Raw genomic sequence first — 59,545 nt, 5'->3', positions numbered from 1 at the left:
TATTTGGTTATAAATATACACTTATTCACAATGCCATGAAATGATTATGATAATACAGATGTGCAATTCACTGGTGAAAAGTGAAATACAGTATATAATGGTTTTCATTTTACATGTGCAATATCAAAATTTGATTATATTAAAGACCATTCAGTGGAGGGTAGTGTTTGTCAACAAGTAAAACGAAACAACAGGTAAACCAAATGTCATAAAATGCAAATGGAAGCACTTCTCTTTGGCCAGTGTGATACAAAACTTTTGAATATCATCTTTGTTAGGTCAACATCAGAGACTCAGTTCCTTTTTTCACCTCTCCGCCTGGCTGATATATTTTCTGATAAGTGTGATGTTGTGAAATACTACTGTTCATGCCACTTATCTCTCTCTTAGGCAAGTTGTATTTCAGCAATAAAGAGAAATTCAAAATGTTTATACTTATTTTCATTTCCAGCTTTCATTTTTTGATTAACATATGTACATAAGAGAAGAATGTTTACATAAGAGTAGGTTCTTTGGCCTACTTGTTCCAGACTCTTTGTGTAAGAAATACCTCTTTAAATGCACTTCCCTGTAGTTTCTGCTTGTGTTCACTGGTTGGTGTTTCCTTCTAGATTGTGCAAATAATTCCAAGGGGTTGACTTTGTAATGCCCTTTCTGAATTTTGAATGGTTAACTCTGTATTTGCATAGTCATTTCTGTTCATGACTGAGGTGATTTAAATAATTAAATCAATTTAAACCCAGGAAGATATCTTCTCTGGACTTGATTGTACCATAATAATAAAATGACCATCTTATAGTACAAACATCCTTTTTGGAACTGAAACATGAGGTTAACATTAAAAAAATCAAAATTGACATTGTTGCATGCTTATGTACCTTATATATGTAATATGACTATTGCAGATAAAAAAATATTTTCTTGTAAAACTTGTAAAACCTGTAGACCTTCCAAAACTGCTTATTCTATTACCTTTTTTTTTAGAAAATCAAGGCTTATAAGGAAAGATGTGGATATTTACAGTGTTTTTCAAAAAAGACTGGAATAATAAGACTGTATAAAACACTGGATTTATCATTAAGTAAGGAAATAACATGTAAAGGTTTTTTAAGAGACAGGTACAAAAAGCAGTAACTTGTAGCAGTACCCACACAGTGGGTGGTTTCTTTTTGTTTTGGTTATTGAAAAGACATGCCTGGAGATTAATCCATAATATAAAATAATAACAATTGGCCTACACAAAAACTGTCAAAATCCTTTTGTTTTAGGAATTTTGATGGAAATAGCCATTGAAAACGTTTCACTGACAACTTCATACATTTACACCAGAGGGCAGTGCAAGCTAGGCAAACAAGATGTCTGCACTGAGTCCCAGCTCCTGAATTCACTGTTTTTTCAATAAACATTTTAATTGTGTATATATAAATGAAAGATTATTACGAACAAGAAATAAATATACTGTAGATGTCCTTCAACATATGAGAAGAATTGAATATGAATAAGGTGATGTTTATATCTTTCCCCCAAAATTTTTTTCTTACCTTCTGGAATGTTCATATTGTTAAATACACTTGATATGTAATCCTTCCAGTTTTCTAATGATATAAAACATTATACTGTATTTTCAGACAATACAGATAGACGGATGAAGAATGGAAAGCATGTTGGCTGAATATGCAAACTAAACTTCATTTCAAAGTTCCCATTTTACTGTATCTGTACAACGTTACACCTTACCATTTAAGTCTGTCATTTTTAAACTCATTTCATTTTGTGAAGAAATAATAGAATTATCTTTCTAGTAGGCAGGCTGGTAATGTTGCTGTGTTAATATATTCATGTGTTTATTTAATATCTTGAGCTTTTTATTTCTCTCTGTTGATGTTACTGTTGAGACTGGAAACTATTAGGCCTGAAAATTTCTGATTAGAAAAACTAAAACAAAATTATATTGAATGCATGTAAGGCCTGTTACCTGCTGCATTCATTATAGTACAAGAAAGAGGACAAAAGATTGAGTGACAACTTAATCTATGATTAACTTATCATCACATTACTTTTAATAACAGATTATCCAACTCAGGGTCATGGTCTATCCTGGAAAGCACTGGGCAGGATACACCACGTACAGGATGCCAGTCCATTGCAGGACATACACATAAACATGCACACACTCACACCAGCATCGATTTTACAGAAGTCAATTCATCTACCAGTATGTCTTTGAACTGTGGGAGGACATCCATGCAAGCATGGAGAGAAAATACAAACTCCCAAGAACTGAACCTAGGGGCCCCAGTTCTGTAATGCTAACCTTTATGCCACTGCACCACCCACCATTAACTTATATTAATATTAATAAAAAATAATGAGTCAGTGCACTTTTTTAATTTAGTTATGTTTGATGTTCTGTTTTGTTAATATGATGTAGTCCTACCATTTTTATTTAGTTACAGTATGTATGAAGAACTAATGAACAACAGCTGAGTCATTCGACATTAACACTATTGAAAGCAGATGAAATATTTAATCTCAGCAAGGCATATAAGTCCCAGCTTTTGTGATGTGGAGTCCAAACATGAAATGTATCTTGGTGTATGAATAGTTGCTGTGCTGTGAATAGTTAGTTTCAGAGACTCAAAATGAAAGCCAGTTATTATACAAAAACGTAAGCAATTGAAAAGAGAAATCAATTCTGCTTTAGAAGACAGAGGAAACTTCTTTTCCATCTGGAAATTTAACAGCTAAATATTTTTTAAATTTTGAATCCTTAAGCAACAGAGTACTAACAAATTCTACATCTAACACAGATCTAACCTCAATTTATAAGATTATTTACATTGGAAATATCATTTGATGCCCTACAAAGTTCTCCAGAAAGAGATGTACTGTAAATTTTCATTGCTCCTCTTCCTGGGGTGCGGTCTTTTAGTACATACTTATCAGCGACCTTCAATATTTGACCCGATTGTACTTGATTATTTGCTAACTGCACTACTCACTATATAAGAAGAATCAGACCTTTGAGATGGTAATGTCTGGTTGAGTTTACATGGAATGACCCCACTGCTTTTAGCAGTTCACCAAAAAGTGGTCAGCAGTCTCCCAGTATTAGGCCCTGCTCCTGAGCTCACTTCTCAGTTTAAAGTGTCTTATTACTTGATCCATTTCTCAGTGCGATTATTGCACTTTAACATAGTGAATTATCTTACCTTAGAGTGAATTTGGAGCTACCGAATTTTCTCCTATACTGCATTGTAGGACAAATGCTGCAAGACATAAAGTTAAAAAGAGACTAAATTCAGATTTCAGGGATAATGCCAGATATTACTGACAGAACACCATTTTATTCAATGTTGAATTCATTTGCTGTGCAGTTAGTACTTTCTTCCTACAAGGGTTCCAAAAGTGTTTCATTTCTTGTTGCTGGTAGCAGTAGCTTGGTAGACTGTCTAGGTTTTCACATCAAAGAAAACACAATATGGAAATTGTAAGAACAAAGCTAAACAAAAGCCTCAAAGATATTAGGTCTCTTTATTGCTTGTGTATTTGGTGACCACGTCTCATTAAAATGATTTTATATATACTCTAAATTTATATAGTTTCATAAAATGTTTCTCACACAACACCACCCCAGAGTTCCGTTGTGAGTGTGGTTTAAGAGAGAAACTTAAGTGGCCTGTTGCTGTTAGCAGGCAGTTTGTGGATTTTGATGGGGGCGGCAGTCTAAGTCCTGCCTGGCTGCTGTCAGTTGAGTTTGACTCTATTACTTAACTCAATCAGCACAGAGCACCGCAGAATGACTAAATGACTAAAGCTCTATAAAACTGTACCCTACCCAGAAAGTTTTAATCATTTTTTAAAGAGATGGAAGGGCAGGATGTGAATGCTGTCATTGATGATTCATGATCCAAATTAATCTTGTCTGTGGGACTAGAGCTGCAATTCAGTTTCTCACATATAAATACAGCATGTCATAGCTATGCAGACAAATGGCAAGCCAGCCCTTTCTGTCTGTACTCTGTATTATTTGATTAGAAAATTGAAGAATACAGATAAGATAAGGTTTTCTCTAAATATCTCTCACTACCATTTCTATTTCAAAATATTGTTACTTTAAAAATGATGATTTTCTTTGCTGATGCCAACTACTGCCCAATGGCAAGGCTTCCAACTGGAGGGTCATGGGTTCAGATCCCAGCTGGGAAGCTGCTTTTATAGGGTCCTCACTTAAGCAAGTTCCTATTGTATGAATGAGTACTCCCCATGGTTGTCATTTGAAAATACCTCAATTGACTTATCCAATTAAATAAGAGATTGAAAACCTGTCACTGGTGTTTGTGTTCAATTCTGTGGCACCAAAGATCATCATCTGATCTGAAGCCAATGGTATCAGCAACAGATGTTGAAAAGACTATTTAATATTGCAGGGATGCAGTAGGTGTGTACATGTACATTATTCAGACTAAGGGGTTCAGGACAATGTGGAATAATTAAATAATTAACCTCAAGTCACTTGACCTTAGAGTGGGGGTCAGTGTCGTGAGTGGACATGTCTACCCAACATCCTTGAACAGTATGTATTGTTTTTTCTTGAGATGGGGTAGTGAGAGGTAAATGTATCATCCCTGAATTAAAATCTACAATTTTAACTACTGTATTTATCCAAACATTGTTTTTTAGCTATTTTTAGCTATTACTTATCCATAGTCTAGAAGATGAAATGTTTGTATAATTTATGTTGTATTGGTATACATCAGGACATACCATTTACAATATGAAATAAATAAATATGAAAACACACCAAGAAAGAAAGGACAAGCTGCCACATAGAAACATATATATGCTTCTGTTTATAATTTAAAATGTGTTTTAATTTTGAGGTGAAACTGAACAATGATTGATATAAAATGTTAAAAATGGGGAGAGTTCTGGACATACTGCATTTCCCAACAGCTGGAAAAACAGCTGTTAATAATTTCGAACAGGAAGAGAAGTCAAACCTTCTGAGATAGGTCTACCATACTTAGATGGTGTACCCCACATGGAAGAAACTGTTAATCCACTGGAAGAAGAAAAAAGAAAAAGTAACATTTGCTGTTTTCTATCACAGTGGTTAGTTTTTTTTTCAGTTACCTTAAGGGTCTTGTTCATCAAAACACAAGAGGAAAGTTAGAGGAAGTGTTTGTAAGAACAAGAACAGGGGACATTTCCTTAAACAAAGAGTTATGGGACAACTACCAAGACATGTTTTTTAAGCAGGTTCCTTAGAACCTTCAAGAAATTGCAGGCTGAAATCCTCAGATTAATTAAGCATCCAAATCAACCTGACTCACCGATTGGCTTCCTCTAATTTGTTACTTTTGATCTTCTATTCTTTAGAAATAATCTTTGTCGGCATCAGGAAAGGCACAAGCATCATTTCATTCATGCGACACGTGCAGGTCTCTCTGCCCCTGGCAGGTTTTGATCCCAGTTGCTATATTACTATTGAATTAATTGATGTAGAATGACTGGACTAAACTCATGCAAACTTGGTTTAGACATAATGGATTCATCCTGAAGTGGGGTAGCTGTGATGTGTATGGAGCAAGCCTCTATTTTTTCCTCAGGTCCCTACATGTTCACATTAGCTCTCTCCTAAGTATGACCAAAGGATCTGTTAAGTATAACCACAGACCACAGATTTAAGGATTTAGACATCCCCTTCCCACTTCCATGTCTCATTCCTACCTCAAGTTAAATTCTGTGTCAGCCAGGCAAGCCACTGACCACTGTGCAACTTCTAACAAACTGCCTTCCAGGCAGGAAACTAGAAATAAGCTTGAATTGCCTGCTTTGGTTTCATGGTCTATGGCTGTGTTCCTAAAACAGTTTCTTTGAATACAGGTTTGGCTGATAGAAAAGAATGTTAGTTGGGAGATCAAAGCGTGACATCATAGAAAAGTTTTAGTTCCAGCTAAAGTCAGACACTACAGAGGCACATGTGCAGACTAGGCAGAACAATCCTCCCTAGACCTTCTGTCTCAGTCTGTCCTTCCAACCACTTAATCACAGTTGGTCCCACTTTCAATTGGTTAGAAACATAGATGGAGATGGTCCATTGTGCACAACATAATGATTCAATGATGTTTGATTCTGTGAGAAAATACAGTTTCTCTATTAAGTTTGGTTAATTTGCATTGTTTCTGTCATCAAATTCTACTAAAAATCATTAAGATTGCATAATTTGTCTTTTACCTTATGCTGTATGAGTACTGTCATCAAATTCTACTAAAAATCATTAAGATTGCATTAATCTTCTTTTACCTTATGAGTATGAGTACTACAAAAGCCACAGTTCAAAAAGGTTTTCTTTAAAACATACAATGAACAATCCTAATTATTTAAACAATGAGTAATAAATATATTTTGTACTTTCTTGTTATTAATTTATTGCAACTCCTTTTGCTGCATTGATCTACTGCAGGGCTCTATAAATTGTGTAATACTTATGAATTGTTTGTGTAAAAAAAGTGTCTTCTCAGGAGCCATATTTGTGGAAAATATTATTTAATATGGGAAATCTCTATCATGGGACTCCAACACCAATATGTGTGTGTATGTGTTTTACTTTATCCACCATAACACATAGTCTTCTGATTACAATTAATTTTCTTTGACTTCATATGTTGAGTTGAAATGTAAAAGTATGGTCCATCAGATTCATTAGTCACTGTTAGTAACTAGATTAAGATTGTACACCAACCCCACCAAGAACATGAAACAAGTAGGCCTAGGTGGTAGTTATGATTTACAGTAGAAGTGCTAAACACCACCCCACAGGCTGCTGAGCTAGTTCTTACTATGACAACTTTTTTATTGCTTTTTTTTGCAGCTTTTGAATGCTGGATATGAATATGTGCTGGAAGGATCCGTTTGTTTTCCGGCTGTATTAATACAGAAGAATATACTTTTTTACTGAAAATGGTGTATGTACAAAATTCAAAAATATTCTGCATTGTTTTTTTATGGAATTAGTTAATGAAAATAGTTTTTTTTTTTTTTTTACTTTTTGTAACTTCTGGTGTGCCTGGTTGCCTACCTGATTAACAATTAAATTATTAAAATATTTTTGCTGGAGTGCAGGATTGTTCCTTTAAAACATTTTATTTATTTTAGGGTGTATTAATAGAATAGAAATAAAATTGAAAATTTCACAGCTCACCAAAACAAATAACAGATCCATACAATCCCAGATTACAATTACTTGATCATAATACTACAAATAATAATAACTGCATTTAAATAGCATTTCCATCCCAAACACACCATGCAAAGTCTGATTTTTATGCACTTAAATGCTCACAAACACAGCAGATCAGGTAGAGAAGTCAGAAATTTACTTCATCGGTTGAAGAAAAGGGGAACTTCAGGTAAACAAAGCTGTTCAAGCCCAACCTGGGATTTATCCAAGTGGTTAGGACTTTAGATTAAAGTTTAATCTGAAGGACAGAACCTCCCGCACCCTGTTCACTATAATGAGGGTATTGACTTGGAGAGTGATCCACTAACATGGCTTCCCTGAGATTTGACAATGTCACATGACAAGATCAGGCTATATGACGATAATGATGCTGTTAAAAGTTTCTTTGTGCTTTTTTATATTACGAAGATCATAAATAAAAACTAGGTCAAGAATTGCTGATCAGCAATTAGTTACAATTAATAATAGGTTTAATGACATGGGAAGTTTGTGAAAAAGTGTCTTTTGAGCACGTGTGGCGCCATGGTTAGCATTGTTGACTCACAGTGCTGGGGCCCTGGATTCACATCCTGTGGTGCTATCTGTGTGGAATTTATATGGGTTTCCTCCAGCTGTTTAGTTCACAGATATACTGGTAGGTTATTTGACTTCTGGGAAAATTGGCCCTGGTGCGAATGTTTGGGTTTGTGTCTTTGTGTACTCTGCAAAAGACTGGCGTTCCATCCAGGCTATAGCCTGCCTTGTGCCTGTTGCTTGCCAGGAGAGGTTCAGACTCCCCAGAGACCCTGTATCGGATAAAGCAGTTATAAAATGGATGGATAGACTTCTAAGGTTTCTGTCAAAACAACCTCTTTCCACCAGATGGCAATATTATCACATATTAATGTCCATGAAACAATACAGCCAATACAGAGCTTGTGCCCTCTATCCGTAGTCTCAAATTGGAGTTTGCTTCTGCTTCATCCACTAATAAACCACATTTAAATTCACATTACATTTAAAAATAATATTTAAGCAAATAAATTGTCATAATTTCTTGCAATAATATAGCATGTTTCATCCCAAAGAATCTTTAAAACTTTGCGCATTGATTGGGATTCACTTTATGGTCCTCTGATTTGCAGAACCATGCTGGGGAGTCATTATGCATCTACAGCATCAATATTGTAGTGCTCTTGGGTTCACGTGGGTATGTGTCCTCACTGCTGCCACCTCAGATCAGCCCCCCCACCTCTGGGGACTCGAGAGTTACTCAACAGGGACCCAGCCAGTTGAGTTAAAGGGAAATCTCCCACCAGCCCAACAGCTGCGGTCCCTGCTATTCAGAGGGAAGGGCAGTGACGTCACCGCGCTGGTAAGCCGGCTCGCACAACCTGCAATGTTGGCCGTATCCGTTACACTCTCCCCTGCTTAATTCACTGTCCTCGGTGAAGGGCTATCCCATCCCACTTCTGACACCAATGTAATAGTTTTGGGTTCGCCGAGGATGGACTCAGTGACTCAGACACTTGTGGAATAAAGAAAACAGCACTTTCATTGAACTTCAGTACAGCAAGCACAGCACTCCTGCACCCATGCGACAGCAGAGAAAAATACAGACTGAAAATGAGAGAGAACGAGCAAGTGCCAGAGAGAGACAAGAAAGAGAGAGCATCACACTGGGGTCTACTTGGGTAGCTACACAGGGATAGGGTATCAATTGGATACAAGTATAACAGGGCTGCGAAACTAGGGAACTATTTACAAGAATGCGGGCGATCTCATCACACTGTACGCCCATTTCGCAGTGGGTCAGCTGCACTGGTCAGCGGCTTTCCTCATCCCCGCCCTGACCACTACTACTCCTGTCCTGCCCCTCGCCGCGTACCCCAGCCAGGCGCTCGTGACTATACAAGGCCAGGGGGGAATTTAGCGTGGACACCAAGGTGAATGGCCCTATATTCTTTTGTTGCTACAGCCGTGGGATGTGCCATGATGCCATAGACAAGATATCGGTTTTAATACCATATGAACAGCACCTACATATACAACAGCATGGAAGTCTATGTAAACCACAGAAGGCTATTGGTTTGGAAATTCTGGCCCAGAGGGTAGAGAGTCACCTATACTGACCAGTGTTTGTCTCCCCACACTACTTGCAGCAACAAACGTTCCTTTGAGGCTTCTCATCCCTACTGGCCAGCCCCAGCATAACTTAATATCTCAGATCAGGCTGCTAGATTATATCGCTGCTGCTAATGGATCTCATATAGGAAAAAATCAAATCAATATTTACCTTCGGGCACCATAGTGGCGAAGTGGTTAGAAATGATGCCACACAGCACTGGGACTCTGAGTTCATTTCCTGGGGCTCAATCTGCATGGAGTTTGTATGTTATTCTCGTGTTTTTGTGGGTTTCTTCTGGATGTTCTGATTTCCTCCCACAGTGTTTCCTCCCTCCCATTGTAAAACACTGGTAGGTTAATAAGCTTCTAGAAAATTTGGCTCTGGTGTGAGTGTATTTGTATCTGTGTATACCCTGCCCAGCAATGGACTGGTGTCCCATCACTGGGATACTGGTATATCCTGACTTGTACCCGTTTGCTTGCTGGAATAGGCTCTGGCTCCTCCATGAGCCCTCTATTCAATGAAGTGGTTAGAATATGATTGGACGGAATGCTTACTTTCAAGCTTACCATTAAAGTGGGTGTTTTTGCAACAGGGACGCAGAAGCAATTTAGGACCCTGGACAATCTTGGAGACTGTCCAGGTGGACTCCATATGGAAAGGGAAACCTTCATCATCTCCTGTAAAGTGCATACAATGAACACTTGCAGAGTGGATCTGCTCTGACCTTATTTCAGCAGTGGATCTCATGACCTGCAGCTGTGCTTTGGAATATTTTGTGATTAATGGGAAGAATTGTTTATAATGGTTCTACAGTATAACTTGATTGTATATTTCATTTGTGGCTCCTCTCTTGGATATGGATTTCTTGGAGAGGTCAAAAACCACACTACATAATCCAGTGCCTGAATACAGGGGCACACAATACTAGCTACATCTGAAATAAAAGTATGACACCACAACGTAGGCACTCACCGAGTCCTGCATTGGACATCACGTGTCTCTTGTTTAGAAATTTAGCAAGTATATATTTTAGCAAGCAAATGCAGACATTTCACCATGTATCAAAAGGTGTTATCGTGATGAAGCTGGAGAGAAAGGATTTATTTCCACATTACGGGAAATTTACCATGAAAAGAAAGAATAGGTGGATGACTTGAAAATAGAGTGATACAGAATGTATTGTTACCAAATTCATCTGGACAACAGACAGGAAGACGTTTCAGGACCTATAACAGGTAAACCCAAAATGTTTTCTTTTTCATGCCAAACGAAGATCAGATTTTTTTAATTAAAAAAAAAATACTTCTATAATGAACCAATCAGATCCCAGACCCAAGTCAAAATATCTTCAAAGCAAAACGAGCAAATGGGCTCTCGTTATATATATCGTTAATGGTTTCGCCTATGTTCTGTTTCCGTGTAAGAAAGAAGGTTACAGAAAGCCGCAGTTAATTAAATGTCTTTAAAATCACATGCAGTTTAAAATCAGGTGTGGTAACAGTATTTACCCAGGGGAGAGGTCAAGTGTTATACGATAAAGATAACGAGAAAACCGAACACAAATGCCGCTTGAGGAGTTCCACTTTCTAGCAGTAAACTAATATTGATTTCTGGTTCAAGTAACTGATGAAAAAAAAACATTCTAAGGATACTTGTGAATTGGGTTGTTTAAGCATAATCGACGTCCCATTGAAAAACCACTTTTTCCACTTTTTTGTTGTTAAACATGCTTGTGAATTATTGTTGAGGTTTCCTTTATTTCTTTGTACTAGTATCTGCACTGAAATACCCTTTTATGCGCAAGGCTTATTACAGATTTATTTTAACGTATAATAATCGTTTTTAGGTTTTGTCTCTAGGCTTGTCCGAGTCTAGAGGGTTAAAATGTACTCTAGTTAAAAAAGGCACATCTATATTTTGCTTTAGGCTGAACGCTGTTTGGGTTATTGTATCATTTAAAGAGCTTAACAGCCTAATATACTGTATAAGAAGCTAAAATACATTAAAACAGACCATCTTACCCCGTTTTTTACATTAACAAGAAATTTGTAAGACGTTGTAAATTATTGTACAAATACCTTTAATAAAAATACTTTTTTTATCTCATTATCAGAAGAGAATCAGATAAAAGCCTAAACATACAGTACGGTGTCTGCACTTAACAACAAGAGCCGCGCATATACATGTTTGCGTCTGACCAACGTGATGCATCAAGGAGTAAATATCGAAATAACGCTGTTAATTTTCCTCCCCCTCTTCAATTTGCCTGCATTTCTCCCACCCTCTTATCCTGGGTAATGGTTCTCCCCCTGTCTGGCTGCCTGTTACTTTGCATCCCCCCTCCTCCTTTCCCCAGACAATGTCCCTCCCTCACAACAGTTCAAATACACTGCCGTCGATTTCAAGCGCACAGAGTTACACATGGTGCTCTGAGATCGTTGATGCAGCCTTCAATGTGAAGTGGTTAATAGCGGCTGGACCTAAGCTACTGTACCCAGAGCTTTCCTTAAGGCAAAGGACTTCGGTATCGACTTCGCCGATTTTGGTCAATTCGATGGTCTACGAAGAGAGCTCAACACTCAACATAAGAAGCGAAAGGGATAGAGAAGATCCCAGCTTCCCGGCAGACTTTCCTGATTGCAAAGGGAGGCTGGACTAGTACGGAGACTACACCAGACCCGGATCTTTTTTCTGAAGTGGCATGGTTGAGAAATAAAAAAAGCAATTTCCCCTGCTGTTATCCATACAGGTAAGATTTAAAAATGTCGACTAGCTTTTTAATTGAATGCGTATAATGACTGAAAGCTTGGAAGTTTGCTTTCCGGTAGCAACACGTTTGGTAACTGAGCAATTGCAGAGCCGATTGAGTTTTCTTCTAAATTATAACAAAGTTGTGATAAAGCGCCACATCAAATATTTGTTTAAATTACACAATAATCAGTATGTTGTTCACAGTCCAATCTACATAGTTTGGAATGGTCTTTACATTTAGAGCTGTAAAATATGTTCGCGTAGTTACTTGAAACAACGTATTGGTTGTAGTGTCTGAAATTAATAAAAAAAGGACAGAATTAACATAAATCACTTGCAAATTTCCTACGGCACAATTTTGTGTTGATGTCAGCGTTACAAACCTTTCAATACAACACATTGTGTGACAAAACATGTTATGGCTCTGAATTTCTTTTCTCGCGTAATTGGCTTTCCTGTTTAACAGCAAATTAAAAGGCTAACACGTTTTTGAGCGTGCAGGAGTTAGAAATATATATATATATTTAATGCCAGTACAACATCTTTGGTGTGTGTTATTGTTCATTTGTAATAATGGTCTCTGGCGTTAAAAACGAAAACGCCACGTAAAGTAAAATTGTGGCAGAAACATTTCTGGTAGAATAGTATCTTACTTCCAGTGAATTAATATTATAGTACCCAAGTAAAAACAACAGAAACACATGGTAGGAAATAAATGAGTGTTGTTAACCACTTACCTAAAATTTTTTTGAATAACCTTTAGTTCTAGTTTGTTTGAAATTACCTTTAAAATTGTCAGTACTGAAACGGATTTGTTCGGTTTCAGGAGCACTCACTGAGGCCAGCTTTTCTAGAATCGAGCTATGTTGACAGCAAAACGGGCAACTAGTTGATAAAATTGTATAATGTAAATAGTAATATAAATAATTGCACAAGTGTATAACCAATTCGTTGCCGCATATTAAAACTCTTATTTGCTCTAGAGGATACATTTTCTTATAACCCCATCAATAAATTATCTGTGCTGCACCTGATACAACAGCGATATTATAAATTAATCGTACGTAATAGCCTATATATGAACAACAAGAACAGACGGGAAAATTTAAATTCACAGCAAGGGACAAAAGTCACAGCTGTGATGAGAATCTTAAACCAAAGAAAGTATCGATCACTTTCGCATTTATATATGCGACACTGCTAACCAAAAAGCAATATTATAATTTTACGCAAATTATGACGTACGTAACTTGCTTCACTTGCAGATTACTTTGAAAAAACATGTATATTGTTAATTATCCCAAAGGATGGCCCTGGAATTATTACTAGAATAAAAGTGTACTATTGTCTTGTAAATGATGAGGTCTGTCCTCCGCCGCTATGGAGCTTAAAATTCTCAGAGCAACTTCCTTGAACCTGTCAGACAAAGCTGACAGCGAGCTGGAAATAGGTGACGTTAGAAAGAATAGTATGAATAAGGAAACACACAATTATCCTAAATTCAAATGTTGGCTTCTTGTGAAAAGTCTTTTGGATCGGCGTCGGCTTTTGAGCACCTGGTAATGATTACAATGTGGCGCATGCACTTGAAAAGATCAGAGCTGGTTACTGGTGGTTGTTCAGGATTACATCATACAGAGAGATACTTTTGACAGATTTTTTTTCTTGCTGTAATCACCCCTTTTGCTGCAGTCTCTGCTTAAAGATATTTCACGTCTGCCTTTCCAATTTTTTTACAAAGTGTCCAGCGTCTATTTGGAGGAAATTTCCTGAAAATGCTGTGAAAGTATGAGAATTGTATTTAAATTGTTGTGGGTCTAATTTCATTTCTGTCTTTTGGTTACCTTTTAGGATTCAATGAAAATGTCAGTTTATGTCCATGAGAATCGCAAGTCCCGAGCCAGCACAGGCTCCATGAATATCTACCTGTTCCACAAGTCCTCTTATGCTGATAGCGTCCTCATGCACCTGAATGCTCTCCGGCAGCAGAGGCTCTTCACTGATGTCCTTCTCCATGCTGGCAGCCGCTCTTTCCCTTGTCACCGTGCTGTCCTGGCTGCCTGCAGCCGCTACTTCGAGGCTATGTTCAGTGGGGGGCTGAGGGAGAGCCAGGCCAGTGAAGTTAACTTCCATGACTCCATCCACCCCGAGGTGCTGGAGCTGCTGCTCGACTATGCCTACTCCTCGAGGGTCATCATCAACGAGGAGAACGCAGAGTCGCTGCTGGAGGCTGGAGACATGCTGGAGTTCCAGGACATCCGTGATGCGTGTGCCGAGTTCCTGGAGAAGAACCTGCACCCTACGAACTGCCTGGGAATGCTGCTGCTGTCAGACGCCCACCAGTGCACCAAGCTGTTTGAGCTCTCTTGGGGAATGTGTCTTAGCAACTTCCCCACCATCTGCAAGACGGAGGATTTTCTGCAGCTGCCAAAAGACATGCTGGTCAAGCTTCTCTCCCACGAGGAGCTGGAGACGGAGGATGAAAGACTGGTTTATGAGTCTGCCCTAAACTGGGTGAACTACGACCTGGAGAAGAGGCACTACTTTCTCCCAGAGCTGTTGCGCACAGTCCGTCTTGCCCTTCTGCCTGCTATCTTTCTGATGGAGAATGTCTCCACAGAAGAGCTTATTAACAAGCAGCCTAAAAGCAAAGAACTGGTGGACGAGGCTATTCGCTGTAAGCTAAGGATCTTGCAGAATGATGGTGTGGTCACAAGTCTTTGTGCTCGGCCACGGAAGACTGGTCATGCCCTCTTTCTGTTAGGAGGCCAGACCTTCATGTGTGATAAGCTCTACCTGGTGGATCAGAAAGCCAAAGAAATAATTCCGAAGGCTGACATCCCCAGCCCTCGTAAGGAATTCAGTGCCTGTGCCATTGGCTGCAAGGTTTATGTCACAGGAGGCCGTGGATCAGAAAATGGGGTATCCAAAGACGTCTGGGTCTATGACACCTTGCATGAAGAGTGGTCCAAGGCTGCCCCCATGCTTATTGCCAGGTTTGGCCATGGCTCTGCTGAGCTTAAACACTGTCTGTATGTGGTAGGCGGACACACAGCTGCCACAGGGTGCCTCCCAGCATCCCCGTCTGTGTCGCTGAAGCAGGTTGAGCAGTATGACCCAGCGATCAACAAGTGGACGATGGTGGCGCCTCTTAGAGAAGGGGTGAGCAATGCGGCTGTAGTGAGCGTCAAGCTGAAGCTATTTGCCTTTGGGGGGACAAGTGTGAGCCATGACAAGCTACCCAAAGTGCAGTGCTATGACCCACTGGAGAACAGATGGACTGTACCAGCCACCTGCCCACAGCCCTGGCGCTATACAGCTGCAGCTGTGCTGGGCAACCAGATTTTTGTCATGGGAGGGGACACTGAATTCTCAGCATGCTCTGCGTACAAGTTCAACAGTGAGACCTACCAGTGGACTAAAGTAGGTGATGTGACTGCAAAACGCATGAGCTGTCAAGCTGTGGCTTCTGGTAATAAACTCTATGTTGTTGGTGGTTATTTTGGCACGCAGAGATGCAAAACTCTGGATTGTTATGACCCGACACTGGATACGTGGAACAGTATTACCACTGTGCCGTATTCACTCATTCCAACAGCTTTTGTGAGCACCTGGAAGCATCTTCCTGCTTAGATATGGCATGAAAGCTTAAAGGTAGGAAATGAAGATTATTTTGTATTAAAGGGTATTTTGGTCATCATAATATTATTACTACCTCTTGATAACAAGTTTTATATAAAAACATACATTTAGAACATTTATATCTGGTAACAGTGAGTCATACTCCCACCTTTACTGGCTTATTAAGAATTAGAAAAGAGCTGGTAGCAGTTTTTTTCTAAATGTAACATATTATCCTCTCTAATATAAGGTTTAGAATGAATTGCATTCTTTATTAAATTGCACTGAGACCGAATATTGAGATGAATGTGGATCACTGATAAGATAAAATGTTACAGCTCATTGTTTGCTCAATTTTTGAGGGGGACAGAAAAATACAAAGTATGTGGACAATATATGGTCAAATATGATCTTTAGCAATGCACATTTTAATTGGGGTCAGAAATTAATCTTACCTGTCTGATACCTGGATAATTTAAACCGTTCAGTCACGTTTAAAAAGAACTGCAGCATCTCACAAGATCTGTATTTCCTCAGTAGATTTTCTTTATCTTACCGTGGCCTCATAGAAAGCAGAAATACTTGTTTAAAAAGCTGCACATTTTATGAAATGTGTAGGGAATGTTAGAGTAGATTTTGATGTCCCCCTTTTGTTTCAGTTGAGGTTGATTCATTCAGCATAGCCTGCAGCACTCTTGACTGCATTCATTCATGGAAGATAAATTCTTCATGGCTTCGCTTTATGAGTCAGGTCATCACTGAAGAACAAAGCTTACTCCTACTGAAGGTACAAATTCACTATCAGTTTAGATTCCCTAGAGGCCTTGCCTGCAATTTGGTTTGTATTTATTGGAGGATTAAGAGTTCACTGAATTATGAGACAGAGGGGTTAGTCAGAGGTTAATCAAAATGCCAATTAGATATGCAATAAGTGAGCTATTTTTTGCCAGACGTAGCACCCTGGTAGATTAATACAATATCAGTCTCCTGCCTTTGATTTGTTTATGTCCTAAGCGTGGGTAGAAAGACCACTATTGACAAAATTTTAACGGTCCACCAACTGAGTGAAATTTTCTAATAGATTCATTTTGAAGTCAAATTAGCAGCCCTTTGTCCTTGAAGTGCAGGCTGGTGGTGGCGGCTGTGCTAGAGAAAAGGCTGGGGTAGGAGTTGATGTGGGGAAAAAGAGAGGATTTCTGAACAGTGACAGCTTTGGGCTGATAGAAAGCAGATCAGGTTGCCTGTTGTGCTGGCAATGGTGGTTTACTGGACAAGCAGCCCAAGCTACTTCCCAACTCAACCAGTCTTCACACTGCCCTGTTTCGCCCTGTTTGATCATAGTAAACCGACTGAATAGAAGCACATTTGGCAGCATTTTTAACGTCTGTTTCTGATTTGAAGAATCGCAGTGTCTATTGTGGAAGAGGAGAGGGATTGAGAATGCAGTCTAAACGGTTATTTTAAGACCGTTCGTCTGCAAAGTTTATCCACAGAGTCGTGTTTTTCTCTTCACACTCCTTTGAAGTGAAGCCAGTTGTGATAACATGTGAAATTGGGAATTGGGATTTAAAACACTAAAAGAATATTGGTGCTCTTTCTTCTTTTACTTCATAAAGGCACTTTTCTTTCCCAAAAAAATAATCATAATTCCAGACCCTTCTGTCCATGCTGCATTTTTTGCTTATATTTATGAGTATATAATGTTACTATATTATTACGTATACTACATTTATTAATTTAAGAATGGTTACCATCAAGAGGAGAACATTCTGACAATCTAGCCCATTTGATAGTAGATAATTGATACCAGGATCTCATCCAAACTTTTCTTGAGAGAAACCAGCTTCAACAACACAGCTTGTTCCAGTCTCCCACAACCCTTTGGGTAAAGAAGTGTCTCCTGCTCTTGTTTTTAAATGCACTTCCATGTAGTTTCTTTTTGCCCTCTGGATCATTTATATAGCTTGCCTTCTTTATAGTTTTATAGCTTTTATTTTTTAAACATCAGAATGTAACATCCTATGTTTTTTATAAAACACCTTGGCAAAGCACAACAAAGATAATTGCACAACTTACTGGTAAGCTAAAATACACTTGGATACGTGATCCATAGGTTGTATGTGCATGTGCACTCCTTTTTGAGGATGCCAAGGATGTGGGCTAGAATTCCACTGCTAGATTAGTTTGCATTTGGAATGTTGCCCACCTAGGTTGACAGTAAATTTAAAAACAGTGGTTCCTTTAGTGGGGGCTATTAATTCTCTTAAAACAGTGGCTAGAGGCCACAATGAGACCAAAGAACAATGTTGTTATCCTCTCCTCTGAAAGCTAGTTAATAGGGAAAGGAATGGGAAATAGCTCCTATTGACTTTCGGTTTTAATGCTGATTTTGGGGCATTTGCTCTTCTCTGTCTGAGAGAACAATTGCTTTGACCCACCCACCACCCCCCAGCACATTCCCTCATCAAAAAAAAGCTTTTTTTTTCTGGAGATGGCAGGCTTTCAAGGTTCTTGAACGTACCCCTGTATATTTACACTCATTGTTAGTAGGTAAGTAATGGCAGGTCATTTCTGTGGTACCTTTATTTACCTTTATTTGTGTAACAGAAGGGGTGTTTTTGTTCACTTTTGTTTTCCCCTAGGGAGGCTAGAAATGGAAATTGTTTGCTAATTGCTATTCCTGCTTTGCAACTTTGAGACAGATACTCAGTCTTTTGCCAAAGATAGCAAATCATTTTTATTACCCCAAATTACCAGTGCTTTAGAAAGCCAAGCGGGAGACACAAGGAGGAAGCATGCCCATTGTGTTCTTTGAGTAGCAGGCAAACAAATCTCTTTTTAAACCCAGACCACACGGGGAGGCTTAATACTATAAACAATATTACATTTTGACATGTGCATTATACAGTTCTTTTAGTGCTGGTGGGAGTATTGGATTTGCCAATATTTAGAAGAAAAAAAATGGTTTGAAATCATCTGCATTGAAGGTTGAATTCAAAGGGGTATGCCTGATGTCAGCATATGTGCACATGTCGAGAGCCAAAAGAATATAGCTGTGCATAGAACAGTCCTGTGCTCAGGTAATGTCTGAAATGTCAGTCCCCCCACCCCACCCCACCCTTTCGATTGTGTAACGGGTGCAAATGTGGAAAAAATGAACTATCAAAAAAGAGTGTACAGAGTGGGAAAGTCTGTGACACTTAAGATGTGCCTATGCAATTTATGGATAGTGGTTTGGAAAAAAGAATGGAATCCATTCCTTTTAGGAAATTTGAAAAGATTTGAAATCTATAACTGCTGCTATTAACATTAGGTGTTGAAAGGCAGAGGTGAAATGAGTTTCATTCCCTGTGAATGAGTGGTTTATTTCTTATTACAGCAGTACAGGGGATAATGTGTATACTCCATCAGTTTCTTCCTTTTATATTCTGCCTTCACTTTCTGTATTCACTTAATATTTTTGAGAAATCATTTTGTGCCACATGCTATACACATTGGACTTTATATAAACACATTGTTTTTCTGTATGCAGAATATGAGCTACATTGAGCTGAACGATTTTTGTTTTCTTTTGTCTCCTCAGATTTTTCTGTGTTTGCAACCCATCTGCTGGATTTCAACTGTGAAGAAGCGCACTTTTCCATTTGGCATGAAGGATGAACTAAGAAATTGAAGGCTGGGTGTGTGTGTGTGTGAGGGGAGGGAGGGGGTGGGGTTAATGAAGAGGATGTTTTCACTCGGAATGTCCGTGTCACAAACTGGACGTTTCTTACATGCTTTTAGGCATTTTAGAGGCATCAGCATTGTCTACGTGTGCGCAAACGAAAACAGTGTTTTTGCAAAAGCTGTTGTAATCAAAGATTAACGTCAACTGTAATCAGTCTCCACAAAGAAGAAAAAAAGGCGCAGAGGTTTTCAGTGCTGCAGACCAAGTTGCTTGCATTTTCCATTGACTTGACTTTTCCGCTTGTGCGTGAGATTTGAAATGGCTTTCACTTCGCATTGTGACAGTTTGAAGCACCGCCGTCAGCTGTGGGGAAGCAGAGGTCTGCCCGTCGCTGGAGTGTCAGTTTGAGTGAAGATACAGCTGAATCTTTGTTGCTTCCTAGCAGACAAGAATATTATCTCATTGTGGACGTTGTGAGACTGAGCTATATGGTTTGAAGGGACAAAGCCCAGCAAGTGTTTTTAAAACACCATGAAAGACAGAAAGGGGCCAATGTTCTAATCCATAGTAAAAAAAAGTATAAAGGTCATTTTTAAAGAGCATAATGCTTGTCTGAAAATACTGGCTTTAATGTGTGTTTTTATTTATATACAAGTTCTGTTTTTTTATTATAAGAATATATTTTTTCCTGTTCATTGTATTTATTGTTTTGCTGCTTGTGTTCACACACAACATCCAGAGGATTGTTTAGTACATTGCATGGCCACCTTTTTTTTTGTTTGGCTGGGCTCAATCATTTTGCACATTTTTGATGTCTTGGACGTTCAAACTGCAGTTTTGTAAGAAACGCTTATCTCTGTCCCCTTTGCCATAGGGCAAGGCCTCCACCCAGGAGAGGATGTGAGGTTGTTAGGGTGTCTCAGGAATCAAGCAGTCGGAAATGGAAGGATTACAAGGCCAGGAACTTCAGTGGCACCAGTCGGAAAAAGCCTGATTCTAATCGTCAAAAGTGGCTTTCCAAAGCCAGCAGGCAGCAGGGCTGTACAGCATGTCTGAGGATGAAACTAATGAGAAAGGTGCACTAACTCAGAAATGAGAAAAGGCCTAGACTAGAATTTCTAGGATTAGTGCTTGCTTCAATAAAGCTCAGTTCATTGATGGCATCTAACCTCCCCCTAACCATCTAACCTCTTGTGAACATGTGTACTCCACTTGTGAACTGAAAAGGAGGTGAAACCACTAATTGATATGACGATAACATAGAGTGTAATGACTGAGACCATAATATAGTCTAGAAAGGAGAAAAGGAAGCTTATTCATTGCCTGCAGTAGAAGATGAGGTCCAGTTTGGCAGGAATATTTAGGAGTGATGGGGAAGTAAAAAAGAAGTAGTCAGATGATTCCAGCAGGAGGAAATAAGATTGCAGTTTTTGACTGGCATTTGGTGGGAATGAGTTTGTGGCTCACTGCCAGTAGTGTACAGGACTGGAGGCTGGTACTCTCTGATAGAGTACATCATATGATGAGTGCCACAGAATGTTTTGTCTTGAGAAAACCACATTCTTTTGGCGTCGCAGCAGTGTTGGTTTATTCCTTGATGTTGACTGCACCTATACCAAAAAGAAAAAAAAAGGCTAACCTACAATGCATATCATGTCTAAACGGGAATCAAGCATCAAGCTGAGTAAAAGCTCTATTGTAGGAAAAGAAACGTAATCAGAATATAACGAAAACTTTTTCCGTATTTTATAAACACATCTGGCTCTTTTTGCCTTGATGTCACTATGATTTATATTGAGACTTCCAGTTTGTTTCATTAAAGTATTCAGGCCTATATGCTACACGCATAGCTATGCATTCTGCTCTAGTTTATTACTCGGGGTGAACGTGAATAATAGTCGGGGAGTATTTTTTGTTGTAAGATGTTTTGTAGAAGAATAAGTGAAGAAAGTATGGAAAACAACAGAGAAGTCTGACATAAATTTTACTAATGTAAATGGCAGTGAAGTGTGAATATTTTCCAAGGCACTTAAACATTTAAACACAGACATCATTAAACTCTTATGAGTGCAGAGAAAAAAATAAACTGAAGTAATAAGATAAACTAAGATGAGGATTTGGGACTTGTTTGGTACCAAGAGGTTCATGAACATCTCTGTGATGTTAAAACCCAAAGTTGGCTCTCTAAACGATTAAGTGGAAATTTTTTCAGAAACAATTGGATGATGGGTTTTTTTGTGTAGCTGGGTAAATGTTTCATCATCTGTCTTCCTTCAAACTCTTGCATTGCAGATTTTCGCTGTTCAATCCATTTTCTTTAGCATAAATAACATTGTTTTTAACATAGTAGAACAAAAATGCCAAAACATCTAAACAGGATGTTGAACCTAATTGGAACGTGATGACACTTCGTCTTGCGGTGTGTGGGCTGGCTATATCAGCTCCCAACAGGTGGATGCACATGAGGACCCCTGTTTTATGGACGTGATGTGGGAATTCTGGCATGCTGTTCAGCCACTCCAAATTTGCAACACCCCTTGTTTGAAACCAGAAGCAATTCACAGCACACTGCACTTCAAAACCATGACATCAGATAAGGGGGTTCTTCCTATTTTGTCCATGAGTTGCCTTAGAAACACTTAACAAAGGACAGCCTTCCATTTCCAGTGTAATTGTGAGTGTTTTTTTTTTCACAAGGCCTGACACCTGTCCGAGTAAGACCGATTAGAGATGAATAATGTCTTTGCCCTGACTGAGTTAGATGAGTTTCAAAAATATGTTGGTGCACGAACTGACAATGTATTGGTGTTTTTATTTTTCTTCTGTTTGTGGACTACTGCTGTTTAATATTATTTTGTAAAAGTGGAGTTTTTTTTCACAATGTGAAATTCATGGCTAATAAACTTTGAGAGTTTTTCTCTTTACTATAAATAGTCTTGTTTTCTTTTTCATTTACAGTCTTGGTTTTTACTGGCCATGCAATATTTACCATGCTGAAATCTTGCCTTATGTACCCCCCTTAAAGTGATAAAAGGAAGAGGAACCGTTTCCCTTTTCAATAATTTATTTTTAAAATTCTAAATAAATCATATTCATATATCTTATTACATATTTTTTTATTTCTTCCATTCATTGTAAGGTTATTTTAGTATAAAAAGCACTGCTTTGCTGAACTTAAATTCTCAAGTTCTTAAATTCTTAAGAAGTTAAATTGTTTTTTCTAATAAAAAATGCGGGGCCATTTCCACTTAATACAATAACTATTGCACAGCTACACTGCACAATAATGTAATTTTTCAGAAAGAATGTATATGGTAACAAATATGTTGGCATTAGCCTAACAGTTTTAAGGAATAATGAAAAAGAACAGTGCCATAACATATGCAATACTATTTTAAATACAAACCTTATTAGAGTATGCATTTCTATGCAGTTTTATGGACTTATTTGTTTTCTCTCACTTATTGCATGCTGTAAATTATTGTCTTTTTGTTCTATAATTGGGTAACTGAAATAATCTTATCTACGCCCAGCTTTAGTGAAGCATAGCTCTTTAGAACTTGGCAAGCCAAGCCAAACAGTTGCCTTTTTTATTGAGTCGCCTTGGCAACCATAACCTTTATCTGTTAACTGTGGGGGATGAATGAGAACATGAAATTTCATAAAGCCCCTTCTTCAATTTTCAGCTCTAAGTTCCATCAGCCAGCTGTGAAATGTCTCTTTTTGGAGGATTCCTGTTTCCAAAGTCAGGACATTTTTTTACTACATTAATTTTACAATTGTACACGCTGAACAAAGTTGCTTAAAGGATGGAGTCTTATTTTAAAGCAAGGAGAGCTTCCAGTTTCGCTAAACACTTTTTTAAGCTTTTAATAGTAAGCTATATTTTGAAAGGTATGATGATGAAAGTTTACTCATTATTATCTGCACTTTGTATAAAAAAATGGCCATGTAAGTGCTTAGCTCCTGAAATCAATTAATGATTTAGGAAAACCAGTTTTAATTATCCCTAAAAACTGTAATGCCTCTTGTTTTATCCTTTACTGTAGGTGAAGTCTTCGGCTCTCTTTGTTTCATATAGTCTTGAGAATGAATCAGGCTAAATGTTCTGTAACAGACTGGGGAGCAAAGTCTTTCAAGTATGACTCCTCCTTTTGTTGGAGTGGCATTTACCAATGAAATATGAATTTTATAAACATCTTTGCACCTTCAAATAAGGATTGCCTTCATTCTAGTGCTTCTATACCCGCTGCTGACCTGTTCAACTGAAATTTTTACATTTTACATGGAGTTTGTTTTGTAAAATAATAATCGAGCAGTAATTCTTCATTTAAACATACAGTAAAAGGCAGTTGCGTAAAGGAATGATTTCTCATTTACAACATCGATCGGTCCAGTAGCCTTAAACAAATGTTACACAGTAGCCAAAGCATTGTAAGATAGATCAGTAAAAAAAAAAAAATATATAACAGCACAGAAAATAGCGGGACAAGGTATTGTTAATAACTGCAAGTGTTAGACAAAAAAGGTTTAATCCATTATCTGGAACCACCCTAAGATATGAAAGGGATATTAGGAGCATAGGAATAAAGGTTTATGTCACAAAAACAAACTCCACCTAATTGGTATTAAAAGTTATTGATGCAAATATGGCTCACTGGGACTGAGCATCAACACTACTGTTCTGTTTCACGGTTTGAATTTTTGCGACTTATAGCTCAATTTCTGATACTAACATCGTAGCACAGTGAGAACTAATTTGTGTCTCTCCTGCACTGCATTCTTTCATTAACGTGAGGAGCCTACTACTGCAGAACATATACAACCCTCCTTAACATAGTTTTGTTTTCAAAATGTGTATCTGCCTAATGTTCTTTACAAAATAGCTCTGTAACATTATTTTCCCAGAAGTGTTGGCAATTATTTAAATAAGCTAGAATAAAATGAATGGGATGTTAAACCTATGAATTGACTCTATCCTTAGTACTCTGCCTGTTTTGTACATCCATATATAACACACCTACTTACCCACAGCTGCTATAAGCATAATTATTTTTTATTAATTTGTTTGGCAGTTGGTTTTATCCAAAGTGACTTATATTTGTACCCACTGATAGAGTTAAATATTTATTAGAGCAATCCGAGTGCACTGTCTTGCTCAAGGGTACAACAGCAGTGACTCACCTGGTATTTGAACTCACAGTTCCAGTTACAAGTCCAGAGCCAAAACTACCTTAGCACCTATGAAAACTACTTTTAGCATTTCCCTGTATTTGTTTTCACTAGGCTTATTACCCTCCAGCTAATAAATGCAATATACACAAACTACATTTTAGAGCTAACAGGGTCTATCAGTCATACTTCTGATTGAAGAACTCTGCCTTTAATATAACTACCAATGCTACATTGCTTTTATTCTTACTTACAATAGCTTTTTGTTAATGGTGTGATTAGTCTAAATATTTCTGCACATACTATGAACATGACTATTGGTTTCCTAGTGGTGGACAGTCCTCAGGAATTTGTATGCAATAGATCAGTTTCACAAAACAAATAAAAGCTATCTGTAGATACATAGGAAAGTTGACATAATAATGCAAATAAGGAAATTAGGAAGCGTAAATTAATTGCCAGTGTTTTAAGGGCGCTGGCTTGAGGTCTGGCTCAGTTGTTGCTTTTTTTCTGTGCAATTTTCCAGGCTCACTGAAATCAAAGAGAAAAAGTAAGAAGAATGTATCTTTTGAATTATTTTTTTTAAAAGCAGAATGGTGTCCCTTTGAGGAAGGTTTGCTGACACCAAGAAAATAATTATGGGTTTCTTAATAAATGTGATGGCGAACTTTGCAAACATATCCCTGACCGGACGGAACCTTGCACTTTATGCAATGAGTTGGAACCGTATCCCAATGATCCTAAGGGTATTTAAGAATATCAGGAACTGTTTAAAACAATCAGCTATGCAAAAAAATGACAATGTGTTAATACCAGACAACTAAATATCTGTGTACTAGTTATATCCATGTAAAAAACTCAGAAATGGCATATAATTGTGTACAGCTTTTGGGGTTGTACTGTGTATTTTCACAGGCTAAAAATACATCACTAGGTAAAATATGTATTTACTTTGCTTTAACTTGGTCCCATAGTAAAAAATCCTTTCAGCTGGCTCTACTTTTAGACATTTCTGAATTTAAAAACTACTTAACAGTATCAACAATTAATGTAGTTTAATATAGACTGTACAATCCATTTATATATAAAACCTGATTAAGTCAGTGTTGAAGCTTTAGAAAAGATGTGGTCAAACCACAATAAAACCTTGGAAAAAGAGTGTGAATATCCTGTGGTAAATTTACCATAGTAACTAAAGGGAATAATTTATTGTTGCTCAATGCAAACCTTAAAGGAACTTCTCAACAAGCTTCTAATTTAGATGCGGTTTCATAATTTCTTGTTCACTGCTTGCTAAGTTCAGACTTTGCCCTGCAAGCAAGCAGTGCTGTACAGTCCAAAAGTTTAACAAGCATTTTTTAAATTCCTTAAGATTTTGTGATTAAGTGCTTAAAAATCTCAATGACTACAAAAGGTCCTCTTGCCTATAAAAAGGACATTAAAAATACAGGTACTGTATGTGTACACCAAAGAGAGAGAATGCTCCCTCAGTCAGTTGTTTTAAACATACCTTGCTTAACTCTCATGTACACTGTTCATTAAGTATAAATTAGTTTAATAAGGAGGTGGATTTTCTTGCCTGCCTGGTTTGCTAACATTCCCTGAACAGGCCTTTTGTTACAGTGGCACAAGTTCTAACACTCTCAAACCTGTTATACAGAGTCTGTTTGAACCATACCAGCCACACCTCCTTCAGCAACAACTGGTGGTGAAGCATAACTCTTGTCTCAGATGAAAAACTCACACCTCACTAAGGTGCTCTTGGTGAGGAGAACTTTTATCCAAGGGGCAACTGAAATGAAAAACCTAATTGAACTCAAAGTCAAAAGACAGCAATATCTGATTCATCTGCAAAATGATGGGATGTTCTATAGAAACTGCAGAATGTTCGAATATGAACTTTAGATTTAGCTATTCATAGACTGAAATTATCATCCAAGCCCCTAAATTGCTCAGTGCTATCCTTCAACCAACCAATCTGCCAACCAGCAGTGGCTGCACACAATATGTTCTCATGTTTCCACTTCTCATTGTCTGTCTTCTCTTCTCTAGTAGGCATGCTGAGATGATTGCAGAGCGGCAGTCCACAAAACGATCATGTGCCCAGTGGTGTTTTCCTAAGGTTAAGCTGAATGGATGGTGTTTGTGGACCCAGTTATAACAACCAGAAATAGTAGATTGTATAATAATTCACAATCATTCACTTTTCTATTCAGTTATGCACTTAAGTCGTACGTATTACTTGATGTGGACTGAGTTAAGGCATAAAACCAGAAAAAGGCAAAAGTAGATCTATCTTGTAAAAGAGAAACAAATTCAGCAGGAACCGCATCAGTTTTAACCTAATCTCAGTGTAGTCACTTATCCTCGCTGCATTAAAGTGCATGGCTTGTTTAATGCTATTTTGTCTTAGAATTCAAAGATGGCAGATTTAATTACCACTTAACAGTCAATTAGGAGGAGATCATTATGTCCACCGTGAAGTGGTTCCTATTTACTGTTACACTGAACTATCTAAAAGACAAGACTGCAACATAAAACAAACAAAATATTTGGACTTTTGCTTTTTTTAGTGTTTCAGTAATTTTAAAGGTGGTTGGAATGGCCTCATTATAACACCAAAGCACTTGTTTTCTGAGACACTAACAAATATGAGGTTGATATATATATTTTTATCTCACCTTGCAGATCTTCCACCACTCCTGTCACCCAATCTTCACCCTTTCAGCAGCTCCCTGGCTCATTTCTTGTGAAAGTGAGGGGATGTTCCGTCAGTCTTATCCGTACGGCTAATCTGCTGTTCCCTCAGCTAGGCAAGTTATACCAAACAACCTATAAAACATTTTGTTTCTACATCACATTTATTATATCTGACCAAACTACTCAAATAATGTGTATCATCTGCAATTATGACTTTGAGATTTATGCTACTATGATAGTTATATTTTTTGAAAGGTGACATCTGCATCTAAGATTTTACAATTCAAATATTAAAATGCAGAAAAGCTGTACTGACATCAGAATTTGAATGTATTTCTTCAAAGAGAGTATCTTTTAAAAAAACAAAATTAAAAACAACAAAAATTATTTGATATTTTCAAGAAATACCATTTTGACTCTTTCACTGGAGATAACAAATCACGATGAAGTCTGAACAGTGCAGTAGTGGAACAAAGAGAGTTTTAACTTAGCCTATAACAGCTCCCAGGTTTTCCAGCTGCAGTCACTGAACCTTGTATGTGCTATTACACTCATAGTGTTGCATTTTGAGATTACTTTCTTCACTTCAATGGAAAATGCTATATCAATGCAATTAGCTTTGGCTAAAATTGGCCTTTAGGTGAGATATGATATTGATCTGAAAGTTTCACTCTCTATGTGGCCTTTATTCAATTTTTCCTACTTTTAAACTACTTCTTCTTCCAAATTGTGAGTTTTTCTGACTGTGTGGAATGCTGCAATACAAGTGGGTGGCTCTGGTAAGTGGATTGTGGTCACGGCCAGATGGTTTCACAGTCCTCGTGTGTGCTGTGCGGCGCGGTCACTCCACCCCCCCTTCTGCACCCCCTACCCCTTAAAATCCAGTATTTACCTGCTGGGAATTCATTTTCAATCTGTGTGTTCCTGGAGAAGTGAAAGAGCTTCCCAGGACCACCTGCTGAACTGCTGAAGATATCAGACAAAAAAAAAATGGAAATAAGAAAGCCAGGCGAACATTGGCTGACAGGGGAGAACGCTGTGCTGGAGACTTACAATCTTGCTTTAACAAGGCGCTCATTCAGGCTTCCAATCTGTAGACAAGGGAGTCCAGTTTCTCTAAAGCCTCTTTGCTGGAAACAAGGGTCTGTAGCTTTCAAAGAGGTCAAGATCTGATTAGAACCCAGGAGAATTTATAGGTGGCCCTGGTCCCTGACTCTAGACCTGTTTTCAAGATTAGATGACTACAAAAAAGACAAGCATGTGTGGCACTCCGGGCTCAAATGCATAGTATTCACATAGTACTCGCTGAAGCGGTCTGCTTCCTCTTTTCACAACTGCATAGCTGTTCTACAGACAGGATGAAGTGCTCCAAGACTGCTCCACCAAGTCAGAGTTTGTCAACTGTCATTCAAATGAGACAAGCTCACTACCAACTTTTATGCTACTGAAAGTTTAAATAATCATTGTTTTTCTTTCCCTAAAGATAACAGCAGGTTCTTATGCTTAAGTTATTTTGTGTTATGCTATAAATATGTAGAAATGTGGCACATTTCTTTTGCAAAGTTTTGTTGATCTTGTAATCCCTGTGGCGTTGTCAGATGTTTTTCTCCGGGATCAGCATACATTTACATGTATAAATTAAATTACATGCACTGAATCACAAATCTAAATACTCACAGGCTCCTTTAAAATGCTTTTTGTTCTCTCTGGGACATGTATGAGCAATGAAGGCATGGAAAATAACAAAGTGAAAACGCACAGAAACCCAGAACATAGATGGCAAAGGAGGAGCATGTATAATAAACACACTTTAAATAATTTCAGCCTTCTGTATAACTTTAGATATATACAGAAGGCAATACAATTTGAAATTTGGGAAGTCCGGACAATATCTCCTCTGTGAGGCTAGCTTCTGTTTAAGGATCCCATATTTGCCAAACTTATCTCAGAGATAAGAATCTGGCTTCTCTGTTTTTTTTCACAGTGTAGCATGTAGTGATCTCTGGCAGGGAATCCATTATCCTTTTCCCACTGGTCATGCTGGGCTGTGAAAGCCCCATGCAATCACAGTATGGGTGCTTTCCCGTTAGCTATTTGCAGAGCCAGAATTAAACCATTAAACTTTGGCTTCACAGCACATTTTAATCTGACTTAAAACTGAGGCAGTCTGTGGTCAGGGTTATTGATTTTCATGATTACCTGTGGGTTTTTCAACTAGACTTGAAACCCGTTTTGCCAAAGCAATAGTCAAATTGAGTAAACAGTTGGAAAATTAGATAATTAACATTTTCATAAGGGAAAGTATGTGTAATTTGTCTGTAGGCTGTAGACACAATCACATGGTGATAGTTATGTGTACAGTAGTTCCAATGAATTAAACCATATATAAGCAGTTATGTTCTCTCTTTAAATTTCACGAGTTGAAAATTGTGTATTTTCAATAGATAAATGTTCCAGAAGGGGGATGAGACTCAGGGACAGAGCACAGATCAATTATTTTTGTGGCAAAGCACATCTGGATGATGATTGGTTTATTTTCACATATAGAAAGATGACCTTGCCTTGTCATGAGGCAGTTAATAAAACTCCTTTCCTTGTCTTTGTTTGCTCCTAAGTGTCAAACTGCTTATAATTGAAAAAAGAAACATTAATCAGATTTCCCAATGAGTATGGGTTTTTATATACATGTTATATGATATTGATGCATGGTGCAATAAGTTTAAAAAGGTATCCATTTCATAAAAACTAAATGTGTTACCCTATTTTTAAGATGAGAATTCCATTTTCTAATTTCAAATATCAACATTTTTACTAGGAAGATACAAAGAACAAAGGAAATACTGTATGTCCTTGTACTGTAAATCTTAACATAATAAAATGAACTGTCAAAATATTTTACTGTGAATAATTAATCTGTAGATAGATTGGAAAGAAAAACTTGCGCCAAATGACACAATGGAAGCAAAATAGTCTGCTTTTTTAATTCTGTCTGAAAATTAATAATTTTCCTCTGTGACTGCAGAAGGAGCTCAGAAATGACAATTGAGTTCACTCCAAGGAGTGAAAAATTTGCTGATTATGAATGGTTTAAAATGTTATTTTTAAGACTGAATAAAAGTGAAATTTGGGAGATTTTATTGCCGCATTCAAACCTTTGAAAAGTGGCTGACAAAGTCAACAAAACCTCTGTTTCAGATTTAGCATAGACCAGGGACAGAGAATGCACATGGGAATTAAGTGGATGTTCTTTGAGTACTGAGAACTAAAGGCATTCCTACACAAAGAATAGAGGGAGGGCAGATGAAAGAAACTGCCCAGGCATATTATAGGTACTGATTAGAATTTTTCAGAAATGACATCACAGGGTTCGTGCATCAAGCTACTAAATCAGATAGAATGTGTAATGTTCCTATGTTTATTGTGATGATGATATGCTGGATAATCTATTTAAACAAGTAGGAAAAGCCATGAAAGAAAGATATTTATTCTTGGGAATTATCTGAAGGTCAAAAGCACAGTGACCTAACCATGCCCATAATGGAACAACTTTTAGCATATTTGGGATGGCTGTTTGGCTAGAAAATGGGGCTCAGAACCTTCTTTCCAGATTGTGAGCCCAGTTTGGTGCTTACTTGTGTCTTTACTAAAAGAGACCAACTTTCTCCAAAAATCCAGATTCCAAGAATACCAGACTCTGACAGCAACGGCACTTGCACCATTTAGTCTTTCTCTCCTTATATGTCTTTCTCAGAAACAGGCAAATACATATTTTGAGGCAGTGCTAAAAACTCTCCAGTGTTTGCTGGAATTCCTGCAATAGAAATTGCATATCACCACACAGGTATTCTCGAATATAATGTAGTACATAAATCATGTTGACTTCATAACTCCCTGTGTTTGATCAAGAAGAAGCATTTCAGTCATATTGCTCTGGTTCTCACCTTAATGAAATAATTTATAGCTAAATTCATTGCCTTAAATCTTTTACTGGATATTTTCATACTTAAAATCGCATTGCACAAGCCCTTAATGGCTCCAGGAGAAGCTCTGTTCACAACACGTGCTATTGTATTGTTCTGTTTTGATATGACACTTCCTTGTTGGAATTAAAAATACCTTAAGGACCTCACCTTATGCTTCACACAGGTAAAGTATATTTTCTTTGAAGTCTATTTATCTCATAACAGGGAAAGCAGAATATTTTAGTTCTAAATCAATACACTTACTGATCATACTCTGAATTCTGAAGACCTACAGCTACTTGGTTTAAATGCTGAAATAAACATTTGAATAAACATGTTTATAACTACATTATGTTTCTTGTACAAGACTGAATTTTATTGTTCAAAATATGTCAATTAACAACATGGATGAAAAATGACATGGTAGTTTAGTACTGTTCTTCACAGCTATTGAGTTTGATTGTATGAATTATATATTGCTATATTTGTAATGCATTTTGTGTCCACGAGGTAGAGGAAGGACCCTGTGCGTTGTTCTGAGAGTTTCAGGACATCGGGACAAAGGAAGAAAGGGAGAGGAGAACGATGGCTACTTATCCAAATCACTGGGCTGAAGTTGGAGTCGAGGGACGAAGGTAGAGTATTGAAGACCAGCATTTCAGTCAGAGGGGATGGAAGGCTAAATATCCAAGTCGCTGGGCTAAAGTCGGAGTCGAAGGACAAAGGAAGAATTTCCAAGACCAGAGTTTTAATCAGAAAGAGAATAACTCAATAGAAAATGGCGAGGTAGGAGCTCCAAGGGTAGATGTGAAGACCGAGCCTAGACCTGAGGGTAATGAGGGTTTAAATATCCCGGGTAAGTGGAGGGTGTGGTGTCGTGATTGGATAATTGATCAGTGCACTGGCGCTTGCTGGAATTACCCATAGCTGTGGTCTGTTTAGTGGGAGATCATTTACGGAATAGAATACGGTTGCAGGTGGACGTGACGATATTTCTGTGAACAAATTGAATTGTATGGAGTTGTATGCAACAAAAAATACATTTTACATTTCCATGGGCAGTGTAGCAATCAGTAACAGAGTATCTACTCTGGCTAGTTTATTGTATCAAGACATTCCCGTGAAAGTGATATGACCAGGATTTTCAGACAGTTTTACCATTTGCAGAAGCATAGTAAAGCACTTTGAGGTGGAACTTTCTGTTGAACTCTAATAGTTGTGCAAATAAAAAAACCTACTGATTTAACAAAAAAACATTTTAACAGGAACATCATTAGGATTAGTTCTAAAGATGTGTATACAGTGTAGATTTACATTTAATTAATATGTGATCAATAAAAGCTGCTGCCCTCACTGGGATCAAAAAATTGATGGAACATCCATTACCTTATCTTAAGTATCATCATCTTGTGTTTATTTAACCATTGTCCTTCGTTTTATCCTTGAGGGCTCATGTTAATTATTTAGAAAGTGACAGCATTGAGAAGGATGCAAAAATAATGCCTCTTCAGGCAATACAGGTTTTCTGGGGATCACCAACAGGAAGTGGTAAGAGTAGGAAGAAAAGGATCAATAATGTAGATCAAATCAGGATGTGTACGACAATTTAAGCCCAGTTTACAAAACAAGCACAGAAGCAGCTGAATCTTTTGTGGTGCCTTATACTCAAATCCTTGACAAGACCCTTCTGGATATGCAAGAAAGGTACATAGATGATTGGCTGTCCACAGACAGAACTAGCTCAAATTATATTTTGCCAATCCCAAGCAATTGCCTCTTAAGCAGAAGAAACAAACCTTTCACTAAGAAGACCTTTAAAGGCTATGGAATAAGCAAACAAGAGATCCATGTTTTAGCCATGGCTGGAAAAGTATTTAAATGAGGCTTTTCATTCCAGAGAAGATGTCATTGAGGCATGTGTTTATACACAATAACAAATCCACGATGAGGCTAGAGTTCAACAATGTTATCTCCTTGAGCACCTTGTAGCTTTAGGCTTAAAGGAAAAGTTTTGAAGAGTAAACAACTGATTTTTCCAGTGAATACTGATTAATTCAGAAAATTAAAGAGGCAGCCCAAAACCAGTGAATGAGAAACTCTATTCCAAATTTCAATAGAGGCTGATGGAGGGAGTTTGAAAGACGTGAGCTACAATGTTCTATTTAAAGTGTGCATTTAACACTGAGCTTCTCACTAAAGCCTTCACTGGAATGGGTTTAACACCTTGCTTCTCCCTAAGTACAGTGAAAAAATCGAATTGGTACGTGAGCTACACCAATAACAATGCAGTGTGGAGTCGGCTAAATCCTTTTGCCAAATAGGGAGAAGAAAAAAAACCTCATTTACATTGAGTGAACAAAGTTTGTTCTTGTTTGACACTTTAGCTTTAAAAGAGTTGTGTATTGTACAACATTTTCCATTCCAGTGTGACTTACCCAAAGCTCCCCCTTAATAAAAGTAACCTAATCTGGGCTGTTGGCGCATAATATTGGCCAAGTGTCACCTGTGTGGGAGCTCCATTTCTGTGGTAGATGAAGTAGATCACCTCCTATAAATAAAAATCTTTGATAGATAAATACTTTATCAATCCCATGAGGGAAATTGCAAACATTTGGGATGTCTTTGGAAAATGAATGACTGGATATTATTAATAATTGGGTAGCAATTGGGAAGCACAGTGCCACACAGCCTTGGGTTTGATTCTAGCCATTGTGGACTTGGACCTAAAGTCATATAGTTTCAAAATTGTCCTCTCTGTGTTCAAAAGCTAGATGACAAAATGGGGTTGCTCTTATGGCCATCACTCTGATGCAATGAGCTGGATTCAGTCACTTGTGAGCATTGTCTTGCTAATTCCTTTACACAAAGAGTTACAAAGTGAAATAGTACAAAGGCATATATCATCCCCTTTTCAAAAAGAAACAGTGGAAACTTGTAGTTCTTTGTGAACCCCAGCTCATTTTGTAGACCTGCAGTAATTAAAATAAACCTTGACCCAATTCTTTGGATAGGAGATGAAAGAAATCTATAAAGAAACTGTTAATTATTCTTAAAGCACAGCATACAATACGTGGAATATATATTTCAATATAACCAGTCCATTACTGATTGATGAATGCTGCTATTGAGTATTTATGCAAATAATATGTAATCAAATAAAAGAGACATCTAAGGTAGATTTATGTTCATAACTACAGTATTTCAGGCCTGATTTCACATACAATATAAGTAGGACAAAGATTTATACGATGCTTTGCCGCAGCCAACTAATGTTTATTTTCACTTTTGTGAAAATGTGATTATAAACTAGGTAAGTGTTTTTATGACTCTCACCAGCTTTAGGAATGTAGATGCATATCTGTCATACAAAACAAGGAGATAAAGCCTTGTCACTCTTTCAACAAGAAGGCTTAATTACTACTCTTGCCGGATGGTGACTCTAATCTGGGCCTCTCACAGAGGCTGAAACAGATCTGGCTGGTTGGTCTGACTGCATCTAAACTGTTGGTGGTGCTGTACTGAGATTCTCAGTATTACCTCCCTTGACATCACCCAGCTCGATATGATTTATATGGAACTTGTAGCTGCTAGGACCCATGGTGCAGGCATGGGGGATGATGGAGTCTTGGAGTGCTGCTGACCCTGTTGCCTGGGGGTTCCATTGCACTGTAGCTCTTTGTGTTTTAGGAGACCTTAGTTAGGTGCCTGAAAAGAAGGACCACTGAGAGGAATGGTGGATGGACGTGAGGCTTTTCTCTGGTGTTTCTGGAACCTTTTTACCTTTCTTATATTTTATTTTGGAGAGAAAAATAAACAATTTACTGGGAAAAAAAACATTGATATTTTTGCAGCTGTGCGCCTTTTTTTAGGCATAAATGTTGATTGAATTCAAAATCAGAACTGCTCCATCAGTTAGGTCTAGACAAAAAGTCAGAAAAGGGCTCAGTCCTTACTTATGCAGCTTTACAGTGCTGCAAACGGGTGCTTAATCAGCCGGTTTCTACTGTACTGTAAATGTATTTAGAATATAATGACAGGTTAAAGAATACCAAAATATTTGGTGAATAACTATCTGTGCAAAGATGGCTGTAGAAAATACAATGTGCAAGTTTTAAGCAATCAAAATGTCACCCTTTTTTAACTTTATACATTAAGAATGTTGTGAGGCATCATCTTGAAATGAACTGCAAATTTAATTAAAATGAATAAAACTTGTGAAGTGGGTCTCCATAGATCTTTGCCTCTGACAGGTCCAATGGAAGCTGACCTGTTCAATGCTTTGTGATCCTTGAAGAGTGAAAAGTAATTGTGTTGAGGAGCCCACAGTGCCCTATCAGCCCAGCACCACACCAGAGGTCAGTGACCTCTCCTTTTTAACCATTTAACTGATTCTAGTGGCCCATAAAAACCTTAGAAGCTTTGAGCTCAGATCCTGGGAAGCTGGCAGCCCCCTGAATCGGATTGTTTTGTAAAAAAAAAACTCTTTGCACGGCATGAGCCCTTAGGAAAATAAACCAACCCCACTGTGTTCCCAGCTTAAAGCAAAATGCATTCTATAAGTAAGGCAAGAAGCACCCAACACCCTGATTAAACCACTTCTATCAAAGTAGTGATCACAGAGTCTAGCAAGTGGAGATTACACATGGCAACAGCACAACTTCTGATGAGGTATATTGTCATCTTAATTTGCATGACCTTCATTATTATTAAACAAGAAGTAAAATGCTGTAAGAGACTGAGGCTAATTTTAAACCAATGTTTACCTTGCAGTGCAGAGCACAACATCATGTTTAGATCAGTTTGTGTGAGGCATCAGAGATTATATCCTGGTTTGTTGGAAGAATAAAGTATTAATGTCAAAGAAAAAGCCAAAATGACCTTACACATATACATATTTTCACTTATCAAGTTAATCCAGCCTGCTTACAGTATGTGTTGTGTACGTGATGTTTGTAGGATTGCCTCTGGATACTGATTGTATGAAATACCTATTATACACCCCTGCCACATGAAATTAAATTTGCCCTTCCCTAGAATAACACTTAAAAAAAATCAAAGCAAAGCATCGGGTTTTGGAAGTCAGGTACCTTTCTTTAGTTTTAGTCCAAAATAAAAACTCTTTGAGCCCAACAACGTGGTCACAGGTTTGCAGAGTACTTTCATCAATCAGTTATAATAGACACTAATTAAGTGTCCTACAAGACAGATGGAGGAGGGGAAACCCACTGGGTTTATAATTAGCAGATTTAAACAGGACACCCAACAGCTGTTTAGCATTTTAACTTTTTTTATCCTTTATGCCCCTATCTTGGTTGTTAATTGTGCATCTGAGAAGTACTAGAGAAACTAACAAGGAGTATCTTCTTAGCTTCTATAATTACAAAATGAGACAGCAGCATATTTCAATAATTAAATTAATTACAAGGATACTACAAACTAAAAAAAAATGCTGAAACAGCTTTGAAAGTTCTAACATTTAATTAAATAATATTGTGTTAATGTATCGTTAACCTAATATTTAACTCCTTAATTTACATTTTAAAAGTGTCTCTTCCAACCATATACTGTACACATGCACATATGTATTTTTCAATTCTCAATTCAAATTAGAGAAGAAAACATGATATTAAAAGATCAGTCTACCATTAACTAAACGATTAAATATATTCAACTATGTAACATCCATTATCTAATTGCTTTATCCAGGACAGGGTCACAGAGGGAGCTGGAGCCCATTCTGCCAAGCAACAGGAGAAAGTTAAGATTCAACCTGGATAGGATGCCAGTCCTTTACAGGATACACATGGACACAAACATACTCATTCACACCAGGGTCAATTTTGCCCAACATTAACATTGCCTAATAACAATAACATGTTTTTGGACTGTGGGAGGAAACTGGAGCACCCGGAAGAAACCCACGCAAACACAAGGAGAACATACAGACTCCACTCAGATCGTAGCCCAGGAATTGAACTCAGGGCCCCAGTGCAAACCACTGCATCACCATTCCAGCCCAGGTTTGAAACAATAATCCAAAATACTACAGATGTTGCAGGTTTAAGCTAGGGTCATTTACCATGCTTCGAGTCATAATCTTCTGAGTACCAGAGTAGTGGGACAGGCATTAGTTGACTAGATTCATCTACTCTTTTGTTAATAAACAGTTACTCTTCCAATTTGACGGGCTCTGTCAGGCGAGCAGTGATAGCAAGTTGAGAAATGAGCCACCGATTAGCACTGTGTGCAGCTTGCAGTGTGTCAAAAGAGGAATGTCTCTAACAGTGGAAATCATGTTCTCAGACTGTCTGGGTAGAATGGGGAAGCTTCCTGAAGCCATCTTACAATTGTTGGTTATTATAAACTAAAAAAACTGAAAGAACACCCAAACTAAGCAACATTGCATGTTGGTTAAGGGGCAAACCAAGTTTCTTGTGAAGGAAATACAGGGGGTGGGTGAAGAGAAGGAGTGCTAGAGAGAGGCTGGTGTAAACAAGGCTGGGCTGGGTGAATAGATAAGAGGCAAAGCAGGAGGTGGTGAAGTAAAGTGACTGAGGCACATGGAGAACAGAACCAGAGAATATAGAATTTTGAACAAAGAATTAGTAGGGGTTGTGAAGCAAACATGTAGGAAGGAAGTGTGGTTGCCACTGGATGTCTGCAGAACAGGAAGAGGTAGGAAGATAAGAAGAAAGAGCAAGGAGTTTTACTGTGGTGGGCAGTGTAGAATATGTGTCTGAGCATGTAAAGTGGACAAGAAAATAAAACATTTAGAAGATGAAAATGCAAAAACAGACACTCCACAAAGCAGGTAAAGGACTCCAGGTTGTTTAGAAAGGATGATAAAGACATAGCAAAAGTACATAGAGAGAAAGGTAAAGGAAAACTGAGTGAAAAGAGGGCTTGGTGGGCAGCTCTAACCAATAGGGTCTGACATCATCAGTGTAGGCTGAGGCAAAGCTGAGGTCATCATGGTTTTACCTTGGGAAGCAAGATAAAAAGAAACATTGGTTTTTGCAGCCTGTACAGCAGTCTGAACCTGTGATGCTGTCCAAACATTTTGCAAGTGAACAATGCTCCCGAGACTTGATTTTGAGAAGACATGATAGGCTGAATTGGCTGTAGAGTTGGGGATGAGACCTGGCAGAATTGCCATTTGAAGGGAAAGCTGGCTCCTGTGAGGACTGTAAGCAGATCAGACTGGTGGAGCTGACAGCGCAGCAGAGGAGAGTGAGAGAGTCAGTAAAGCTGGCCTGCTTGGATATCTACTGGGGGACTATGCATAGCTTAGGAAAAGCTATGCTAAAAACTGAGTATGATACTTGAAACATTGTCTACCATAAAATAGTCCTTGACTCCTCCTGTGATTGCTTTTCTGCACTCTACAGTATGTGTCCTGCTGCATGTGAAACACAGCCAGGAATCACAAAATCCCAGAAACATATTCCTTCTACATGCTTGACAAATGTATACCAGAAAATTAATTTCTGTGTCAACTAACTCCATTCTCAGGGTCAATATTGAACTGGCTTAAACCCCATTTTGATTTATGTTCACAAAGAAAAATCAGAGGGGGAAAACAAAACAAAAGATGCTTTTCCTCAGTAGTCACCATATTGGACCATATTTTAAGATCCATGAGCTTCCGGATCTTGGAGATGTAATGTACCACGTTATTTTTGTTAGAGGTTAAGTTTCCATGTTGAACCTATCACCTTTAGATCTGGAACCTTTTCCCATGTCATTGAAAGCATGAGATTTTCCCATGGCTTTTAAAAGGAAGTGTTGATCTTTCCCATAGAACAGAGGTTATCTGTGGCTACAAATATCCTAAATACTGGCATTGGGCTTTTTGTTCCTGGTGTGATGCATGCAACAATCCCAACCCACAAAAGATGCAATGACAGCCCAGTGTTTTGATAGTATTCTGTACAATATCTGCTACATACTGAATGAATTTACTAGTTATATTTGCCAGGAATGTCTGCACTTAGCAAAGCTGCTGCCCTGGTTTAAACTATTTTAATTTCAGATTGAAATCGGTGATCAAATCCAAGGATGTTAAGTGTATCTATCAAAGAATTAGATCCACTTGCACTCTGAGTTCAATATAAAGTGATGATTTAATAACTGTTGGTCATGCTGTCCTAACAAATGCCAATGAAACCTGCCATCTTTGCATCAGCATTATTTTCTCTAAATATTATTCTCCACAATAATTGCAGGGCTCCTGGGAAACAATCACTGATTGCCACAATATAGGATATTTCTGCTGTTGGGGGATAGAATTGCTGTGATGAATCAATTGATTTTATGTCGCTCATAACCCGCCTGGCTGCTATCTTTACTATTCCCACTTTCCCAATTTATTGCTCCTGATTCTTTGACATTGGCAGAAAGTCTGAAGAAGTAATGATGATGTGTTTTTTTAAGGTTACTGCTCTGGTTTTGCTATTGATTTCAATGAAAATGTGAAGGGAGCCAGAATGTTCCTGTAATTCCTTCTTCAAAAAAAATGTTATGCTGTAGGCATCTTGTCCACAGATTTATTTTGTTATCTCAACAAAGCCAGGCTGTTCAGTATCATTTACCGTTGTTCAAGGTAGCGAAGAACCTCAAGAAATGCAGTGTTTTGATAAATGATTTTAGACCTACCGTGGTTTTGTTTACTGAGCTTTTAATGTTTGTGACAGAAGAGTCAGCAGAATCTGCAGCACAGAACAGGAAATGGCATTGAAAGCATGTGGTTCCTATGCAAATTCAAACTTCCCTCATACAAGGCCAGTCACTATGTTCCAACAGATCAACTCTGTTCTGGCTCCTGTATTTATCCCTGAGTTTTTAGCAACTGGACAAGAAATTAGGACTGTTTTAAATTTTTTAAACTAACTGGCTTATTCCAAGAGTATAAAGACCAGGAATTATATTCTATTGTATCCAGCTTCTTCTTGTCACATTCAATTATATCTCAACAACAATAAATTATGCTCTTGACTTTCTAAGTGTCTGGAAGCAACGGAAACAGAGATGCTTTGTTAAAAGCTTACTCTTCTATCTTTACAATAGCTTTCTTTTGACAAATTACTCAGGAGTCCTACAGTATGAGTAAAACTATTATAATAAATTAAAAGAGGTAAACCCTTAAAATAATATCAGTATTTCAGTTAATCCTGTAATATAAATAACTAGAATTCTGCAAAGGAAGAAGTAAAGGTTAATTCCATGCTGAAAAGAGAAGAAAAGAAACACGTTTTGGTTGTGGAGTCTTCTTTGGGTGTCAAGCCTTCGCATGCTGACGCAGATACCTACTTGAACTAAATAGAATTCTGTTTCATAGTAGATAATATCTAAGACTAAATAGTTAACATAAACCTTTTAAAACTTACCTTTAACGATTAACCTTTTTGTAATTAAAGGTTACTGTTTATTGTTTGAAATAAATGCAGCAATAAAACTGTAAGGCTTCAGTCCCTCTGCATCTATACTATTATAAGGGTTATTTTTTTCATAACATCTATTTCATTCATTACTCCAGTGTTGCTATAATTATCACATCTAATAATATTGTACTGCATTGAATAATTATATCTTATTCATTCATTACAACAATGCAGTGACCTTGTGAAAAGAATAAAAATAATCTGAGTAAAAAAGTTATAACACGGAGCTTTCTAAACTGCAAATGCTGTTTGGGTTCACCTATCACAAATTTGCACCACTTATTGGATACAAACCTGGCATTTTCAAACTTCAATAACAAATGTCTTTTGAAGTTTTTTTCAACCATTTTGAAAATTATAACATCCTACATGATGTTTTTTTTTATCTCTATATCTATATAAAATGATAAAAAAGAATTTGGAGAGTTTGTCTGCAGTTTTGTGATCAAAGTGCTAAGCTACCTCCTCTTTTGTGATTCTGATATTGTTCTCTTACATATAAATTAGCTAATGTAGTTGGCTCCATCACTTGAATTTTTGTGGGTACAATTCTGAATATTATGAGGCCAATAGAACTGAACATGTTGCATGTTGTATAAGAAAGATGTCAAACTTTGGATATACTACCATTCTGATAAAGCACACTCAGACTAACTGTATATGAAGCTATTTGGTAAATCCTTTAAATCACCTATGATGACTCACAAGTGTGAAGAAGAAAAGGAACGTGGGACTGGAGTTTCCTATTTTGACTCCAGTGTCTCAGAGCTAATTAAAGCAAACAAGCCCACATCCAGCAGCTTGCATTCTGAGGTTGAGGGCCATGTTTTCTCCACATGTGAACAGGAAGTCACTTCCTTATCTCAGCCGGGGCTCCAGTAAATGAACTTGGGGCTCACCACAAAAAACAATTACACCCAGATGACAGCCTGCCGACATGATTGCAGCCCCACGCTTTAGCTGTCAGTTAGAAGTAATTGATCCTTTACTTGAGCAAAATTATCCCACAGGAAAGAGATTGTGCAGGTTTCAAAGGAACAGATTTTAAAGACTCTCTACTGGTAAGGTCTTGTAATCGGTGCCCTGTGCCTTGTTCTTGTAATAAAAACTGCACCTCACTTTAGTACTAACACAATGGAGTTAACATGGGACTCTCATAGACTTATTATGCATTTACTATTGTATTCTCTATAAAACCCCGAGAAGGTTCAATGATTTATGTGAACCCAACAAATTACGTTTCATACTCCATTCAATAGCAGTGAATTTGTAGGTATGAAAGTAAATCACCTTCAGATCACTTTCTAACTACACATCATTCACTCAGTATGCTAAAGGACATAATAGTAAGGATAAAATATGGCTTTCTTCTTTAAAACAGCCAAACGAGTTGTAAGGATTGATTCTCATGCCAGCTGTCTTTTACATTCATGCTTGTGTCCAAAGCCTGAATTTTTTGAAAACTTTAAAAAATCAGAATAAATTCCAACGTAGTTAGACAACAATTAAAAGAGAGTAGGCAATGGCTTTGAATGGAATCGAAACCTAAAATTATTTTGCTGAGATCGCTGCCAGATGTGCACACCGAAATTCCTATATAACATGTGGAGAGGATATGACCGCTTCAGTTATGACAGACAAATTATGAAAGAGCTTCCTCAGGGCAAAAGCAGCCATGGGGTTAATGCTCAAAGTTAACAGAAGCCTTTATTTATGAGAAGTCCACACATTAAGTTTGTCACCATTGTTAAGAACAGCCCTATACACAGTAGACACGCAGTGAATATTCACTTTTATGTACCACACACTTAATTGTAAATCTATCTTAATCTGAATCTGAATCTTAATCTAAAAAATTGTAGTTTGCAGGAAGACACAGATCTGAGGTAATTGTGAGTTTTTCTTCAAATTACAATGAATTAAGGTTTATGAAGTTCTAACTCAATTAACCATGATACATCTGTATTCTGTAGTACAAAATATATTCAATTAGCTTTATGGATGTTGTTACGACCCTAAGTGTCTAGGGGTAAAGGGGTGTAACATTTAGGATAATTATTTTGGAAGCAGGTGGGTTTTGGTGAGGGACTAGGAAGCGTGATAAGGGTAAAGAACTAGAGTGGTGCCAAAGAAAGGAAAATAACAAACAAAATGGAGCTGGCTAGGACAGTGAGGGAAAGCTAACCTAACTACAAAAGAAAACCCGAAACACACGGTCTTCAGCGTCTTCAATACCCTAGCTAACCTGCACTGACTACCCAAAACCATACAAGACAATTGGCACTCACCCATACTAAACTAGTGTACTAATACAAAATCAACTAAGTGTGTAAAGTATATCCAACAACCTAAACTATCTATATTTACAAAAGTTCACACAAAAACACAAGTGAACCAGGAATACAAATAAGGGAAAACAAGAGTAATCAACAGGAGCAGGGTACAAAAGAACACAAAAGTTTAACATGTAACACTGGGGCAAGGTAATGACAAAACAAGGATGAACACACAAACAAACGAAAGTACAAAGAAACTAACAAAAAACCAACAAACAAAGCCAAAGCAATAACCAGAAGCGATGCGATAACCAAAACCAAACAGGACCAAAGTCAAACAAAAGGCCTCTCCTTGCTGAAAACCTCCATGTTATATAGTGAACAAAATGTGTTCTGATTGGCTGAGAGCTAATTGATGATGACATCATACGGAAAGTGTGGTGTAATGGTGGGCCAATGGGGAAGGGAGAACAATCAAGGGTCAGCAGTGTGGACATAACAGAAAAAACACACACAGAACACATACTGGGACGTAACAGATGTGTAGAGGGGATCTAATTATGTTAATGATGAGGAACACCTGACAATGAGGCAATTAGATCTGATTGGTAAATGTGACAGGTCAGCTACTGCAACACTTCATTGTTTACCTTAAGATTGGTTTCATCTCTAAGAGATTTTGTTAGCCAAATACAATTTCTTGCATTAGGAATTTGTCTTTTTTCGCATACCCCAGCTTGCTCTCCACAAGACACACAGGCACACAGATAGGGAGAGAGAAGCTTGGGGTCAGAACGCAGGGTCAGCCATTTATATGGCGCCCCTGGAGCAGTTGGGATTAAGGGCCTTGCTCGGGGGCCCAAAGGAGTAGGATTCCTCTGCCGGCCACGGGATTCAAAACGGCAACCTTCTAGCCACAGGCACAGATCCTTAGCCTCGGAGCCATCTATTGCGAGCAAAGATCTTTTAATAACAGATAACAGATTAATCAATTTAAATGAACATTAGCGGACATATTGAGTATATTGTTGAAGCTCATTACATACAGTGTAACTCCTGTTCGTGTCAAATATGTATAAACACTTTTTACGCAGAAGTGTACATAATCCATTTTCAGCAACTTGTTTATTTACAGAAGGTTCCAGGGAGCTGAATGCTACCCTGGCAGAAACAGGGCACAGGGCAGGGCTACACCCTGGACAGGATGCCAGACTGCTGCCTGGCACATAAAGTACACACCTATACATTCATGCATGTTGAGGGGAGCAATTTAAAGCCATAAAGTTAACGAGGGCAGCATGTGACTGTAGGGGAGAAGCAACATGGGAGAGAACGCCAAAATTCACTCAGAAGGAATCTGCAGGCTGGAATCAAACCCGGGACCCAGGCATTGGTGCTGAGCGTTCAACCATTATGCCACCATCTTTACATGTACATTTTTTAACAAAAGTATCTTTCAACCACACTGTTCTTTAGTCCCCTCTCTTGAAACAGTTGTAGTGTGTAGCAATGTGTTATGCCCCCAAACTGTTCCCTTCTCGTTCAAAGCTTAGATTTGGGGAATTAAATAATTTTGTGTATCTTTCAAATGTTGAATTGGATGTCATAGTGAGATTTTATGGCAGCTTTACTTATAAAGAAAATCGTACCAGACAGCTTTCTCTCATTTGTTGCCATTTGTATGTTTGTGTTATTATTCCTAAATCAGTTTTCACAAGAAAGAGGTTTGGGCATTTATTCCTTTAGAAAACGTCAAGAGAAAGTGCTTTAATAATAAGCTATAAAAGACTTGCTGCAGAAAGCTAGCATTTGGAAAGAATCGGGATACAGTATGTTACTGTGTCACCTGGAGTGGTCCCACTTGAAATTCCGTACTCTCCAATATGAAGAAAATGTAGTTAAGTTTCTTCTGCATTTCCCATTTTATCCATAGTTTTAGAATAGGAGCTTTATTTAATTTTATTAGCTGAAAACTTTCACTGCAGTGATTAGATTGAACGGGTAAAAAAGATATTAGAAAGGCAAAGAGAAAGATAAACACATACTGCAATGAAGGCTAAAATAATTTATGCTTTCTTCAGTATTATGACTCACCAATGAGATAGCGATTCGATACTTCTGAGCATTTGCAACTACAACATCTCTAAATGTCCGTATGTTCTGAAGACATACACATGCTGCTCTGAATTATTCTCTTCCCATTCATCCAGCTGTAAATTCAGTGGTCCCCTTTGTTCATGTTCTATGAGATGATAGTTTAATTTTTTTTGTAATAAGGAAACAAACTGGCTATGGAGAGTAAATTTTGCTGTCTTAATCCCAGCTGCTTTAGTGTCAGCAAGTTCAAGACTCATCGTCTAATTTACATCCTGTTTAAGATAGAAGCAGCTGTTTAGTCTGTGTTTCTCTTCGCATATTTCAGGAATTACTGTTTTCTTCATTCCACATACAGTATATCATTAATTTCCCTTGAAAGGTTCTTGCAAATACTACTTCTATCTTTCGATAAAATTTGGCCTGTTGTTGCTCCTCATGAAATCAATGCAATATAAATCTGGCGATGCCTTTTTTATTCTACTGGTACAGAAATGCATGTAAACCACAAAGAAATTGCCATTTACCAAGATTCGTACAGTTTGTTTAGTAGAGTGTATAATGCATGCCTTACTTTTTAATGTTTTTTTTAAACTCATCTGTATGAAGTATACATGCGTGATTGCTCACCACATTATTGTTAATGTGTATACAGTAGGTATTATTAAGAATGCACAGTAAAATTGGAAACATTAAGATTTTTTAAAGTTGTTCAAACTGTAGTAGACTGTGCTGAGCTACGGTAGGATTGTAAATGGCAGAGCACCCATTTTCATTCCTGTTAAATCATCGGATTGATGCTTAATCTCCTGTAATTCCTTTTGTGCCAACTGTAATTACTTTATGAATGATTTCAATGTAGGTCACTGCTTGAAGTCCATAAAGTTTGATCCTTGTGTCAAGCAGTATTTCCCAATGCAGATTTCTTTGCTACCTGCACGATTTCTGTGGAACTTACTAGCTGCAATTATCAATATTTTAATTGGAGCTTAAAACACAGTTTAGCTTCCCAAACTGTTCTGACAACACGTTTATGGCTCTTGTAAGGCACTAGAGACTTTGATGAATTTTTGTCAATATCTTTCCTGAAGACTGATGAAGGGTGGAAATGGCAGAATAAGCATGCTGTTAAATAAAATCCAAAGAGTTGTGTGAGATTCCTCTGAACATTATTCAGTACAAAGCCTCAAAACTAATAATAAATAAAAATGAAGATGAAATAATTTGAAAAAAGAACCGTCATGCTTTATAGAATGCTTGTGAATGCAAACAAGGAAAATGGAAAATAGATTTCTGTTAAATTAATTTTGTTTGGTTACAGTCTTATTATTTATATTTTGTCCTCTACCATACTTGATTTTGTGTTGAACAAAACAAGAAGGCTGAATACTTCTAAACGTTACTGATGGTTTGATAACAATTCCAGGCCTCCTGTTTTCTGAATAAGGAGGCTTACCTGGAATATTCATTTGCAGTGAATAACACTTCCCAACCGTCTCAATAATATTGTGAAAACTGCTTGAAAAGTTAGAAATACCTCACACAATAACTTTTGTTAATCAAATTATGTAGGTGACTAATTCTTAGCTTTTCATTCTTGGATTTTTCCAAATATTCAAACATTACAGAGGTCATAAGCAAAACTTATTTTTAGAAAAAAAAAGAAAAAAGGAAACTTAAACTTAAGGGAAAATTGAATATACACAAAGAATGAGAAAATCATTAACTTTCAAGACCAAATTTAAAAAAAAGACTAGATTTTTATGACAAGCCAGTGAGATCCATTTACTATATATTGAGTTGAACTCTTAATTTTCACTCCTTAAGGCAGTTCCTTAAACTATAAAACAGTATGTTTTCACTGGATCTTTGAAAAAACATAAGACACACCAACCTGTAAATATACCTTAAATAATAATGTGCAGACTGAAATGGCAAGAATCCTAATCAGGTGCACTTTTACAATGTTTTAATTTTTAGGGGCATCAATAACAGATGTGAGTAAGCAATATGGTTTCTGAATTTTTTTAATTATATTTACTCTAGAACACAACCATTTATCAGATGCTAGGGCCAACCAGTGAACTTTAAAGCAGACAGAGTCATGCTTTTCATTTGGCAGACTGGGATGTTATCTGCTTTAAATTGACCAGGCTCTGAGTAGCTCTGTAAGAATTTGAAGCCTACTTAATTAGAAATGAGCACGAGGAAGACCTACCTGTAATGTGCAACTGATCATTTCTTTGCAGAGTGACACCGGTAATTTAAATGGTAATTGTACAGCAAGGTTTGACTTCATTGTCTGTCTCAGAAAGAGGGATCAGCATGTTAAAGAAGGGAGATCACACTAGTCTGACAGCTGGTGGTTGCCTTTTTATCCCATTCAAATTGATGTTAAAAGAAGATAAGGCATTCTTCCCACTCCTCCTGTCACATAAATCAGTTAAGAGGTATCTTGTATCTTTTTGAGAACTATCTATTTGACCTTCTGATACGGTAATTATTAGAGGTCTCAGAATTATCTCAAAGTTAATTCAAAGGGATTATTCTGTAGAAACCTGTAAATCTGTACACTACCTGGCTGTGTTCTCAAGAGGCTTTTATTATACAAAATGTGTCATGGGGTCCATCCTAACGACAGAGTGCCCCGAGTAATACCTTTTGAAAATACTTGAAACAGCTCTCTGTACAAAGCAAGACACAGTACACGTATAAGGGCCATATTAAAATGTTTGACACTTCCAAGATAGTGGAATTTATCATTTGGGTGCAAATGACTTTTGTGGTTGATCTGCTGTCTACTTTAACAAAATAAAATGCAATATTGAATGAATTGTTTTAAGGATGGGGATTCTAAGGACAGATCATGCTTAGAAGTGCAGCCTTGGAACAAAGTAGTTCACCTCTTTATCTGAACCAGCAATTCATCATGACCCTGTCTTTCTATTTGTACAGAATAGGCAGGTTGCTATGTCTTCCCACTGCTTGGTTGCCATGTAAGGTTGAAAGAACTCTCGTTTTTCTTGCCTGTGAACTCTGGTACTTACTAGTGACAAAGTACATATAAATGCAGGTTTAAAAAAAATCAATTCATTGCATTGAATTGGACTAAATGAGCTGCCTCTGTTCTCAGTAAGACAATGATTTATTTTGGGGCATAGCACTTTTGTTCCAGTAAAATGAAAAGTTAGGATACATTCAGTTCATAAATAAAATAACGGACAAACATTTTTCTGTACTTGTATTGAATTTTTATCCAACAGTGGAAAAAAACAGCTGCTATTTCAAATATTTGATCACAGTAAAACTTGTCAATACAGAAATAATCACTTCATGGACAAACTATACTCAGTGATGTTATTGAAAGAGAAAAAGTGACTAAAACCTATCTCGGGAAACCTGTCTGTGAGAAAGTTGTTTAGGTTGCTCCTGAAGATGTGAGCTGTTAACTGCACAATTCCTCTTTTTATTGCCCTGCCTGCTGAGACCACATTTCCTGTGTCAGGAGGGTGAGAGAATCCTGTTGTTCTGAACATGAAAGTGTCAATCCACCACAGTCTAGAGCAGTGGTGTAAAATGGGTTCATGTTTTTGCCTCAGGTGGCATTTTGCCTCAGAAAGATTTATTTCATGGGAATAAAACAAATAGGCCAGCCCCTTAGTTTGAAAATCCTTTCACTGCTTAGGGGAAATTCCAACTTCTTGCCAGCCTAATTTAGCTGTTGCATCAAAGTTAATTCAGAAGGAGAAAAGAATAATATCATCCTTAATAGGTTTATCATACATATCCCCCATGATTAGAGTTTAACAATTGTTCCTAAGAGAAAGAGCTTTTCATTCAAAAGAACTGGAATAACAGTGCTGAGCTGTTAGAAGAGGCTTTTGCAATTGCTTACTCTGACAAAGGATATGAAAGAACTCACACCCAGAGATTCAATTAAGTGTACTTCCATTCTGGTTATGTGATCATTGTGTGGATGTATGAGGTGTGGCTATTTTTGTAGAAATTAAATGGCCTTCAAATTTACTCATACACTGGATGAACTATAAAGCTGATTTACAGTAGGTGTACATTGGGATGTTTCACATTTGTGAATAAGAATGTGATACAAAATCTGAGAGAATGTGTACTGAGTGCATAAATACAATAATGCAAAAAAAAGGCTTTTTAAATAAAATAATTTTATTAATTACTTATACTTTTAAATAACTTTAATTTAAAAGTGTCAACCTTTTAAATATGTTGAGAATAAATACTGTAAATGTCATCATCTAATTCCTTTTAGTCACCTAATAGTTTCACAAAGCCTAAGAATATCCACGGGTTGCCAAAAAGTATTAAAGAAGGCTGAACACAGATGCAAAATATTCAGAACCACATTATTATGGGGAAAGTAGGAAAATTGTCTATTTAGAGAAGAGCTAAAATAAAGATGATTGAAGTAATAGAAACAAATCCACAAGACACTCCAATTTTGACTTTAGTGTCCGTCATTAAGATATTCAAGGCTGGGTTGGTTGCTACGCCAGGCAGAAGATGTAGAAATGTTTCACCCAAATGTGCGGTTAGAAAATAGGTTTTGGAGGCTAACTAATACTCAAGGGCTTCTATTGGGAATCTTCGGAAAACTCTGGCATCACTGGTATATGATATCTCCAAGTCTACCATTCAGGGCTGACCTAATGAATTTGGAATCTCTAGCAGAGTTCCATGGGAAAATAAAAAGAATAGATAACTATTTGCCAAACAAAATCTCCCAAGTCAAGCAGTACCACATGATGTGGTTGGATAAAACACAAATTGAGTGTCTGGACAATGTCACCACCAGTATGGTTAACACAGGCATTATTTTGGATAATTTTGTTTTTGTGGTTCAATACTAATAGTCTTAACACTTAAGCATTTCAATTATGCACCAAATACTTATTATTTTTTTTCCCAAATCCTACATTTGTTATAATACATATTATGCAGCAGTGTGCATCACTATGGTCAATGAGCTCTCCAAATTCTCTAGGTTAATGATTACAGTATATACCAGCTCAAGTTGGGGTATTGCTATAGAAGAATCTTCAAATAGCTAAATCTACCACTTTCCACCACAAGTAAAACTATTGTACAGTTACACTATTATTAAGAATGAATAAGATTAATTATTATTAAGATATGTAAAGGTTCTGATATAGTGGAAACCCTTCCAGGAAGAAGATGTTAGTCCCTTGCCGCCATGGACTGTGAAACAAGGGGACAGATGTAAATCCAAAGGCAAAAGCTGGAGATCTCCGACATAAACTTGCCTCTTCATGATATTAATTGTCAAAAAGCGCTGTTCATGACTGGATTGCAAAGAAGAAGCAACTTCTGTGGCTGCACCACAAAAACAGACCGCACAAATGTGCCAGGCTACATCTGAATGACTTTTATAACTTTGCCCTTTGGTCAGGTGAAACAACAAACACATAACTTTGGAGTCAACTCTTAGCCTAAACTCTATACTTCACTAAACTGAATCCTGAATCTTAATAGACATACTGTAGGCATAGACATGAGGTATACTGTGGTCTTCCAATTCCAAAGGCTAGACTTATCCCTATTGATCCCTACTCTGTCTCCATGTAATTATATTTATAAGTACGACAGTTTGATTTTACAGACTGCTAAAAACATGTGGCTAGATTGTGTGACTGAGTGAGCGATGTGTGAGGCCCCTTTTTTCACGTTAATCCTCACCCTGCTGCTCCAAAGATGTTACTGACATACTCTTCCGTGTTGGTCTTTCAGGATTAGACATACATAAATGAGTGTTAAAAATAAATGAGGTAAGTATTAGCAGTGTGGGTATTTTTATCGGTGTTTAAGAAAAAACAACAACAGCAACATGCAACACAAAAAATACAAATCATGAAGTGTGAAAACATCTTTTTAATTGCCAAAAAAATTCTTAAATTCAAGAGGACTATAAATGAAAACACACTCAATAAATGTTATGTATGAGTACATAGTATATACTGTACATATGTTTCATGCACAATTTTATATCCATACTGTACCTGTTAGTGTATGGAGCAGTGTCAGCATGCAGTCTTCAAATGAACAGAAAGATGCTGAAAAGCAAACAGAAAAATGTTTTGGCTGTGAAACACAACAGTGGAAGGCTGCTGAAGTTTTTTCTTTTTACTTTTCTGTGTGGAATGACTGTGATGAAGCCAGTTTATAGATGGGGATTATTAGGCGGTTATGATTGGTAAAGGCCAATGGGAAATTTGGCCAAAACAATTGGTAGTAGTTTACTGATTCAAACATCTCATCCAGTTTTTTTTTTCTTGAAAGAATATCAGGATATCAGCTTCAAAAACAACTTTGTTACATACTCCTGCAACACTTTCCATAAAGAACTGTTTATCATTTGGGTAAAGTTCCTATTATCCGTCTTAAGTACACTTCCACTAGTGTCCTGGTTTGTATTTCACTATTGTTATACTGCTTCACTGTTGCTACAATGTTACATTGGTGTTCTGTACACCTAGCACATTAGTAAATGGAATCAAGAGGCTCAAGAGTTTCTAAGAGTCATGGATGACAGTTGTGTGGGTGTGTGGTCAGTTTCACTAGGAAATGTCTGGCTTGGTTGTCACATTTGAAAAAAAACTGCTCAGATGATATAAAGCAGACGCTCCATTTTCATCTCCCTTTAAAGGGGAATTGCAGTCCCAATTTCTCAGACCAGTTATTAAATCTCAGTAAAAAAAATTAATTGACATTATAGAAATAAATTCCGAATTTCAAATGAAGCACAAAATCGTTTCCAGTAAGTCGCCATGTTGTTGCAAACTCGCATTCAAGTTCCCACGAATTGTGGCGTGATGCGGTCCTTCCTGCTGTAATGACTAATACAAGTACAGGTTGTACAGCAAACATTTCAACGCAGAAATGTTCCAATATGATCTGCATGCAGAGTTAACAAGTAGCATTTGTCGGCAAAACTGTTTCAAAGTCGAAAGTAGTTTTTCAATATTGCCAGAACAAGGTGCTGCGCAAACCTGGAAATTTGGTCTGTTTTGTGATGGAAATTGGATGTTTAACAAGGTACTGTACTGTGCACATTTTACTTTTGTTGTAGTTGGAAATGCACTCATCAAAGCTGATTCTTTCTAACTCTAACCCCGAAATCTAAAAAAAAGCATTGCAGTTCCCCTTTATGCTGATAAAATGCAAGTAGGACAATATAAGAAACAACAAATAAAAATGTGATACTTTTTTTGTATCTGTTACCGTTATTCTATTGTTACAAGGCAGAACATTGTTTGTGTTGGAATACATACACAATTGTATATATTTTTTAAAAGCCCAGAAAGTTACAGCTCAAAGTTAATGAAGCAATCCTGCTGGTATGGTCATTGAAAAGGCCTGTCATGAAGGGCTATCGTCAATTAATATCATTATATTTTAAGACCCGGGTTTCATATACAGTAATCTTAAAAACAATATTTCCTTTTAAAATCACTATGATGAACAGAGGTTGTATCGGAATAAAGTAAAATACAGAAGTGGGCCAACTGATCTAAGATTGATATGAGGATGACTTTGACTTTTTTAAAAAACAAATCCATGCCTTTATGCTAATTGCAAATGTGACATATTAAAGTGATAAAAAATAATACTGGACCAGGATTTTCAGTCACAGTGGTTTCATATACACAGAACAAACTTTTATTACTAGACATATTACATCCCATTTTCACAATCCCATCAGAGTGTGTACGAGGCTCATACAAAGAAGATATATCTAATATAAAAATGTATACTGTACAGTGTATTATACATTTTCTATGTGTATAATATATAGAAAGTTCAGGTGGGTAGCTGCGTCAGCATGCGTAGGCTGCAAAGGAACAAGTAATAGCTTTATTCCATGCTGAAAAAAAGAAGAAAAAACACATTTTGCCCGTGGAGCCTTCTTCAGGTGTCAATATGATACATAGCAATACATAGAAGAATATAGAACTATTCTTTCCATATAGAAAATATTTTTTTCCTAAGTACCAGGATCAAAATGTTATGCATTAGAAAATCCAATTTAATTTTTTTCTAGCAACATATTTTCTTCAAAATATGTATAATTTTACTTGGTTTGTATCACCTTAATTTGTATAAATAATCTTGCACTCTCTTTATTTCTTTGAACTAAAAAAACTATGAATCCTCAAGATACTTATTTCCAGCTCTGTTTCTACCCTGGTGCCCTTTATTATCTCTTCCCAGGACAGATTTGTTCAAGTCTCCCACCCTTTATAGTCCATTACTATATAGTATATGTGTTCCTGACAAATTACCCTGTTTTTGACAGTTTTGCATAAATCACATTTCCTTGCAGCACAAACCTCTGGTGATTTTGATGAGTAAATTTTGTGCACACATTGAGTGACTTGAAAGCTTAAATGTATGTAAAAGATATAAACGTACATAAAAAGGAACGTTTATGAAATACAGTAGATACGTTTTATAATACATGAAATGAAGTATTTAGTAAATTATATTTAATATATCTGACAGGTTAAAGTTTGAAACTGAGAAGTGTAACCAATTATACTGGAATCATGCAAGACTTTTGGTCAGATCATTCCACAGATTATTTCCACAATGAATTTAAATTCCAAATTGTCCGTATTATTTCAAATCACTCTAGCATTACACATAAAAGAGCACCTTGATATCTGCTACAGATACACAAACAGCAATGGTGTATAGATATGCAATAACAAATTACACAAATAAGCAATCACGAAGTAGCAGTAGCCTTTTTATTTTCTTCTTAAAGAGGCAAGTCATTACCTCAGCGGAAACTATTTGCGCACATAAAGATGTAAGGAACATCAGGAATGAGTGAGGTGTGATTTGATTTAGCACTACAAGGTCAATTTTTTCTTTCATTTTTTTGTATTGTCCTACTGTATATTTTGTCTGCCAGGGCATATAAAAACTAAGAAGCCACAATTTAGACAGTGGTGGCTCAATAAGTTGAACCTGTAGCTTTGTTTCAGTTGTGTTTGTAACAATATTTAACTATTTAACAGTTTGAAACAAATAAAGAGAAATACACAGTAAGAAGAAACATTTAATGCTTCAATCTGATATTTAAGTTTGTACTGCTTTTTTACAGAACAGAAATAATCGTATTGGTTATACCACACCAAAATATTTCTTGTATCAAAAGCAGATAAATTACACAATGACAGGCCAAATCATACAATCGGGCCAAAATAGTAATATTGTAAATACTTAAACCTTCAAAAATGTGAACATGACATACATAGGACAGAGTTCGGATTAACTTGTTCCTATCTTTTAAAAGTTTTTGAACATCCAAGTTTCCATTAATCATTGGTGAATGACAGGGGAACAAACTCCAGTTGTCTATTGTCTGATAAAACCAGTCTATTTGAAGTATTGATAGCTGTTACAAATGTTTCTGCTTTGTATTATATAACAGTTCCATTGGACTGATCCTGTAACTTTACTTGAAATGTTCTATACATGGAGCAAGGCTTATGTTGTTTTTTTATTGGTCAGCTTTAAAGTTTTAAATTGCCAATGCAGGAAATGCCTTCGTTAACTACGAAATCGATGGTGTGCAGAGCAGACAGTTCATGGTTAAGAAATGTAGCATCTTCCAATGTGTTTATTCTACTCCCACTTTTTCCAGTGATTAGTCACCACTCCAATTTCCCAAAGGCAGACCAGTAGTTTTTGTCTTCTAATTTAATGCTGTCAGTGTCAGTGAGAAAGTCAGTCTTTTCTGAGTCTGACTGGGGGAACTTCAGATAGTGTCCATAGCAACCATTTAATGAGGACACTGATTTGCTGTCTATAACTCACAGATTTTTCACTGATACTGAAGAGATGTGTATGCTTGCTGGGTCACCATGATAAACTTTCAGAGTTTATCATGGCTAAGAGTTTTATATGTACATTAGAACCATAATAAATAGTCCAGGTGGGTAGCTGCGTCAGCATGCGTAGGCTGCAAAGGAACAAGTAATAGGTTTATTCCATGCTGAAAAAAAGAAGAAAGAGAACACAACGTTTCGGCCGTGGAGCCTTCTTCAGGTGTGAGAGAGATAGGGCAGTAGGCAAAGGTAAAGACCACTTTACCTTTGCCTACTGCCCTGTCTCTCTCACACCTGAAGAAGGCTCCACGGCCAAAACGTTGTGTTCTCTTTCTTCTTTTTTTCAGCATGGAATAAACCTATTACTTGTTCCATAATAAATAGTCTACTTAAAAGTTAATGTGTGCATTCAAGACGTAAGGTCTAAAATATTTTGCTGAGCTACAGTACATTCATGTCTCCAAGTGTATATATTTATTATAATGAGACTAAAATGAATTCTACATACCTCAAAAACTGATAAAGCAGCACTGGGTCCTGATTTTTGTTGTGTCATCACAGAGCTACGGTTTAAGGCTTCACGGGAAATGCCCTTCGCTGTCACCCTTAACGAATAAATATTGTAAGTGGACATGACAGGTGATTGAACGGGTGACCCTCTCTTCTCCACAAGTCAAGACCACGCCATCAGCTTAAAACCTTAATCCTTAAACGAAGACAGAAAGATTTTCACAGATACAGCCTGTCACAACAAATCTGGATAGGAAGCTCCAACAAGAACCAGTCACCTGGAGAAGGCTTGACGTGTGCATAAATAGAAACCCACAGGGGTAAGAACTCTAAACAAAAATAATAGAAACTTTTGAAAAACCATACTCTTTTTTCACATTCTATCCATATTATTCTCTGCATTATAGCTGCCAAACCAACAGGCAGAAATACTTAAAAGGCCATTTTTTCTGACTTTGATTATATCAGTGTTTCATTGGTTTATCTGCAAATGTTACATTACAGTATGTGTTTAAGTACAGTCTAAGAATTTTCACATTTTTCATTTTTGAAATTTTTCATTTTTCTGGTTCTCACTACTAGAATCCCTAGGCAGACTTTATGATGTTGCTCCTGTCTACACACATTAGAAATACAATTTAGAAATAATTGTATTATTTGCAGCTATGTGCCATTTCCTGTGTGCTTCTTCTTGTATGTCCATACCACCGTAACCTCGCCTCTCGCATCTTCTTAACCACATCCACCACCCTACATCGTCTACGGATTTCTTCATTTCTGATCTTTTCCTTCATTGAAATCTGCAGAATCCATCTCAACATCCTCATTTCAGTTCTTCTCTTCAAGTTCTCTTTCCTCTTTCCAACTGCCAAGCATTCAGCTCCATATAGTAGTACAGGTCTAATCACAGTCTTGTACATTTTGCACTTTAACTTTCTAGGAATTTTCCTGTCACAGATTATTCCAGTTATTTCTCTCCACTTGTTCCATCCAGCTTTCACTCTTTGTTTTACTGCCTCCAGTGTTTCTCCTCCCTTTACCAGTTTTGATCCAAGGTATTTAAAGCCATCAACTTGTTTCAGTTTTCCTCCATTTGTCTCCTCAACATTGGTCATAGTATCTCCTCTTCTCTCCATTACCATTATTTCAGATTTTTCTGCATTCATTTTCAGTCCACCCTTTTCCAGACTCCTCTGCCATTTGAACACTTTCTCCTGTAGTACTACTTCTGAATCTGCCATCAGTGCCAGATCATCAGCAAAGATGAGTTCCCAAGGCACTTCTGTTCTTACCTCCTCTGTCAGTGTGTCAATAATGTTTATGAAAAGGAAAGGACTTAATGCTGATCCTTGGTGTACTCCAACTGTGATTTCAAACTCTTTTGTCTCTCCCTGTTGTGTTATCATCTTCATAGGTGCATCTCTATAGGTTGCTTGAACTAACTTCACCATGCTTTCTGGTACTCCTTTCTTCCTCAAGCACCAATACACCACCTCTCTGGGCACACGGTCATATGCCTTCTCCAAGTCCAGAAAGGCCACGTACAACTTTTTCCCTTTCTCTAGTGTCTTCTCCTGTAACTGTCTCATCACAAAAATGGCATCTGTTGTGCTTTTCCCCGCTGAGAATCCAAATTGTGAGTTGTGGATCCTGACTATCTTCCTGAGTCTCTTGTCCAGAATTTTTTCCAGGATTTTCAATCCATGTTCCAGAAGTTTTATTCCTCTATAGTTTTTACACTCCACTGGGTCTCCTTTCTCCTTGTAGATGGTAACCATACTGCTTTTTATCCATTCTTCTGGAATTCTCTCTTCCTTTGCAATATTGTTTAGCAATCTCGTCAGCTCTTCTGAATCCCCTCTTCATCGAGGTTCTTAAAGTGTTCTGCTGCTATTCCTGATGGTCCAGTTGCTTTGCCCACTTTTATCTCTTTGATAGCTTCTGTCACTTCCTTTACTGACATTTCTTGGATTGGTCCACACACTACGTCTGCCTCCACTAGGTTCTCCCTCTCATTTTCTACATTTAACAGATTTTTGAAGTACTCCAGCCATCTTTGCTTGATCTGTTCTTCTTTAATCAAGACTCTGCCTTCTCCATCCTTGAGTACTGCCACCCGGATAATATATTTTTTCTGTCTCGCTCTATGTTTAGCAATCTTGTAGATTTGGTCCTCTCCTTCCTTTGTTTCAAGTTTCTCATACCATTCTTTCCAGGCTCTTTCCTTTGGTCTTGCTACACTTATTTTTGCTACCTTCTTTAGTCTCTTATATTCTTGTAATTCTCCAGTGCCATCTTTCAGTGCCTTGTATGCTTTTTTCTTTTCCTTCAGTGTTTCCTGAACTTCCATATCCCACCACCACACATTTTCCCTCAGTCTGCCTCCTCTTGTCTTTCCACAAACCCTGGTAGCAGCCTCTTCTAGGATGTGGCTCATCTCAATCCACTCTTCTTCAACTGAAGGCTCCTCTGTTTCCACTGTGTTGTTTTTCATTTATCTCACCAGCCTGTTGAAATCTACTTTGTTTTCTCTCAGTTTCCACACTTTTGTTCGTGCTGGGTGTTTCCTCTGCCTTATTCTTTGCTCCTTCAATATTGTGATGTCCATCACCAGTAGCCTGTGTTGTCCGGTAACAGCCTCATAGGGCAGGACTTTAGCATCTTGGACTTTCGCTCTATCAATTCTTTTCACTAATATGTAGTCTATTTGGGTATCATGGCCTCCACTCCTGTATGTCACCTTTTGCTCATAATTCTTCGTGAACCCTGTGTTCACTGCAAACAATTCAAGAGCTTGGAGTGTTTCTAGTAGCCTTCCTCCTTCTTCATTTCTCTCTTCTAGCCCTCTCTGACCATGTTCATCAGGATAATCTGGGCATTTCTCTCCTAAATGTGCATTGAAGTCTCCTCCAATTACCACCATTTCATTTCCTGTGTGCCCTGACAAAAAAGGCCTTGATTGGTGTACTACATAGCTCTGGACACCCAGGGACAAAAGAACCCCAGGTTTGTGTTGCACCTTAGTTCTCAAATTGCAGAACTAATTGTTAGCTTAACTGGACCAGTTTAAGACTTTTTAAATGTCTTCCGTTGTTGATCATAAAAAGAGACCAGACAGATTGATCCATTCAGTAGTCCTCCTGCCAGTTCTATTTAGCTTCTTTCAGTACTGGATAAATGTTTGTTCGCAGGCTGACAAATCTCATAACCACACAAATGTATTTAAGTGTTAAGTGAAAGGCAGAAACTCACTACTTAATTTTGACTATGTTGTACACTGGCCCTGAAAGAAAATCTTTCATATTAACCAAAATCTAAAGACTGAAAATGAACGATTCCTGTTTATATTGGAGTCCTGTCAATAATACAGTCTTAAACTGGTTTGCTGTCAGATTATGTTTAACAGAAGGGTGTGCACAGCATTTACAAAACTATTGTAATTGCATTCAATTTTCTAAGACTTTTTTGTAGAAAAATGGCTTTGATCAGCATTGGAACATGAGTCTGAATTAGAGAAAATACTTCATTGACAGAAATGCTTGTTCGTTTTTCATTAACACTAGTTCAACCAGAGGTAAGTTCCTTGGAGAATCAGCCCTTCCGCCCTAGACTTTTAAGTATCTGTTGTAATGTGAAAGACGTGCAAGGCAGGAAGGTATTTTAATTAGTATGTAGACAGCAGTATTATTACACCTGTGGGCTTTAGCCACTTGCACTTACACTGTGCTAGTTTTTCAGTGGGGTTTTTCAGATTGTTGTTTTCATTTAAAAAAAGAGTGTGTCACTGTGTTGGAGCTACTAAATTGCTTTTACATTTGTGTCTTTAGGCTCATCCTGGGCTGTCTCAGGACTGCCTTTCCTCAAGCATGAACACTCCAAAAATGAAAAGGACTGATCTAAATTTAAGGCACCTTTCTGACTAAGATAGGCAATTGTAGAACCTGTGTGCTGTCCTCAACAGGATGCCTTAGACCATCCTTGGTTGTGCGATTTCTTGTATGCTAACAATCTAAATCTGTAAGTAACCTACAAGCTCAACAGCAAGGAATAAATCCAAACAATAAACATGGCAATAAAAAGCACTTTTACATTCACTTTTTCCTTTTTTT

The 59,545-nt window shown here is 37.4% G+C and overlaps 1 protein-coding gene across 1 annotated transcript; it reads left to right on the top strand.

Moving 5' to 3' along the window:
- Nucleotides 1-11,670: 11,670 nt before the first annotated feature.
- enc1 (ectodermal-neural cortex 1) lies at nucleotides 11,671-22,326 on the top strand. The gene is made up of 3 exons (XM_088629168.1): nucleotides 11,671-12,105; nucleotides 13,959-15,761; nucleotides 19,312-22,326. Exon 2 carries the CDS (start codon nucleotides 13,965-13,967, stop codon nucleotides 15,738-15,740), a length of 1,776 nt encoding a protein of 591 aa, XP_088485294.1. The 5' UTR covers nucleotides 11,671-12,105; nucleotides 13,959-13,964; the 3' UTR covers nucleotides 15,741-15,761; nucleotides 19,312-22,326.
- Nucleotides 22,327-59,545: the final 37,219 nt, after the last annotated feature.

The sequence above is a fragment of the Lepisosteus platostomus genome, chromosome 4 (assembly GCF_059453375.1).
Source record: "Lepisosteus platostomus isolate fLepPlt1 chromosome 4, fLepPlt1.hap1, whole genome shotgun sequence".
NCBI classification, from domain to species: Eukaryota; Metazoa; Chordata; class Actinopteri; order Semionotiformes; family Lepisosteidae; genus Lepisosteus; species Lepisosteus platostomus.
The sequence above is the reverse complement of the archived record's forward strand: the minus strand, read 5'-3'. Positions and strand labels throughout refer to the sequence as shown.

Excerpts from the sequence above, each read along its gene's own strand:
- enc1 (XM_088629168.1), top strand. The coding sequence starts at position 13,965 with ATGAAAATGTCAGTTTATGTCCATGAGAATCGCAAGTCCCGAGCCAGC.